This window comes from Equus przewalskii, chromosome 13 (genome assembly GCF_037783145.1).
Source record: "Equus przewalskii isolate Varuska chromosome 13, EquPr2, whole genome shotgun sequence".
Lineage (NCBI taxonomy): Eukaryota > Metazoa > Chordata > Mammalia > Perissodactyla > Equidae > Equus > Equus przewalskii.
The window spans coordinates 63,920,896-63,992,984 of NC_091843.1; positions in this window are offsets into that span (position 1 = coordinate 63,920,896).

Below are 72,089 nucleotides of genomic sequence, written 5' to 3' on the forward strand. Positions count from 1 at the left end.
GGCTGAGAAATATCTGAAAGTGTGATTTGTGGCACATATAGAAAGAAAACACTCCTGGATAGTGAGCTATTTTCTAAGGTATATTACTTCTCTGCTGATTTTTACCACCAGAATAATAACCATAGTATGTGCTTGAAATCTCCCTAAGCAACATATACATCTATTTAAGTATTTGGGGGCCAGGAGGGTAAGAAAGGAAAAGTAATAATTACGTGGAATAAATGGACTCACATTAAGGAACGAGAGCTTGGATGAGTAGGCCTATTATCAGTTGTTGGCTGAGGAAATGGGTTCTCTATTTGTGTGACCTTGTACCTTTTACGCTTTCTCCTGGAACTCTGCTTTCCTCTCCATTGCCATGGAATTGGACAAGATGGAGGGCAATAGTAGGGATGTTAGTTATCCTTGTCCCTTTTAACAAGAAGGACAACTTACACATTGAGTCCAAATTGACAGTTATTCCTTTATTAGGCAGATGAATGTAGTGATAGTAACAGCCCTTATAGGTCCTTACCAGCATAAGCAATTCCATCGCAACCAGTTCATACTCACAAGAAAAGAATTCAATTCATTTTATATTGCCTGAAGAACTACATGTGACCTGGGCTGAAAATTATAGTTAGACAGATTTTGGTTTAGCATAAGGAAGGGCTTTCTCAGTATCTAACTAGAAAGATTCAGAGTGAAGACAGCTGTCTTGGAACAAATGTGCTTCTATTAAGTGAATGTGTTTTACTAGAGACTGGACAAACACTTGGGGTACTTTGTCAAGACAGGTATTTAAACTTCCATATTTGTGTCAAATCTCAACTATTTACATATTGGCAAGCTATTTCTGCTATTATTAAATAAAGTTTTTTTTTTTGTTTTTGAGGAAGGCTGGCCCTGAGCTAACATCCGTGCCCATCTTCCTCTACTTTATATGTGGGACGCCTACCACAGCATGGCTTGCCAAGCGTGCCATGTCCACACCTGGGATCCAAACCGGTGAACCCCGAGCCTCTGAAGCAGAACGTGTGAACTTAACGGCTGCACCACCAGGCTGGCCCCTAAATTAACATTTTTTTTTAAAATTAATTTTAATTTTATTTACTTTTTAAAAAAACTTGGCTTCAGAGTAAGTGATTATATTAATGAAATCTAGGTGTTTGTATGCTAGTAATAGCTTATTTTTTCTATTACATATAAAATAAATTGACAGCTATTAAAATTTTAAATATCCGTCTGTGTACCTCCTAAATCATCTTATTCACCAGCCCTGAGAAACACTATTCTAGTTTGGAAGAGATGACCATTAACTTCCTTCCAGCCACAGGATTTCATAGTTTCCTAAATTTTGTATTATATATGCACTTTTATTTGTACATTTTATGTATTCATGTTTTCATATTTATGAGCATAATTATGTATGGCATATGTGATGTTGGCGATTAATATTTGCGAATGAGCATGGTTGCCACTGTAACAGTGTTTGGTCATAAAAATATATCTATTTCCTCTCATATAAACTGGTATAAAACTAGCTTGGCAGCACTTCACTGCTTTATAAATTAAGCCCATTGGGCTTTGCAGCTTTAAGCAATGTCTTCACGCAGTAAGATATATTGTCGTCCAAGTTTGTTAACCTTTGAGAAGATAAATTTATCCACCAATCCTTTCACATGTTTTTCCTTGGTGCACAGGGTCTTTGAAGATCTGCTCCTTCCCACCTTCCAGACTTATGAACTCCTCTCACTTCTACCTCATGTTACAGATATGCTAGCTTTCTCTGTGTTTTCTAAATCTTCACTCTGTCTTAATTCCCATGCCTTTCCATTTGCACAATCCCAGTCATTCCACAGTGGACACTTCTCTGTTCCTTTTCTAGATGCTCAAGCTATGTATTTGCTATGTGTTATCAAGTCTCTTTCTACTTCCCTGTTTGTAACAAGTAACACACTTGTAATTGTTCAGTGTCTGAGTATTTCACTGGGTGTTTTTATTGACTTTATTTTGGTACACAATTCTATGAATTTAAATGCATGTATAGATTTGCAATCCATCAAGATATTTAATAATTCTTTCAGTCTAAAGAACCTCTTGCTATCTCTTTATAATCACACTACCCCCAAACCTCTGTTTCTTCACAACCACTGATTTCTTCTTCACCACTACAGTTTTGTCTATTTGAGAATGCCATTGAAATGGAATCATACAGTATATAAATTTTGAGACTCAGAATAGTTCCTTTGAGATACAATCATGTTATTGCATATATCAATAGTTCTTTCCATTTTTATTGCTCAATAGTATTTCATAGTATGGTTGCACAACAATTTGTTCATTAACTTGTGGAAGGACAATAGGGTTGTTTCCACGTTCTGGTGATCATTAATAGAGCTGCTATAAACATTTATATGCAAGCTTTTATGTGAACATGAGTTCTTGTTGTTCTCATTGTAAATACCCAGGAGACTGATTGCCAGGTCATATAGTATGTGTATGTTTAACTTTACAAGAAACTGCCGAATGGTTTTTCAGAGTGGACCTACTATGTTGCATTCCCACCAGCAAAGTATGAGAGTTCCTTTTGCTCTGCAATGTCCAACTCCTTGTATTCCAGTACTTTTAATGTTAGCCATTCTAATATGTATGCAGTCCTGTTGTTGTGACTTTGTTTTGCATTTCCCTGATGGCTAATGATACCAAATATCTTTTTTAAACTTTTTATTAAGATTATGATAGTTTACAACCTTGTGAAATTTCAGTTGTACATTATTGTCAGTCATGTTGTAGGTGCACCACTTCACCCTTTGTGCCCTCCGCCCACCCCCGTTTCCCCTGGTAACCACCAATCAATTCTCTTTGTCTCTATGTTTAACTTCCACCTATGAGTGGAGTCATACAGAGTTTATCTTTCTCTATCTGGCTTATTTCACTTAACTTAATACCTTCAAGGCCCATCCATGCTGTTGTGAATGGGACAATTTTATCTTTTTTATGGCTGAGTAGTATTCCTTTGTATATATATACCATATCTTCTTTATCCAATCATCAGTTGATGGGCGTTTAGGTTGCTTCCAAGTCTTGGCTATTGTAAATAATGCTGCGATGAATGTAGGGGTGCATGGGACTTTTGGAATTGCTGATTTCGATACCAAATATCTTTTTATGTGCTTATTTGCCATGCATATATCCTATTGATAGAGTACTTTTTAAAGTTTTTGCCCTTTTTTAGTTGGGTTGTTTGTGTTCTTACTGTTTAGCCAGGAGAGTTCTTTAAAAATTTTGAATACAAATTCTTTACTGGATATATGGTTTACAAATACTTTTTTCCCACTATCGCTTTGTCTTTTCATTTTCTTAACAGTGCCTTTGAGAAAGCAAAACTTTTGAGCATTTTAATAAACTTTTTACTTTAGATTAGTTGTAGATTTACAAAAAATTACAAAGACAGTAGGGAGAATCCCTATATACCTAACACACAGTTTTCCCTATCATTTACATCTTACATTAATATGGCACATTTGTCAAAATTAATGAACCAATTTTGATACATTCTTATTAACTAAAGTCCATACTTTATTCAGATTTCATTGACTTTTACCTCATGTCCTTTTTCTCTTCCAGGATCTCATGAAAGACACTATATTATATTTAGCCATCATATATCCTTAGGCTCATCTTGGCTGTGAGTTGCTTAGACTTTCATTGATTTTAAAGTCCTTAGTTTGAAGAGTCCTGGTCAGGTATCTTGTAGAATGTCCTTCAATTGGGATTTTTCTGATGTTTTTATCATGATTATACTGAGATTATTGGTTTGGGGAAAGAAGACTAGATAGGTGGAGTGCCATTCTCATTGTATCATGAGAACACACATTATCAATCTAAGTCATCACTGTTCACATTAACCTGGACTGAATGGTTGAGGCATGTTTGTCTTGTTTCTCTCATGTAAAGTTACTCTTTTTTCCCCTTTTCATATTGTATCTTTGAGAAAATGTCAATATGTGAAGCCCACACTTAAGGAGTGGGTAGTTTCACTCCATCTCCTTGGGGGCAAAATATCTACATAAATTATTTGGAATTCTTAAGCCTGGAATATTTGTCTATTCTCATTTATGTATGTATTTATTTATACAATTACATATTTATATCAGTATAGACTGCTGGGTATTATATCCCCGGGGCTATAAACCCGAACTTCTTCATTAACTTTGTGGTTCAAATTGTTTCAACTGTGGTCAATGGGAGTTCTTTCAGTTGGCTCCTGTGTCTCTTTCACATATAACCATCATTGTAGGCTTTAGTAATAATTATAGTAATAAAAAATAAAAGTTCTACCTCACCAGACATCTTGTTTTTTACCTAATTATAGCACAATGATCAGTGTGTGCAAGCGACAGTGGCCATTTGCACACTTTTACTTAATTTTTATTGCATTTTATGGATGAAGAAACATAACAAAGTAAGGCAAAAAGGGAAACAGTATGGCTCAAAAATGAATTTCAAAAGTTTAGCAGACAATTGCATTCATCGTAGTGAAGTGATAACTAGGGTAAAAAGCAAGGGAAGATAGATTTTGACATGGTGCACAAGAGGTCTCTAATATGTTTCTTCTTGACTAACATTGCACATTCAGTTCCTAAACTGATATAGACTCCCCCATACACTCCTCTCCACTCTTACCATCATAGTTCAATCCCTTATTGTTTTTCATTTGAATTCTGGAAGAGCCCATAACTAGTATTTCTACATTTAGTCTTGATTTTCTTTTCCTTTTAATGATTGTCACCTGAGTTAACATCTGTTGCCAATTTCTCTCTTTTTTCTTTTTCTTCCTCTCCCCAAAGGCCCCTAGTACATAGTTGCATATTCTAGTTGTATGTCTTTCTGGTTCTCCTATGTGGGGCACTGCCTCAACATGGGTTGATGAGAGGTACTAGGTCCACACCCTGGATTCAAACCAGTGAAGCCTGGGGCCACCAAAGCGGAGAGCATGAATTTAACCATTGGCCACGGGGCCGGCCCCTAGTCTTGCCTTTCTTAAGTCTACTTTCCATCAGAGAATATTCCAAAAACATATTTAATTATGAGAGACAGTTGAGCATTGTGAACCACTACAAACTTTGGAGTAAGATTTAAAGTTTAAATTCTTCTACTCCTTTTTTGCCTTGAGCCAAGTATTGAACTTCTCTGAGCTTCGCTTTCCTAATGTGGAAATATTCACAAAACATAGGGTCATTGCAAATATTACAAAAAATAGCTAATATCAATATTATTACTGAGTGCCTATTGTGGACAAACACTAAGCTAAGGTTTGTTTTATATATCACAGTATCCTCACAAGGTGATCACTTGTAGATATGGAACCTAAGATACAGAACAATTATGTAATTCTTCAAGATCACATAGCAAACGATAAAGCAAGGGTTCAAACAAGCATTTTCAACTCCAGAATCCACGTTCTTTAAAACCACGCTGGCCAATTTCAGACTGAGACAGTTGTGGAGCTAAGATTGGAATGCAAGTTTTGTGATATTTCAGACTACATAATACTATTTCCTAAAAGACAAAATATGTAAAAATCATTAGTACAGTATCCAAAATATACAAAGCATTAATAAATAGAAGTGATTCTCTTTATTATTAGTTTGATAGCCATCATTATTTTATCTTCCTGGATTCTGATCACCTACCTTGGTGTGGTAATGAGAAACTATCATAATCTAGTCTTTGATTTTATATTCAGACATGCAGACCTATCTTTAGGTCTGCCATTCTCTGTCTTGCTATCTCTTTCTCTGTCTCTCACTCTTTCTCTATTACAGACACACATGCATACACATGAACATACGCGAATACATAATGACACACAGAGTTGGGACAATATATTTTTTGTTCCAAAACGTGGCAGGCTGTTTTATTGCTCTTTTTATTTACGCTAATTTCTTTGTCTGGAATAACTCATCATCCTTTCCAAGGCTGAATAATGCCTAATGTTTATTTAATATTCTTATAAAATCTTTCTTCCTCCAAGCAATCTTCCCTAACCTTCACTCTCACACTCTGTAATCCCATATTCCATTATCATAGCGTATGTCACTCTATTACATTCTTTCATATTTCAGATTGCCCTTTTAGACAATAAGTTTCCTGAGGTCAAAGACTACTTTTTACATCTATGCTGCTCTATAGTTAGGACACACTATCTGACCCATTGAAAAGCACAATTACTAATAATTAACAAGTGAACTGGTATAATGATGTAATGACTCATCCTCTAAATAGTTTAGAAAAATATTTTCATCTGAACTTTAAAACTGTATTACAAAAAAAAGAATCCTTTTTTCTTTTCCATTTGGTAAGGTAGCAGCTAAAAGAGCTTTCCGATATCTATCTTCTCACCAATTTTCCTGGTTAAAAACATAGACATCCATACAGAGTTTAGAATAAGTTGGAAATTGTACAAAATTATCTATGCTAAATAAACCAATAGCTATGTAAATTCGGCTTAAATTTGAGTTCCCCACGGGTTATAAAGGGACATGAACAGAAAAAAAAGCTCATTTTCGACTCAACTTAAAAAGTATATTTGATTGACATATTCAATTTTGTGTCTTCATTTTAAGAATTGTGACAGAAAGGATATGTGTACACATATATACACATCTATGCTTAATTTCATTGTTACTTTGTCTACTTTGGCCTCGAAATTCAATAGGTAGTCTTGTTTGAACAAATGAATGCTAATATCTACAGAAAGGATGAGAGAATTCAAAGGGTGAATGACCTGTTATGAAGTTTTTTGTAATTACTTATACATTGAATTGGTAAAAAATGAAACCAACCTGGGCGAAATTAGTCTTTGTAATATAATTAATGATCATTTTAAAAAGCTTCAGATTTGTCTGAGGAATGTAACAAATATTAGGATAAAATATTATTAGAGAAGCTAACAGAGGATCAATGTTAATAAACAAGCAAATTGTGTTCCAACATCTTTAGAAAAAAAGACTATCCATGGTACTAGAATTCAAAATAAAGAATTAATTTAAAAGTATGCCATCACTATACAAATATGTACCATCACTACCCGCCTAGACTTTGCAGTAAAATTCTCTATGGGATAGTGAATAAGAGTTGAAATAATTAAACAAACCTCAATCCATCACAGTGGACTAAGTCTTCAATGGTAAACGAGAGGGAAATACATTTCTTTTTGTAAGTAGAGTGATCATATATTTGACTATGAAACCTCTTCTAAAGGGACCATTGCCTCCCACTTATTCTAGCACATCATTGAGGTTAAAATTCATATTTCTGGTTAGTCTACAGATCTGATCCCAGAATGAAATAGAATGGATTAATCACTATCACAAACCCAGTTGGGAACTCATCCAACTGGACATATTTACGTTATTTTCATTTTTTTCTTTTCATTTCCCCAGAAGAGTCAAGATTGTATATGAAAAATATACAAGACTATGTTATAAAGTTGAAGTAGGGAATTAATTTTATAATTTAAAGGATAGCAAAGACTTTCAAAATTAGTTTAACTGTATGATGAAATAAATTTTATCAAAAATTTATTCAGTATTCTTTAGCTTTTTTATTAGTTATAAAAAGCATGTAATTAATATATGTTGTTTAAATTTTTGAATAAAATTTTAATGTTTTAACAACTTATTAGAAAAGTTACCCCTAATAAAATAAATGAACAAATTATCGCAACGTGTTCCACAATTTCATTTAAGAGAAACCTCTCAATTTGGTAAATAATTCCATAATAATAGTGCTTGGTCTAATTGAACTCTTTCTTTACTGAGTGATTAATTTTTCCATGCAAATCTGGAACAAACAATTGTATAAGAGAGAGAAGTACAGTTTTTACTTGTAAATCATGTTTGAATTTTGGAATTTTTTACTGGTATTTACATAAAATTTATTTCCCTTGTTAAAATATGTGACAGTAATTGAAATTGGAATAATTGCTAATGTAAAATTAGGATATACTTCTAGCATCATTTCTAATTCTTGTTCATAATAAGTGGTTGGTAATGCACAAATTATAATCTATATATTTAATCACAAATTTGATTTGTTCCACACACCAATACTCAACTTGGGATAATGAAGTGGTTTCATGTCAGAACTGAGAGAGTATGAATTGAGATGACTTCTGAAACATTTACATATTTGTTTAAGAATTTTTAAAAATCCAGCTGCATAATACATTATGCAAATGCTGATTGTGTATAAACAACTACAGAAAAACTATAGCATATTTTCACTAATTTTCCACCAAAATGAAGTTATATAAATGAGACTGTATTAGGTATGAGACAAGATAATATGTGAACATACTTTCTAAATAGTTGGCTAAAAACTTCAAATTTATACTTGAAAGTATGTATGAAAATATGATAGAAAAACAAACCTCATTAATACACATAGAAGTTCAATTGTGGTTAAAATTACACAAGGGATTACTGGAAAAAATATTTGCTTTGAAAACACACACGTTCTCCTCTATAAGATCTAATAAAATTCAAGGATTCAAAATAAGATCACTTATTTATTGTCCTAATCCTAGTGATTCCAAGTCTCCTAAATGTCTTTCCTCTGTAGAGTTTCCCTCTGATGACAAGATTAAGAACTTCTGATGTGATTGCACTATTGAAGAAGTCACAATAACTTCTGATGCACAGAGAGGGAATTGAAATGTCTGGTCATCCTGTCAAATAACTCTTTCCTCCTCTGCCTTTGCTGCTGTCGGGGTCACATGATTTTCTGCTAGGATTCAACTCCCCAAGCAAGGTACTGCTAGATGCAGGAAGCATCGCTATAAGACCCTGTCTCCTGCAGGAAGAGTCACACTCACTGAGATCTTATCCACCAACAGAAACCATTATCCTTAATACATATTCTGGATTTCAATTCTAAACTAATGTTTTAAGCTATTGGGGTCAGAGGAAGACCTTGTCTTCTCCCCGGTGTTCTTGTCACAATGGGTGTTCCATATTAAAGCTAGCTGATATTAGGTTTTTTTCTGAAAAGCTATTTCAATTTGCATCTGCAAGGGCACATCATTTTTACCCAAATCATGTCTCTGATGCTGAGTGAGTAGCCTTGAAGGCTAGACTAAGACGTACCCAACTGTTGAGCTCATGTCACCCTTATTAAGACTTTCTCCCTGAGACCTCAGGGATTTTCTTCTTTGAAGTATCCTCATTCAGGGTCACCTCAGACACCAGAAGTTTTAAATACTCTTAATTTATAGTGAAAAAGTTGAATACCAATAGTTTTCTTGTCAGAAGAACCTGTGCCTCTACTCATATTATTCTACCCTTCAAATAAAATATTCCTGTGGATATGGGGAAATAGTTGAACAAATCTCTCTCCTTAAAAAATAAGGCTCAATCCACTTCCTGATCATCAAATCCTCACTTCTCACTTTCCCTAGAGTCAGTGCTCCACACAGCACTCATAAATTTAACAAGGGCCACATAAGAGATTCCCGTAAGAATAGTGAGGATCCAGTTCTCAGGAACTTTAAATGGAAAATAGAAATGGTGGTCATTTTCAACGTACAGTTTTCTTGACAATAAGGATAATAATCACAACAAAAAATATAAGTTCTTCCTCAGCAGAAGCCTTGTTTTTTGTAGCTAAATATAACACACTGACCAGTGTGTGCAAGAGACAGTGGCTATTTGCATATATTTACCTAGACTTGACTTCATTTTATAGGTGAGGAAACATAACACAGTAAGGCAGGAAAGAAAAACAGTGTGACTGAAATAATAATGAATTTCAAAAGTTTGGTAGTCACTGGAAGATGAGGAAAGAATGTAAAATTGGAACTATATAAATGTTTTTAGTGTTTTAATGTCCATTCTAGGAAATCTTTTAAATAAATCAGGGGAAAATGCACATTAAAAAGCTGAGAAGATCTTCAAAAGTACATACCAAAGCTAATGGGATGCAGCAAAAGCAGTTCTAAGCAGGAATTTTATAGTGATAAACACCTTCATTAAGAAAAGAGTAAGATCTCAAGTGAGCAATCTAACTTTACACCTCAAGGAACTAAAAAAAGGAAGAACAAACTAAACCCAAAGTCAGGAGAAGGAAGAAAATAACAAAGATCAGAGTGGAAATTAATGAAACGAAGACTAAAAAGACAATAGAAAAGATCAATGCAACTAAGAGCTGGTTTGCTGAAAAGATACACAGAATAGACAACCTTTAGCTAGACTTCCCAGGAAAAAAGAGAGAAGACTCAAACAAATAAAATCAGAAATGAAAGGGGAGACATTACAACTAACACCACAGAAATGCAAAGGATCATAAGAGACTACTATGAACAATTAAATACCAACAAATTGGACAACCTAGAAGAAATGGATAAATTCCTAGAAACGTACAATCCACCAAGACTGAATCATGAAGAAACAGAAAATCTACGCAGACCAATAGCAAGTAAGAAGATTGAATCAGTAATCAAAAACCTGCCAACGCAGAAAATCCTAGGACGGATAGTTTCACTAGTGAATTCTACCAAACATTTAAAAAATTAGCACCAATCCTTCTCAAACTCTTCCAAAAACCTGAAGAGGAGGGAATACTTCCAAACTAATTTTACAAGGCTAGCATTTTCCTGGTACCAAAACCAGACAAGGACTCCACAAGAAAAGAAAAGTACAGGCCAATATCCCTGATGAACATAGAAGCAAAAGTTCTCAACAAAATATTACAAACTGAATCCAGAAGTACACTAAAAGGATCATACAACATGATCAACTGGGATTTATTTCAGGGATGCAAGGAAATAGTCAATTTTCACAAGTCAACAGTTACAAGTCAATCAGTGTGGCACACCACGTTAAAAAAATGAAGGATAAAAACTATATGATCATCTCAGTAGTTGCATTTGACGGACTTCAACATTCTTTCATGATAAAAGTTCTCAACAAACTGGGTATAGAGAGAATGTACCGCAACATAATAAGGCCATATATGACAAGCTCACAGCTAACATCATGCTCAATGATGAAAAGCTGAAAGCTTTTCTTCTAAGATCAGGAACAGGACAAGGATGTAGACTCTCCCCACTTTATTCAACATAGTGCTGGAAGTCCTCCCAGCATAATCAGGCAAGGAAAAGAAATAAAAGGCATCTCAGTTGAGAAGAAAGGAATAAAATGGTGTCCTTTTGCAGATGCCATGATACTATATAGAGGAAACTCTAAAGATTCCACCAAAAACTGTTAGAACTAAATCAACAAATTCAGTAAAGTTGCTGGATACAAAATCGATATACAAAAACTAGATGTGTTTCTACACACTAATGATGAACTATCAGAAAGAGAAATTAGGAAAAAAATCCCATTTACACTTGCATCAAAAGTATAAAAGACTTAGGAGCACATGTAACCACAGAGATGAAAGATCTGTGCACTGAAAACAATAAAACACTGAGGAAAGAAACTGAAGAAGACACAAATAAATGGAAAGACATCCTATGCTCACTGATTAAAATAATTAATACTGTTAAAATGTTAATACTGTGAAAGAATTAATACTGTTAAATACTGTCTGAAAAAATCTACAGATTCAATGCAATGCCTATCAAAATTCTAATGACATTTTCCGCAGAAATAGAATAAGTAATCAAAATTTCTATGGAAACACAAAAAAACCCTGAGTAGCCAAAGCAATTTTGAGAAAAAAGAACAAAGCTGGAGGTATCATACTTTGTGATTTCAAACTATGTTACAAAGTTATTGTAATCAAAAGAGTATTGTATTGGCATAAAAACAGACACATAGATCAATAGGACAGAACAGAGAGACCAGACATCAACCTGTGCATTTATGGTCAATTAATTTACAACAAAAAAAACCAAGAAAATACAGTGAGGAAAGGATAGCCCCTTCAATAAATGGTGTTGGTAAAAGTGAACAGCCACATAAGAATGAAACTGGACTGTTATCTTACATCATGTACGATGATCAGCTCATAATGGATTAGACTTAAATTTAAGACCTGAAACCGTAAAACTCCTAGAGAGAAAAAACATATGTGGCAAGCTCCTAGACATCAATGTCAGCAATTACTTTTAGGATTTGACACCAAAGGCAAAGTCAACAAAATCAAAAACAAAAGATGGGCCTACATGAAACTATAAAGCTTCTGAACAGCAAAGGAAACCACCAACAAAATAAAAAGGTAACTTATGGAATGGGAGAAAATATTTGTAAACCATATATCTAATAAGGGGTTAATATCCAAAATACAAAAAGAATTCATATAACTCTATAGCAAATAAACAAACAATTCAATTAAAAAATGGACAGAGGAACTGAATAAACATTTTTCCAAAGAAGATAGACAAATGGCCAACAGGCACATGAAAAGTTGTTAAACATCACTCATCACCAGGGAAATGCATATCAAAACCACAGTGAGATATCACCTGACATCTTTTAGAACGGCAATCATCAAGAAGACAAGAGATAAGTGTTGGTAAGGAAATGAATGAATGGAAACCCTTGTGCACTGTTGGTGGGAATGAAAATTGGTGTAGCTGCTATGGAAAACAGTATGGAGATTCCTCAAAAAATGAAAAATAGAACTATCATATGATCTGGCAATCCCACTTCTGGTCATATATCCAATGAAAATGAAAATAAGATATCAAAGAGACATCTGCACTCCCATGTTCATTTCAGCATTATTCACAACAGCCAAGGTATGAAAGCAACCTAGGTCTCCATCAAGAATGAATGGATAAAGAAAATGTGATATTTATATAAATGGAATACTATTCAGCCATGATAAAAAAAGAACTCTTGCCATTTGGGACAACATGGATAGACTCTAAGAGCATTATGCTAAGTGAAATAAACCAGACAAGAGAGAAAGACAAATACTGCATGGTATCACTCATATGTGGAATCTCAAAAAAAGTCAAGCTCATAGAAGCAGAGAGTAGAAAAGTGGTTGCCAGGGGCAGGGGTTGGGGGAAATGGGAGAAGTTAGTAAAAGGGAAAAAAAATACGATACCCTTGATTAATCAAACATTAATTTATTAAAACTAAATACATCATTTTACCTTTTCTAAATGTTACCAAGTTTATTGTATTGATTATATTGTATGGTATGGTCAATATATTACCAAATGGATTTTTAAAAGCATTTGCAGAAAAGAGAATGGATGTGATCTATTACAATTACATTTGAGATACACAGAACAGGTTGGAGGGTGAATTCATTTTACTTAATAGACAATTTAATCTATTGCATAAATATTAACATTATTGTACTAGTGGCTAGGATGAGGGGTGGGATACGCCAAAGGATACTTTTGAAATAGAATCAGATTACATTTGACAATATCAGGGAAGAGGAGAGAGATCTGAGAAGTTTTTTCTTGCTCTGGCATTTAAAGCCAGTTTTGGCCTTTTAAAATGCTAAAATGTCTGAGTGTTATGTTGACTCAGTTGCTTTGCTGGACTCTCTTGCTTAGAGGGAATAGAAGTCTTAATGGGAACCTACCAAAGTCATAATTCATAACTCGCTTTTATCAGCAGACTGTCAAGGTGAGAAGCATAGGCTTGAAAAATAAGTGTGTTGTGTCATCATCATAAAAGAAAGTTTTAGTTGCTGAACCTGAGGCTTTTGCACCCCACACATTATATAGAGCAGTTTTGGTGGCCTTTTGATCTGTCACAGCTACTAACAACTTTTCTTGTTAAGTGATACTGGCCCCAAACTTTTTGAGGAATTGATATACAGGCACCACTCAGTGTAAGGGTGTTTGTGTTTTTCTCTCAACATCAACGGGAGATGGAATAAGCTGTGGTGGAAGTTCGCTATATCAGAAATACCACAGACTTGCTAATGAGAAAGCACTTTACACACTTCAGCCTGAGAAAGTCAGGTAGCAAAAATATGGGCCTCGTAAGCAGAAGCTAAGTCAAGCAGAGAGTACCCCTCTATGCCAATATGATACTTGATTTTGTTGGAGCAGCTTTCAACCACGGCCCTTTGAAAGTACTTAGAAGACCATAGCATATTTCAAGAAGCTCTAAATTCTCCTGTAGCTAGTAGTAAGTCAGACACTAAATGACATTTATTAACTCTTTTAAAATAGGAGTGAAAACATTTTTGGTGTACACCAGCATAAAAGGGAAAGAATTTGAAAGATGGTCTGCGTTTATTCTCATTTCTTTAACTTCCATTCTGGTGGAGAAAGTGAAGAAGTGGTCATATGAATTCCTCTGGAGCTTTTTGTTACATGCAGTAGAGTCTTAGCATTGGTATTTATTAAATACAGGAATACATAACATAGAGATGGGTTAGAAGGACCCTGACTGAAAAAAAAGAAATTCTCATCTTCTGTAAAATATTCTCTTCAAGCATTCTGTAATTATCTTTTATAGAATTATCACTCATAATTAACATACACACACAAGAATGTAAGATTTATGAAGGAGAGAAGGATGACTGTGTGGTTCACTGGTCTATTCTCAGTGCTTTGCATGGGGCCAAGAGCATTATGGGACCTCAAATAATATTTGTAAAATGTTTGAAAAATTACACAACCTATGGCATGTTTTTTGTATATTTTACCCAATTTGCATCTTCAAATATTTTTTGCACTTTCTATTCTATTTCATTTAGCTTAGAATTCATGAATTGGCCTCACCTTCCAGAAGCTATTTTTTTACTTTCCTTTCATTGCAGAAGAAATTCAAAGAATCAGTTATTTTATCTACACAACAGATGGCACCTTTCCTTAACAAAACAAAGTATTGAGATGTCTGACTGTGGAATCTTTTCTTGGAGAGACTGAGTAGAGGCTTGGGTACAATCTCAAATTCCTTACCTATCTAGATAATCATCATGTATGGATCTGAGTAGTCAACCAATTTTACGCGTGTATTTAAAGCAGTTGTCTATTACGCGTGTCCGAGTCTCTTAACTAGATTGTAGGCATTAGTAGGCATACTTACCAAGCATGTGTAGACCTGAGAGATTACATCTTAATTTACTTTTGTAAATCAATGACATTACTTGTATTGTATGGACTTATCCTTGTTACTTTTGTTTGTTTCTTTAAATCAGATAATCTTTCTGATTATCAGATATCTGATAATATTTCTGGTTATCATTCATAGATTGAATAAAAGAAAGATGCATGTGTGTGGCCCTCTTTCTCTCAGTTTAAATAAGAGCGTTTTACTTAGTATCCAACCAAGGATCTGATCTTCAAGGCACTTAGAATGATTTCATCCTTATTTAACAACTAAGTTCACTTTGTAGATAAAGTTTAATTTCAAAAAATCAAAATAATGACTTTATCTCAGTATTATTGCTTTTCATACTTCAAGTTATAAATCATTTATTTTCTTTTCGACATATGATTATAGAATTTATTTTAAACATATAAACAGCAACATAATAGATCTTAAAATTGAGTGTGTTGACTAGGATGAAGTCACTTGAGAGTAGAGTCTGTCTTATTAGAATGCAGGGTAACACCTTCCTTCACATTTTTGACATGCGCTAGTTAAGACGTTGTAGACTCATAATGAATAGGACTTGCTACTGATTCATAGTATTCATTATAGGTGAAGTTCACTTGTCAAAACAGAATCAACACGTATTTATCATTATTACAAAATACAATTTAAACATATCGCTCTAAACTCATTTAAAGAAAAAATATAATTTCATTGGACTCTATTCTGAATCTTCTGAAGTCTCGTAAGAAGACAAACTCAATATACGGCAGATGTTGCTTCCATCCTAACTCCAGAGACAAAGCTAAGTTTGTGTACATTTTGTAGACTTAAAAAAAAAATAGTTTATTCTTGTCCTTACTCTTATACTCATTAAATGAATATATGCAAAATACTATATTAAATAGTAACACGTTTTCAGACTGAAGGTTCACAGTCAAGAGTTTTGAATTATCTGCAGGACAATGAAAATTGAAACAAATTAAGTAGAAAATTAATTCAAAATTAGCAAATTAGTGGACTGTAATTATTTCTTTAAATTGAACTCTGACTTGAATTATAAACCTAAAAATGGTAGAAGGAAAAAAAATAATTTTCTTTAATTAGAAGTCTAAAATGTTTTTGCTTTAAAGGAAAGTAGTCTTCCAACAAATTTTTTTTTAATTGGTTTGGGAGTGGGAGTGGCAGATGATATCAATGCTCTGCCTGTATGCTTTTGGATCTCTTATCATTTTTATGCTGTACTTTCACTTCCAACAGCCAACTCCTGCAAGAAAAGCCAGAAATACCTGAGATTTACCTCTTCCTGGGGAGAGCCCTAGCAAATGATTTCCTGGTGCAAAAATGTAACTAAGCCAGCTTCCTCACCTGTGGTCCAGACAGCTCTGAGGTACGCCTGTCTCTAGAATCTTCCATGGAGTTGACCCTAAAATGCCCTTCATGGGACTTTGTTTGACATCGAATAGTTGCTTGGCTTCCTCCTTTTCCCTGTCTCTCTTCCCCACTCCTTTACTGTTTTTTCCTGGCAGCACTTCCTAATAAATCTTTTTCGCATGAATCTTCATCTTAGGGTCTGCTTCCGGGTAGTCCCTCCTAAGATAGTATGGTAGTCATTAATGCTGTTCATTCATTTTTCTACTCTGTCCCTTCTGGGCACAAGGTAGGATCGTACTGCCTGACCTCTCTTGGTTGGGTGATGGGCCACGTTATGAGCTCTAGCAGAAGTGATGTGTGCTGCTTCTGGGCTGAACGTCAAATTGCCAGGATGAAACGCTTTAGAGATCTTTTCCCTCTGTTATTATGACCAAGAACCTTTCAGATAGCGGCTGCTCTATCAGCCTGGGACCTAGAGTCAGTGTGAGAAAGTGGAGCAGAGCCCCCAACTCTGACTCAGTAGGCAGAGTGAGAAATAAACTTCTATTGCATTAAGCCACTGAGAGTCAGAGGTTTTTGTTAACTGCAATATAACCCAGCAATCCTGGCAGATATACAAGGTGAAAAAAGAGAAGTATCAAGGATAAATAAGATTTCTGACTTGGCGTATTGGATAGATGATGTTGACGTTCTTGGGGTTGGTAAAAGTGAGCAGGAAGAGCTGGGTTTTATTTATTATTTTTATTGAGGTATAATTGGCATATAACATTATACTAGTTTCAGGTGTACAATATAACAATTCAATATTTCTATATATGGCAAAATGATCACCATAGTGAGTCTAGTTAATATCTGTCACTATAAATAGTTACAAGTTTTTTTCTGGTGATGAGAACTTTTAAGATCTACTCTCTTAACTTTCAAATATACAATACAGTATTATTAACTACGGTGGCCATACTGTACATTACATCCCCATACCTTACTTTTTCCCTTTTTAGTTAAACTACACTGCTTGTTATAGTTGGATAATTTAGTATAATGATCTCTAATTTGTCTTGATTATAAATTATAATTTTTAACAGAAATGTATGCTTTCCTCATGCTGTTTATAATGGAAGTTAATATGACAAATTATTTTAAATTATTAAAATATGAAGATTGCTTTCCAAAACAATCTTAAGTCACTTACATGTCTCAAACATTTTTTGTTGTTTCCACACTTCTATTTGTAGTTCAATTTGTAAAAAACAAATATTATTTCCTACACCCCCCCCAGAAAAAAAATCTGTACGTTTGTCATTGTGTTCTGTGCTTATATTCTTGATCTTCTATATCAAAACTCTGAGTGCGACATAGTTCATATCACGGTAATGTACAAATGATGTCTTGCACAAATCTGTCCAAATGAGATCTGGTTTTAGTACACAGCTCTTATGTCTGCATGAGGCTTTGGGTTTGTTTGTGCAAATGCATGTGAAAGAGCAGGAGTGGGAGAGAGACAGTGAGTGAGAGTTCACACAGATGTTTGTATGCAAGATTTTCTTACGTAGTAAGAAATAAAATGTTTTAATTCCAGAAAACAATATGATGGACTGATTCTATGCCTAAAGGTCTGTTCCATAGGGGATACAGAAAGTCTGATAGTTCCATAAGTCAAACGAATGCCAAACCCCTGATTGTACGTTGGAAGTGATCTGGTACTCAAGGGAGGAGGGGAATCCACCCAAATTAGTTTCTTAGAGTATCACTGCTCCTTAGAAATCACTTGTGGATACTCAGCACAGGCCAATGCTCTAAAAGGCTCTGTTGCTTCTTTCATTTGCTTTGCTTCTTAGAGGCCTAGCAAGGTTTATATTCAGAGGAAAGCTACATAGGTCCTGTCTGATCTTCAAGCCAAACATAATGGTTCTATCAGGCAAAGGAGGAAATGCAACTCCCAAATGTCTTACTATGTTGATTCTCTGAAGAATTATTCAAATTCATTCAACAAATGTATATAGAATGATTCAAAATAATATCTAAGTTTTCTAGGCTCTGGTCTTCCAAATGCCATGGTGTCATCAGAGGCCTTTAATCTTAGCACTGCATAGAATTTCTGCAAAGGGGTTTATTTCCAACTTCACTGTTATTGAAGGTAATTCCATTTTCATTAAGCCCTCAGTGTGCGTGTTTGTCGATTTGCGACATCAGTGAAAATTTAATTAAATAATCTTAAATACATGCACTTAAAAAGTCAGATGAAGAAATTAAGGTCCAGTTGTTCACCTGCAACTGCTTAATTTATGCTGGATTCTATTTAATTGGAAGTCAATAATCTGGAAAGGAAAAGCATATTCCCATGAGATTGCCTTAGAAACTGTAAAGCGTGATCAATTGCATGATGCACAAGCGTGTCTATTCACTGCTTTCTTTCAGTTTAAAGTAACATTTTTTGTCCCCTTCAAATATGTGTATTAAATGTAAATGCCATTTTAAATCAATATTAAAATGACCAATATTCCCATTTCATTTGAAAACAAATGTAAATTTAAGCTACCTAAAGCTAACCTTATTAATGCCACACATCTTTCAGTTCTACTTTTATTTTCAGTTACATTTTATTGTTATGCGTACAAAATATTTTTAAAAATCACGTTCCTTTTAACACAATATTAAAGAGATAACTAAAATTATGCCTCAAGCATGAGGTCTCTCACACCCACATGAACGCTGTTTCTGTTTAAGCCTTGTGGTTGCTAACCACTCTGGATAATTTAGTTGACTTGTTTTTCATCTCTCTCCTTCCTGAATATACTTGTGTTCAATGGAAGGAATAAGAAGTCAAAATATTTTCACTTATTACAATTTTTAAAACTCATTTCACTGCAAAGGAGATTTATTTAACTGGGAAGGAGATTCCTACAACATTTAATAGTGAAGACTCCTGAGCCTGACTGCCTTGAGTTAGAACACTAGCTGTCAACTTACCGTGTGACTTTGGAAAACTTGCTTAACTTCTCTCTCTCAGTTACTTTACTGTCAACCTAACATAGCAGCTAGAATATATGATTATTTTTATTTGAGATGATTTTCTGGAATAATGCATGGGAAACAAGGTAGTAAATACTTAAAGATTTAAAAAAATCTAGAAGTGTCTTTATCATATATACAATCATATATCATATATCATATGTATGTGATCATATATCATATATATGAAGCAGAGTTGGGAAAAGCAAAGCTCTAAGGGGAACCAGGATGCCATTTTTTGCATGGAACATTGAGCAAGAATTTTTACTTCCTTAAATATCGCTTTCCTCTGTTGTACATTGTGGTTGATTCTAATGGGCTTTTTTCCCTCGTAAGTTAGTTCTATCAATGAAATAATGCAGTTTGAAATTCCTTATAAGTTATAAAATGATATAAATGCTACTTATCATGTTATATTAACAATAGCAATCACTGAGACCTGAATGTGTCACATTTCTTTGATATGCAATCATTTTCAGGCCTGACAAGTTTACAGAAGTTAACTAAATTAACATAAAATCACAATATCAGAATATTGAGATTCTACCAAAAAAGCATATATATACTATTTAATGAGTTTACAAACCAACTTAGCACATATAATAAGAGGCTTATCTGCTAAAACCATTATACTCAAGCTCTATTTCATTCTATGTTTAGTAAACATATAGCCCTTTCACAACTGTGGCAATATAGCTAATGTTATAATCATTGATATCTCAAGTTTCAATTAGTCAGATATTCTAAAGTCTCAAATTATTTGCATAAGAGAAGATGTAATTATTCTGAGAACGAAAGCTAGCAAATGTTGATGTGGTATATCACAGGTAATATATTTTTACCACATGCCAAACAATTGTAATATATTCTCTTATAAGTCACAAAAAAGCAGAAAGCACAAGGTCTAGATCTTACATTTGCCTTTGAGATTAACTGGCAGAGTTGATGAGTCTCAATGACTAGATTTCTCTTCTGGGAGGTCAGAGGAAGAAACACTGAGGAACACGGAGCAGGAAATGCCTTGTGATGTTCTCTCTCCAGGCTTTCTATGGGTTTTCCTGTGGTTAGCAGTTTTCTCTAACATCTTTTCCTCTTCATTTTTTAAAGAGGTAGACTTATTTTTTTAAATTATTTATGTTATTACTAGTTTTGAAATTCTAACATTGCTTGATCAACTTTTTAAAATTTGACTTATTTCTGGAACTGGTAGAATGAATGCCCTAGCAAAGTTAAATTTGTGATGCACTTTTTCATGGGTGGAATACGTTTGATCCAACATCCCGATTCTACATTAGTAAGAGCAATGTGTAGGTTTTCAGGTAAAATGGTGGATTGAACGCTGGTCTAATTTCACAGCAAGCAAAATCTTTCTGAAGAAAAAAGTTAAGGGGAATATTTTAAGGGCACGAAACTCCAAGGATGGAGAGAACTAGAAGGGACACAAGAACAACAAATTTGGAAGCTAGAATGTAGATGGAAAAGTGGTAAGTGAATACACAGACCTGAATTCTCCGACGTGAGAAATCCCAATTCTAAATCACTAGTGGTACAAGCTGAAAATCATCCTGACTTACATTGGGCAAAATTCCCCACAGCCTTGAGAATTGGCAGCGTCAGGTGCTGCTTCGAGTTGGGGATTAACAGGTGACTACAGTGAGGAAGACCAGTTGTGAGCAGCCTGGTAACAGCTTCTTCTAGACGGAGAGGCTAAGAGAGTGAACCTCTGGACCTGGGAAACATCGGGTATACTTGACTACAGGGTTCTCATAAGGGAAACCTCAGGTGGAGAGGTGAGGGAGTGACAGTGTGCATATCTTATGCTGACAGCCAGGAACTCTTGACTCTCAGTATGCTGGCAGTCAAATCTTCCCAGGTTGGAAATAACAATTGAGTCAGTTTGATGTGAAATATGAGGATATTGCTATTAGGGGTTTCATCCTGGAATAAAGTTTATAGCTGACAAGAGCCACCCATCTGCTAAAAGTTCCCAATCAATCTTTTAAGACTTAACTCAGAAATATCAGTACATATTCAAAGATTACCAGAAAACAAAAGAAAGCCTCTAAAGTAAAAGAGAGAGTGAGAGAGAGAGGAAAGAAAAAACACTTTGGGACTTCCAGTTTCCAGTCCAGGTGTAAGGAACTTAGAAACCACTACTCTATCTTAAAAACAAGCAACAACTGAACAAACTGAAAAATCAACAACCCTTCTCAGAGTTGTCAGTGAAGTAACAGGACAAACTGCCACCCCCAAAATTGGAGAGAGAGACAGGTGGATATAGAGAAGAACAACTTACCAGAGCAGAAACTCACAAGTAGAGACCTCTGTGGGAACCAATGCTTCGGTAGAAAAACTTCAACTGTAATTGATGAATTGCAGGAGGCTCAGTGTGGACAAACCTAAGAGTTAAAAACTCCAGGAGGACGCAGTCGTAAGAGTGCCCCAACACTTTTGTGAGTTTGGCTTCCCGGAAGTCTAACAGGTCCTCACAGTGAATATCAGGGAAAAATTCCCTTCAGCTTCCAGCAGGTGGAGGGGAAAAAAAAACTATTTTAAAAAACATGAGTGCATTCTATTTTTCTTAACAAGGCCTGCCTGCCTTCATGAGAAACTATTTACCAAAGCCTAACCTACCTGGGGGAAGGACGATACACAACTCCAGCCCCTCCACCCATGCTGTCCCACCTAAGGGGAGAAAAAGAAAACAAGAAGCAATGTGAAGTTCACGGCCCAGGGAAACACGTTAATCAAAAGACTGAGACATATGTAGAGGCTAGAGAATGGTTCCCCTTTCTTCACACTTTGCCACTACATAATTAAAGATGTATTTATCACAATTCCTTTTACCCACAACATCATGTTCACCTTTCAACAAAAATTACAAGGCATACTAAAAGGTGAAAAATAGTTTGACTGCACAAGCACCAGAACCAGAGTCAGATATGGCAGGAATGCTGGCATTATCGGACTAGGACTATAAGAAAACTATGATTAACATAATAAGGGCTTTAGTGGAAAAACAAGGAGACAGTCTGTAAGAACAGAGGGATAATATAAGCAGATAGATGGAAATTCTAAGAAAGATTAAGAAAGAACTGCTAGAGATCAAAGACACTGTAACAAAATGAAGAATGCGTTTGATGAGCTGTTTAGGAGACTAGATATAGTTAAGAATCTCTGCCCTTGGGGATATGACTAAAGAAACTTCAAAAACTGAAAAGCAATGCGAAAAAAAGACTGAAGAAACAAAACCAGAACTGGAGCAAAGGAAATACAATGGAGCAAAGATAGTCTCTTCAACCAGTGGTGCTGGAACAACTGGGTAATCACATGCAGAAAAAACATGAATTTAGGCACAGATCTTCTAATTTTCATGAAAATTAACTCAAAACAGATCATAGACATAAATTTAAAATGCAAAATTATAAAAATCCTAGCAGATAATCTAGGAGAAAACCTAGGTGACCTTGGATACGGTGATAACTTTTTAGATACACCACCAAAGATATGATCCATGAAGGAAATCATGGACAAGCTGGATTTCATTAAAATTAAAAACTTCTCCTCTGTTATAGACAATATCAAGAGAATTAATAGATAAGCCACAGTCTAGGAGAAAATATTTCCAACAGAAATATCTGATAAAGAACTGTTATCGAAACTATACAAAGAACTTATAAAACTCAACAGAAGGAAAACAAATAACCTAATTTTAAAAAGGCCCAAGTCCTTAACAGACACTTCACCAAAGAAGATAACAGATGAAAAATAAGCATGTAAAAAGATGATCCACATCACATGTCATCAGAGAAATGCAAATTAAAACAACAATCAGATGCTACTACATACCTATTAGAATGGCCAAAGTCTGGAACATTGAAAACATCAAGTGCTGGTGAGGATGTGGAGCTACCAGGAAATTCCATGCATTGTTGCTGGAAACGTAAAATGGTGCAGCTGCTTTGGAAGAGTTTGGCCATTTCTTGCAAAGCTAAACACACTCTTACCATACAATCCAGCAATTGTGCTCTTTGGTATTTGTGCAAAAGAGATAAAAATTATGTCCACACAAAAACCTGCACATGGATGTTTATAGCAGCTTTATTCATAGTTGCCCACACTTGGAAGCAACCAAAATATCCTGTAGAAGATGAGTGGATAAACAACTGTGCTATGTCCAGATAATGGAATATTATTCAGTGCTAAAAAGAAATGCTCTATCAAGCCATGAAAAGGCATGGAGGAATCTTAAATTCATATTGCTAAGTGAAAGAAGACAATCTGAGAAGGCTACATACTGTATGATTCCAGCTATATGACATTCTATAGGACAAAACTACAGAGACAATACAATATCAGAGCTGCCAGAAGGGAAGGGGGAGAGATGTATAGGTAGAGCACAGAGGATTTTGGGAGCAGTAAGTGAAAACACTGTGTATGATATTATAATGGTGGATGTATGTTATCATGTATTTTTCCAAAACTATTGAATGTACAACACCAAGAGTGAACCCTTAGGTAAATTAAAACATTTTCTGAAGTGACATTTTTTTTAAAATTTAGAGTAAATGCTACCTCAAAACTTTCACCTCAAACCTATGGATTTAGGGAAAATAAAGTCTGCATTTAGCTATTCCACGAATGAACTCTTACACGTATGTTTTCCCCTGTTGGAAATATTCAGTCTTTTGTCTCTCTTCTGTACTTACTTCAATCAATGTAATATTTAACACATTCCTCCAGCAACTTTAACAGCGCCCTGTGGAGTCATTTAGGAGACCATTATGCAGTCAATATTTAGTTTTAGAAAAAGTGTGTGTATGCAATTATTAAAATTCACAGAGTGATTTAACATTTTTCTGTATTTGACTTTGCATTTATGCTGGTACATTTGCAATGCCTTCTTTTGACTCTTGAAAATAGTTTTCATTGATAATGGCTCAATTATATGTTTCTTTTATAAATTGTTTTAAATGCCTTCTTATCCAAAATATGTATTTGCACACAATATTTCAGTTTTGTCTTTCACATTGCAGAAATATGGAATATTCATTGGTCAAAAATACTTAATATGTAACAACACAAGGTAAATATTAAATGGAATTCCCAACATTTGAAAGTTTAGTACACTCCCTCTCACCTCGGTTTTGTATACTTAAATAAAAGAAAAACAACTATTTATATTTTTAGCAGCACAAATGTCCAAATAAGATCACTTCTTTGTGCTTATTACTGAGTGATGAAATTGATGGAAACTTATGTCCCACAAGCAAACTCTATTGTCAAGTTTTGAGCCTTTCCTAGAATCTAATGACATTTACTTTTTTAAAATCCCATATGCTGCTGCTCCTCTCAATGCTGAAAACTACTCTTTTTTCCCTTTCTGCATGTAAACATACACCAGTTTCTGCAAAAGAACTGTATTGATGGTCTTAGGATGGCAGTTAGTAAGAGAAAACAAATATTTGTAGTAACCCTTATCTCAATAATTATTCTTTGTAAATTCCCTTCTGTTAGGTGTGATAAAGATGCCTTATAATGCTGGTTTATTCATTGCTACCTGGAGCATATTTTTAATATTGAAATATTTTAAATAATGTAAATATTAGTTAATTTTATGAAAAATAACAATATAAAGTATTCAGAAGACTAATTTGATATTTTCATTGAATGTGAGAACCTGACAACCTTCAGAAGAATCTTGATATTTTGTTAACTATATGACTGAGTTTTGAGTGGAAATGTTGACATGCACTGAGCATAGGTTATATATACAAGAATAGCAGTTATCCACACTGGAAAGAAACATTCAATTTGACCATTGCTTTTTAAGTTTGAGTGCCTAGTTCTGGAAGCCCTAAAGAACGAGAATTGCTCAGAGAACATTTAAAATTGGCAAATATAATCATTTAAAGAGAACATAACATTAAGATATTATTTTACCATATCAATGTAATTAAGATCCAGTTTAAACAAAATAGAGCATATATTTAAATTAATTCATTGTATTATAGGTTCATTTAAAGACATAGATGCCAGAAATAAAATTATTTTTATATGAGAATGTTCTTTTGTTTAATGAATATAAAGGTTTTCATTATTATGATTCTGTGCATCAAGCCCCTTTCTTTTCCAATTTATTTCTTCTTTTATTGCCATTTTATTTACTATTGGGGAAAATTAAGACTATATTTATGAGAAAAATAATTTCATACAATTAATTGCTTTGCTTGGCAACATATTACGGCTCCTAATTGCCCTTGCAATTTTAACATTTTTTTCCTTTTAAATCCTTTTTTTGATGAAGTGATACTAGATTAAAATATATTTTATTAACGTAGTCACCACACCAGACCACAGAGTGGTTTTGGTGAGCAACATATGTTTCCACTGGATTTTCTAATTTTTGATCTTACTGTCCTGAAATGGCAAGTTTGAATTTTTGTTTCCTAAATATGACAGGGATCCCTTTGTCTGCTCATCATGTTATATTTATCTCCTCCTGAAATCTAGGAGTTCAGTAAATATGTGTCAGTTAATTTCACTTCATGGAACTTGCGCTACCACTGTTTCGGCATGTCAGTCCAGAGGGGCAAGACGCGTAGGCGTTAGGAACGATAATACTCTATTATTTCATTCAAGCTGCACTGGTTATCACATATTTTTACAATCGAAAGAAGTTCGAAAGGAAATCTTCACAAGTTTTCCCATTCTCATCTTATATCTCCTCTCCTCCTTGAGACTGAGTTAGTACAAGTAGTTAAAAAATGCTGCCCAGTAGGGCAGCAAGATACATTTTAAGAGCATGAAGTCAGGAAAGAGACAATTACGTTACACATGCAGACAACAATCGAGGTGTCAAATGCCCTGAAAAGTCTGGTCTATCCATCCATTCAACAAGCATTTATTTCACTCCTACTGTGCTCAAGACACTGGATTAGGGATTATTCATGATATATAGATGAATCATACAAATCTTTTGCCCTTAAGAAATTTATCTTTTATAGACTGGTAAAACAAACAGTCAAAGTATGCTATAAACTATGTACATATAAGCCATAATGTCAGCCAAGCTTTTTAAAGCTATTGGATATGTCTAGTGCTAGAATATTGTCTTCCTGTATATTCTAAGAGAAAATGATTTAAATAAAAATTAAGGACTTTATAGGTCCTTATAGGTGATACTACATTATGCTGGAGCAGGACATTAAGACAAGTTGAGGCAGTGAATTGTCACCAACATTGGAATTAGACATTCCCTAAGTTTCAAGTGTTACGCTTTATATCCTAGCTGTGTATAAAACTGCACATTCTGTTCATTCTATTGTTCTTTCTCCTTCCCATTTAATTCCTTTTTTTCTCACCATATGCAGTGTTCTAGTATTTTCTTCTTGTGATTTCAACACAGGAATTCTCAGTTCACCTTTCCGTATTGTAAAGCTCTTAATTAGCATTGACTTTCACACTGAAGTATCTGTAGTAAAATCTCATTAATTGTGCCCAATTGGGAAATAAAAGGTAAGTCTGAATTATAGAACATTTAAGAAGAAATGGTATTAAATGAAATATGCATATAATAATCTGCTGACAGCAACTGAGGGATGTGAGAATCAGTCACAAATGTGAGAGAAAAGAGCTTGTTTTGAGCTTAAAAATACTAATAGATAAAATTTATTTTTATTACCATATTTGGGAAAAAACAACACTGCTAAAATGGCTTCAAATAATTTCATGGCTTTTGCTTGAAAATAGGCTAAATATTACCCCATTTGCAGTTTAAGCTCATTAGAAAGTAATGTTTTGAAGGGTGCACATATGTATTTCAATTCAGCTTACCTTAATTATCATGATTTCCAATTTTTAATTAAACAGATTTTTTATTGTTTGGGGAGGAAATTCATCTAATGGGACAAAGACTGTAGCATAAAAAGTTCTTGTCCAAGACAGTAAATAATTTTAATTTTGTAGATACTTGAACCTGATACCAGAGTGTACAAGTTAGGATTGATACCATGTGTAGTATTTTTATTTTCTAAGAAAACATTTAAAATTGCATTAAAATTACAAAATTTTTTCAAATACATTTTAAAAAACAGAAGCATATACAAAATGTGGCTTATGTTTATTTACCTATTGGTTATCTTTTCATTTACTTTCTTTGGCAATATTTCAAATTTCTGGTTCACTTGCTCACTTCCTGTTAGATTACTCTAAATATAAGCAATGGGGTTCATGGTGAAATAACAGAATCATGTACTCAGCAGCAAAGAGCAGACTTTTAAAAAATATTTCCAGGAAATCTTTCATTCAAATAAGAATATGGTAGAAAAGTTTAAGGAAGGTTCAGCTTTGTGCAAACACAACTTTATTAAGTTTAGAAAAGAAGGAGAGACCATAGAAGGATGAGATAGAATTGACAGAAGTGGTAACACTTAAAGAGAGAGCTGGAGCAGTAATTGAAGTAAGATAATATCCATAAGAGAAAAGTGTTCCTGAAGTCATGACAGGAGAGGATTTTAAAAAGGAATGAGTCATCAGTACTGTAGAATATCATAGGCACCTAGAAGCTAAAGATAAAACCATTTTCCTGGCCATAGGAATTATAGAAAGGAGATCCTGTGGTCCATAGAGCTTTGGGAAAATTTGTTTCTTTATTTTTCTCATAGCACTTAGCTCTGAGGGTAGCTCCAGAAGGATGCAGCATGGGAAGCTAAATTACTGAAAAACAAAATATTTCTATCCAGAAGACCAGGTAAGGGATTCTTGGGATACAGAATGTGTAGAGAAAATCCTGGAGAGGAGTGAGCTAGAGAAGGGAGCTTCCAAACTCTGTCTGTAAACCTAACCAAGCCTGGGCTCGCCCCTGAGGGATTCGGTGGAACAACCTATCAAATAAGGCAGGGGATTTGAAAACCAAACCAATGTTGGAACCACTGCAGATGTCAGTCCATTTGTAAAGTTGGTAAACGTCTAACCAGACTAACCACAAAAAAGTAAAAATTCTTTCAACTTAGAACTCTATATGCAGTAAAAATATCCTTCAGGAATGACAGTAAAATAAAGATATTCTTCGCACAAGGAAAACTCAGAGAATCTGTCATTAGCAGTCATTTCCCCCCACCCCTAAAAACAAAGCTAAGAGGAAGTTTCTCAGGCTAAGCAGAAATAATTTCAAAAGAAATCTTGTAAATTTTGCAATAAAGAAAGAGCAGAAGAAATAGTAGTTAAGTTAATAAAATTGATATCATCTAAAGCATATTCTCTCATAATAGAATGAAACTAGAGATAACAGACAAAAAGATATCTGGAAAATCCCCAAATGGTTGGAAATCAAATAATACACTTCTAAACAACCTATGGACCAAAGAAGACACCTCAGGAATATAAAAGAAATATTTTGAACTAAATAAAAATGAAAATACAATATACCAACACTTGTGGAACGCAGCTAAAACAGTGCTTAGAGGGAAATTTATAGCATTAAATGTATATATTGGAACAGAAGAGTAGTGATCTAAAATCAGGAAACTAAGTTTTCACCTTAAGAACTAGAGACGGAAGAGCCAAAGGAAACCTAGAGCAAGCTGAAAGAAGGCAATAAGAATAATGATTAGAGTGGAAAGCAACGAAATCGAAAACCAAACTATAGAGAAAATCAATAAGCCAAAAGTTTTGCTTTTTAAGATCAACAAAATTGATAAACCACTAGCAATGCTAACAAAGAAAGGAAAGAAGACATGATACATGCCCCTCTGATATGAAAATGATAATAAGGCAATATTACAAACAATTCTATGGCAATAAATTTGAGAAATTAGATGAAATGGACCAATGCCTTGAAAGATACAAACTACCCAAATTCATTCCAGATGAAATAAAACCATGAGTAGCACAATACTCAACAAAGTAAATCCCGGTCCCTGATTGTTTCACTGGTGAATTCTACCAAACATTTAAGATAGAAGTCATATCACTTCTACACAATCTCTCCAGAAAATCCAAGGGGAGGAAATACTGCCCCACTTAATCAGTGTAACATCCTGATATCATATCTGGATAAAGATATTACAAGAAAACTACAAATATCCATCATAAATACAGACACAAAATCCTCAGCAAAATATTAACAAATCATACCCAGCAATATAGGAAGGGATAATATATTATGACCAATTGGAGTTTATTTCAGTAATAAAAGATCAGTTCAACATTTGAAAATCGAGTAATTCACCATACCAACACACTAAACAAGAAAAGTTGTATAATCATTTCAATAGAACTAGAAAATACATTTGATAAAATCCAACATGCATTCATTTAAAAAACTCTCAGTGAACTAGGAACAAAGGGAACTTCTTTAACTAGCAGGAAAGGGAAGTCCTAGAGGGCAAGGACCATGACTTGGTGATTCCTTTAACCAGTGCTTAGCACAGTCCTTGTTACAAAGGTGAAAAAAAGATTTGCAAAATAAATTATTTACCAATATGTAAATTGACAGTGTCCAATTTAAAACCCCCCCACACACAAACTGTTTTGTACAAATAGATCCAATCACTTCACCAATTCTAATGAATATCCTCTGGAGTGAAGGCTCAAAAGTAGGAGGACGTGAAATGTGTTTGCGTTTTTTTTGTGCGTGTGAAATTGTGAGAGTTAAGTGTTTATCCACAGGGGAAGATTTGATGCTGTGAAAACTTTATCTTGCGGAGCAAGTTTGTTAAGAAGAAATAACATATTTCTCTAGGTTTCCAAGCTGCCTTGATATCAAAAATTCATTTTGGGAAGCTGATGCATTTTAATTTTCCTGTGTAATTTAAAATGAGTTGTGAAAGGAGCTAAAACTATGTACAGTTTATTCCAGACCTGACGATCAGAGTCTCAATGGCAGTAGATTTGATGAAGATGATAGATAAGAAAAATATATTGGAAATCTTTGTTTCTTCAATTCTATGAGGTAAATAACTCAGGCTATAAGTTAATATTGTTTCCAAAAGAGAAGAGGATTAAAAAATCATTTATTTAAAATATTTTTTTTTCCTCTGGTAACAGTTAAATTCAGCTATAGTAACTGAAATTACGCACTATATAATCATTCATTCATGTATATTAATTTATACATATTTATACTTACACACATTTGTATTTATATTCATATTCATCTTATCTAAGATCCTCTATTAGAACATACATGCATTACTGTCATTTATTAGACCTACACATCCTATATTTTCCCTAAAACACTACATTGACTCTAAAAGAGATTCAATACCATCGCATGGAAGTGCATGAATACGTGAATTGGTGATCAAGCAAGGTTACTTGTTACAAAGAATTACAGGGTCTTGTTTACTCTAGATGTATCTTTGTCAGCCAAGATGTATTTCCTAAGCTTACTACACATTTAATGGGGTGTGATTAAGGGGAACATTTTTTTAAAGAACATACTTAAGGTGAATTCTATTATGGGCCAAAGGTCTGCATCCCACTGAGAGGGCAGATGGATAAATGTTTGGTTTATGGTACCAGAAGGAAATATGCTTCTGAATTAGAGATTTCAGTTCACTTTATCCTCAACTAGATAAAACTCCGTATGCCTCAAGGCAATATCTTGATAAAACTCTACTTAGCCTTATGTGATTCCCGTCCATTATTTTAAATTGTGCTCACAAGATACAGATAGATCTATAATTTGTTTTTTTAAGTGCCGAATGCAGAAGTTGAGTCCTTTTGTAATTATATTGTTACTTTATTTGAATTACTTGTAAATTTATTTTCTCCTTTAGTTTACAAGTAAGCCAAAACTACATAGAAAAATAAATATATACATGGCTTTAAGAAAACTATGACATTGTGTCAGCTTCAGATACTGAAAGGAATACTTTTGGACTATAATTTTTCTCAATTTCAAGATCATAAGACTCTCCATACTATTTTTTTTGGTTATTTTCTTTTTGTGACTACACACTTCATTGCACAAAAAGTGAGTTAACACTAAATGAGATGGTGAGAGTCTGGGTTGTGTGATGTTCATATGGTTTACACAGCAGAGGCAGCTGTTGGTGCCAATTATGGAGTAATAAGCTTGAGCAGCTGCCAAAGGAATAAAACTAAGTTTGACTGGAAAGCAAGTAAGACGTGATGTTCTGAAAGCTTGTATCTCCCAGGACAAGTGGGTGCCCATTTTTAATCTGTAGATAGTAATTGGAGCCAATAAATCAAATGGATAAAGACACTCTGGCTTCATATACGATCCTTGTAGCCATAAGAAAAGCATGACCTTAAATTTTAAACAGTTCCCTGGACTTTGCAAAATACAAATAAGGGTATGATTTAAATGTATAGATCCATTTATATCAAATCACCATGCTGAATATACACATAAGAAATAAGCTAAACATACAGATTGCCTTGCTTATAACAAAACATAGCCACCTCTTCAGTGGAATTAAGCAGATGTTTAAAATTTTTCAACAAATTTTAAAAATGACTTAAGGCAGGAAATGAAGAAAATTATATCCAATTTAAGCTCTAGGAAGTCTGTAGACAGGCTATAATTATCTATTATTAAGGCAACTGGTGTAAAGGATAGAAAACTTCTATCCAGAAAGGAGGTTTCTTATGTTGTTTGGGCCTTTTGAATTTCAGCAGGATGACAAATGAGGAATCCTTTTATATTCTATATTCATCCATCTCCTTTTGGTCTTTTCATTCATTAATTTATTTGTATAAATTTAAACTTTTTTAGATAGTGAAAAAAAAAAGCAGCTCTGATAATTAGCCAAGGAATGCAGGATGATTAATAGTTGGTAGTCTAACAAATATTTAGTCATTTGTGTCATATATTCCCATCTGTAAGTTATAGAAAATACTAGAAGTTCAAAATGTCAAATCCTACTTGATGCTATAGGAAGAGAAGAGTTTCATGTTTTTGTTTTTGTTATTAAATGTCAGGCTCTGTGACTTTCCGAGTCTTCCATAATATGATAGCCTTTGAAAGGCACCTATCTACCTGTCTGGAGCTGGACAGCTTTGAAGCCTTGAGGTCTCAGCTCCTTTAGAATTTTCAAAGTGAACAATTGTACTGCAAATACTGAAGGGAGCCCTTACTCAGGGGTCTTCCAGAGAATGGAGTTTCGGCACAAGGAGTCCTCCAGGCTCTGCGCTCTTGTCTCCTAAGCTGAGAAGCCTCCAGCCTTTGCTGCTCAGAACACTCCTGAGTCCAGTCTCCCACCTGCAACGGGCACTGACAACTTACTGACTAGTAAACCCCTCACGAAAGAGAAATTACTCAGTGCTACTATCTCTTAAGTTACCCCAGGAGGTAAAGCAATGAGCACACTAAAAATGTACATTAATTAATTAATGATAATAGCAAATCCAAGAAGACCCAGTAGCCAAGAGAAAACTAGAAGCCAAATACATGGATTAGGCAACTCCTAGAACAACTGGGGAGAAAGGTACACTTGAAAGAAAAATAATAGCACTAAAGAAGCTTCGAGTGTAGCACGAATAAAACTCTGGGGCTGAAGAAACAACTACAGAAGGAGCAGCAAGCTGGGATTTAGAAATGAATTTCTGATCACCACTATGCTTCGTTGTCTATTTTCAACTTGGATCCACTAAAAGCATCGTCTAAAGTCCCTTCTATATGCAGAAGAGAAGCTGGATATTACATTTCCCAGAGTCCTCTTTTCTGTGTGATACACAGAATCACATGAGATTTGGAAAGTAGAAGAGAAGGAGAAATTATTATTTTCCTGAGACCGTTGCATCCTGATGTGAGATTCACGTGCACTGTCTTGTAGTTTCCTGGGAATCAACTGCTTTGCTGCTGCAGACTGAAGTGTTTGAATACCCTCCTGTATTAGTCCATTAAGCATTCCATAACAAAATACCACAGACTGAGTGGCTTAAACAATGGAATTTTTTTTTTTTTCTCACAGTTCTGGAGGGTGAAGTCCACGATCAATGTGCCAGAAGAATTAATTTCTCCTGAGCCCTCTCTCCTTCACTTACAGATGGCCTCCTGCTCACTGTGTGGTCCTCATGGGGCCATCAGTCTGTGCACTCACACCCCTGGCCTACATCATCATGCCTCTCTGTATATCTTCATCTCCTTTCTTACAAGGAAAGCTGAAAATTGGATTAGTATGTCCTAATCTCTTTTTCCTGTAAGTACACTAGGAAGATTGTATTAGGTATTGCTCTAATGACCTTATTTTAATTTAACTACTTCTTTAAAGGCTCTTTCTCAAAATACATTCACATTCTTAGGTACGGGGGCTGGGGCTTCAACATATTGATTTTAGAGGAAACATAATTCAGTCCACAGCACCTACTTAGAAATTCTTAGGAATTTCAGTGAGCCACCACTATCCACTTAGGTGCTTCAGGCTAAGACCTTCAGCCTTTGCTTTATTGACTTTTGACAGTGCTTCTCTGAACCATAGTGGTGGCTTACCTGATACTTTCTTCCTCAGTTCCTGCATAGTTATGAAGTGCCTACTTCCTAGTTTTAAACTTGAACAACTAGAATATAGGGTAGTCCTTGCCTCTTCTCTCCTTCAATTTATCATCTATCTATCCATCTATCTATCAATCAACTATCTATTTGTTGAACTATTTGAAAGCAATTTGCAGACTGCAAGATGTGTTATATGTAGATACCTAGCATATATTCTTAAGAATAAGAACTTTCCTCTACCTTCTATAGGACTGCAGCACAGTGACTGGAAGGGGATTTAAAGTCAGAGACATTGGCTTAGAAGAAGACAAAACACCCATGTTGCGACCTTACTGGGTGGATCCTGTGCCAAGGAAGTGAGGGTGCCCTCTAGAAGCAAAGAGTGGCTCCTGGCAATAGCTAGCAGAAAAATGGGGACTTCAATAACAGAACTGCAAGGAAATGATTCTGCCCAAATTAGCGGGCTTGGAAGAGAATCCTGAGCCATAGATGAGAACGAAGCCCCAGCCAACACGTTCATTTCAGCCTAGTGATGTCGTGAGCAGAGGACCCTGCTAACTCAGATGCCTCACCATGGAAAGTGTGATATAATAAATTTGTGTTGCTTTAGAACACTGAGTTTGTGGTAATCTATTACATAGTATTACAAACTAAGGCACTCTTCTTTTCAAGCTAGGCCCTTTGGCGATGTCTGGGTATATTTTAGATTGTCACAATTTGAAGGGGGTCCTATTTGCATCTAGTGCATAGAGGGCAGGGGTGCTGCTAAACGTCCTGCAATGCACAAGACAGCCCCTCAAAGCACAGGGTTATGCTCAAAGTTAATAGTGCCAAGGTGGAGAAAACTCGGCTCAGGCTATTTTATTAGAATCATCTCCAATTGGAAGAGGAAAACTGAATTTGAGTTAGAATCTTGAGAATATAAAGAACTTTCGAAGAATAAATTAGGCATTTTCATTAACTATAAATTTTCTTTGGGATAACAGGATATTATTAAATACTATCCAGTGGGAAGCATTGTTTTCAGGGTTTCCAAACTGAATCTGCCAGTTCTTACATACAAGGATTAAGTTTTAAGTTATGTTTTGATATTAATAAGAAATTACCACCTACATGAGAAAATCAAGGATCATGAAGTTTAGAATTTTTTTTCAAAATGTGTAAAATGCTTGAGTTTTTCTTTCCTTTTTTACTTTCTGGAAATATTCTGCAAAATGTGCAGGGTCTCAGTGGAAGCATTTAATTGGTAGAAGTAATTCAATATTTGGCTTCTTCACTTCCTTCACATTCTATTCCCTTTCTCATCAGGAAAGCTTCCTAGGTCCTTGGAAGAACATCTGAAAAAAATCTGATGCCACAGGAGTCCAAAGTTTGTGGGTGGCATCAACACAGAAATTAGAGATGATCATACCTTTATAATTCCAAAGCAAAAGACTCTTTAGGACCTCAAAGACACATACTAGACAGGAAGATTTGTAATAGCAAATATATAGAAAAAAAACACTAAAGCTAGTGACATGCTTTAGCTACATATAACCCTTGGACATGACAAATTAATATTAAATGAGTTCAAGTTTGGAGTCTATTTTCTTCAGTGTTGTTCTTGAGTTCCTAATACTCCAGAAGACTTTTTGGGATTATCACATTATTTTTTTTTAGTAACTTTGTTTTGAGGAAGATTAGCTCTGAGCTAACATCTGCCATCAAACCTCCTCTTTTTGCTGAGGAAGATGGGCCTTGAGCTAACATCCGTGCCCATCTTCCTCTACTTTATATGTTGGACACCTGCCACAGCATGGCTTGACAAGCAGTGCATAGGTCCGTGCCCAGGATCTGAACCAGCAAACCCCAGTCCACTGAAACAGAATGTGCCAACTTAACCACTGCTCCACCAGGCTGGTCCTCTCACACATTCTTTGAGGAGAATTTTAAAGAACAGCAAAACATTCTAAAAGTACAGGAATCCTGGAAGCTACTACCAGCTGTCAGTCAATGAGATTCCACAATGCAGATCCTTTGTCATTCAGTATGAATTCCAACACTCTCTTTCTGACATGAACCATCAGAACATTTAACAGAGAATAGATAAAAGAGCTTGAAGAAGGCATTGTGACAAGATTAGAAAAACATCTTGAATATCAAGGTCCGTTTACAGGAAATAAAGACAGTATAAAGAACCTGATCCTTGTTCATAAGTTTCTGTCTTGACTGAGTCTTCACTATCAAATTAGTATTACAAAATAAGATCTTCCTATCTTTTTGGCCATATTGTTAAATCTCTGCAAAGACAAATGTCTTATGTTTTGTAGTTATTCTCTCCTGCTTGTAATTAGAGTAGCCTTCAAGGAGAATAAAAAGACAAATAGCAAAAAACTAAGTGAATGTGAAGTTGTATCCAGAAGTCTCCTACCTGATAAGCTTGGCTATCTCAAATTTGCAAAGAACATAAGGTATCAAAAGATATACTAGAGCAACTAAGACAAATGTCAGCATATCCATACAGGAAGAATAGCGGCAACACATATAGTGCTTATTGGAAGTCAGAACCAGTTCCAAGGGCTGTCTTTAGACAGTAACTCGCTTAATCCTCATAGCAACCTCATGAGATAAGCATTGTATTTATCGCCATTTGATAAAGGAGAGAATCGAATGAGACAAAGTCTCAGTACCTTTTCAGAGGAAGCTCAGCCAGCAAGGGGGTTAGTAAATATTCAAAACAGAGATCTTTCAACCACTTCGAGTGGTTAATCTCCAAGTCTCTATTTAGTCTTTATTCAAGCATTCATTTAGTGTTTAGTGTTTGCAGCACCCTGAGCTGGTTGCTGGGGGTAAAGATAAATAAGACAAGTATACAAATCAATAAATGTCATTTTAATATGTGTTGTGATATGAACACAAAGAAGGGATCATCACTTGACAGATAACAAAAGGAAAAATAAGGAGGCGGTTAGATTAACAGTCAACAGTTCTGTATATTTCAACTTCACATCATTTTATAGCCATGTGACATACTGACATTGTCGATATGTCAGTTATATTCACATTGATGGCCTCAAGCTGCCAAAGAAGATTTAATCTATGTTCACAGAATTTTGGTTAAGAAGGAAGGCAGCACATTTATAAACTTTTATTTTGGATACCTTATTTATGTTTTGGACTGAAAGCTTAATTGTTTTCATTATATTTTGGAATTATTTTCTTTATGGTTGCTCCAGGGCTGACTGCATACATTTTAGTTTATGAGAATCTACTTCTGATTTATACTAACTAAATTCCAGTGAAGTGTAGAAATGCTGTTCCCATATAGTTCTGTTCTGTCTTTTCCTTATTTTCCCTATTATTGTTATATATATTGCATCCACATATGCTACAAAATCAAGCGTATGTTACTCTTAGAACTTTGTATGATTTTACATCAATTACGGAAGCTGAGAACAGAAAGGAGAACAGTACGTATAGATTGTCTTATACTTACCCTTTTACTTACCATTTATGCTTCTCTTCATTTGTTCCCGTGGGTTCGAGTCACCTACCTCCTTTGGCAAACATAGTGCATTGCTATATGTTATAGGCCAAAGTGCAATTATATACATACATTTATACAATTGTTTTTTAAATCAATTAAAAGAAGAAACAAAAAATATGAATTTACACAGCGTTTTGTAATTACGTAATTATCTTTCCCCATGCTCTTTATCTTTTCATGTGGATTCGAATTTCCATCCAGATTTTCATGTCTTCAGCATAAGGAACTTCCTTTAGTATTTCTTGCACAGCTTCTTTGCAGTTACAGGAATTGTCTGTGTTTGTTTATCGGGAAATGTCTTTATTTGCCCTTTATCTTTGAAAGGTAGTTTTGCTGGATACAATATTCTTGGGTGACAGTTTTATTCTTGAGAATTTTGACTATGTCATCTCGTTGCCTTTAGCCTCCATTCTTTCTTTTTTTTTTTTTTAAAGATTGGCACCTGAGCTAACAACTGTTGCCAATCTTCTTTTTTTTCCCATGCTTTTTCTCCCCCAGTACCCCTAATACATAGTTGTATATTTTTAGTTGTGGGTCCTTCTGGTTGTGGCACATGGGACATCACCTCAGTGTGGCCTAATGAGTGGTGGCATGTCCATGCCCAGGATCCGCACCAGTGAAACCCTGGGCGCTGAAGGCTGAGCGAGTGAACTTAACCACTTGGCCATGCCACGGGGCCGGCCCAGCCTCCACTGTTTCTGATGAGAGGTCGGGTGTTAATATTATTGAATTTCCCTTGTAAGTGATGAATGATTTTTATCTCACTGATTTCAAAATTTTTTCTTTGTCTTTCAATATTTTTACTATGATACATTTGTGTGTAGATCTTTTTGCATTTATCCTATTTGGATTTGTTGAAATTCTGGGATGTGTAGGTTACTATTTACCAGCAAATTTGGGACGTTTTCAACCATTTTTTCTTTGAATACGTTTTCAATCCCTTTCTCATTCCCCTTTCCTTCTGGTACTCCCAGTATGCTATGTTGGTGAACTAAAAGGAGTCCCACATTTCCCTGAGGCTCTGTTCATTTTTCTTCATTTTATTTCTCTCTATTCCTCAGGTAGGATAATCTCCAGAGATCTAATGTTGAGTTTGCTGATGCTTTCTTCTGCCAGTTCAAATCTACTATTGTGTTCCTTTAAAGAATTTATTTCAATTATTGTACTTTTCAACTCCAGAATTTCCATTTTCTTGTTAAAAATTATTTCTAATTTGGGGCTGGCCCCGTGGCCGAGTGGTTAAGTTCGCGCGCTCCGCTCCAGGCGACCCAGTGTTTCGTTGGTTTGAATCCTGGGCGCGGACATGGCACTGCTCATCAGACCACGCTGAGGCAGCGTCCCACATGCCACAACTAGAAGGACCCACAACGAAGAATATACAACTATGTACTGGGGGGCTTTGGGGAGAAAAAGGAAAAAAAAAATTATTTCTAATTCTTTATACATATTTTCTATTTGATGAGACATTGTCTTCATATCTTCCTATACTTCTTTAAGCACGGCTTCCTCTAGTTCTTTGAATACATTTATAATGGTTACTTTGAAGCTTATCTGTTAAATCTGACATCTGGTCTCTCACAGTTTCTGTTGCCTTGTTTTTTGTGTGTTTGTTTTTTGAGGCTTGTTTGTTTTACTGTGTATAGGTCATGGTTTCTGTTCTTTGCCTATTTCATAATTTCTTGTTGAAAACTGGATGTTTTCAGCAATTTATTTTAGCAACTCTGGATATTGATATTTTTCCTCTCCAGGGCTTGTTTTGTTGTTGTTTATTTATTTGTTTTGTTACTTGGCCATTTTAGTGAAATTAGTTTCTAACCATGCAGCTTTTAGTATCATTCCTTGGAGGGTGCAGCCTTGAGTGTGTGCACAGCCATCCTGGGACAGCAGTGGATTAGCAGGGCTTTCTTGGCTATCTCCTTCCCTGATCTCTCTATCAACATATGTATTTCATTTAGGTTTACACCTCGCATGTTAGGTTCCCCTGAACGCTAGTTAATTGCTCTATAGTTTGCAACAATGTCCTGGTGCATAAATTGGTAAGCAGTCAGATCCAGTTAAATTCAGGAATTAAATTAAAGCCAGTCTTTGAGATTTGTTCTTACCCCAGCAGGGCTATTCCTAACTATCTTTTCCTTGTTCTTTCTGGTGAACTAGATGGTCTATGATTTAGCTGTTTGTTCTGAGATTGTTTAGCTTGTTATTCTTTTCAAGAGTGTCCTTACAAGTGGACTTTTCCACACTCTGTTTCAAATAAAGTCAGTAACCTTAGGCAGAGCTTTGGAGCTCTCTATTTTTGTGGATTTCTTATCCTTCTGGGAAAACTCACTGAGGCACTGCTCTATGTGCTGGATGTGGCTGTAGCTTCAGGTTCCCCCAGCTTGCCTCTCCCAGCTTGGATCATCTACTCAACTAGCAAGCTGGAGTGAGGGCACTCATGGCCCACTGTTTTTGGCTGGACATGCCTGAAGTAGAACCTCCAAGCTATGGGTAGGGGCTTGGTAGTGGAAGAGAGCTCCTGGCATGTTGGATCTACTGATCAAGCCCTTAGCCTCTTCAATTTAGTGTTGGAGGAGAGGAAAAACATTGATTGTTTGCCCTTCATGGGTATGTTAACTCTTGATTGGAAGATGAGGACAGAAGGAGCTCTGTCCTCTTGGCCAAACCCACCCAAGTGTAGCCCCCATTAAGGTGACCGGGGTGGTAGGTGGGAGGAGGAGGGTTATGGCTCAAATGCATGGACTCCCACTGTTCTTGCGGAATTATAGGAGATTTTCTTAAATAAATGATTTTTCTTCAAAATATGCCCTTAGGACAATTTCCAGAGACTTTATTTATTTGTATCAATGAATTTCCCCAGGTTTGCTTGTTTATCTAGGGGGAATGTCCGCAGAGCTCCTCACGATGCCATCATGGATGTAGAATAAATACCTATTTAAATGATTATTTTTTAAGGATATTTTCAGTTATCTGAATATTGCATTTAATGTAAAAAACAATATCCTTCCTCAATAATATCAGATAAATGATGTATAACCATAAATGCTTAGAATCAATTTAATAATATACTAATTCCATTTCTCTTGGTTAAAAGACAACTTAAAATGAAATGAAAGACATTATAACTCTCTAATCCAGTTTGCTATTACCAGCAACTGGGTCACATATTTACAAAATATCATTTATAAGTTCCACAACACATCATTACTTGTTTATTATTATAATTTTCCCATTACAGTGCCTTTCATCCACCCTCACCCCCTGCCATCCCATCAGCCCACAGAGTTAGCTTCTTTCAGAACACTTTGGGGCATTTCTTAATCATCACCGATATCACCATCATAGTAATGTTCATTATTTCTTTTACTCCCAGAATTTAAAACTCAATTTATTTTTCTCCTGGGCTGAGCATCTAGAAGATGGGTTCACTTTATTTGATAAATGGATTAATAAGTATTGATTTGGAATTCATTTATTCTATGAATATTGGTAGACTCTTGCTTTGTCTCAATTACTATTCTAAGCACAGGAATTAGGAAACTCAATGAGAGATGAGGTACAATTCCAGCTTTCAGTGATCTTACAATTGTGTAATGGCCAAATATATAAATGCAATCTTTTTTATTATGAAAAATAAAGCATTTTTTAAAATTTTACAGAGTTCAGTTAGTGCACACAGAAATGGGTGGACAATTTTGTTTAGACTAGAAAGCTGCTGGACAGCTTCCCAGTGTTCATATATCTTGACATAGGGATTCAGTATTCTAGGTGTAGTTGCAAAATACGGGTAGTTTGGGATGAGCCAGTAGTTCCATTTGAGTAATATCTCAGGTGGATGAGAGAAGAATGTGAAATCAATAACTAGAGAGTTAGGCAGAGACCAGATTATGGTGAACTCTTCATACTATGCTAAGGAATTTTCACCATATCCAGCAGGTAACAGGAAGCAATTGAATTAATAGTTTGAAGTTGGAAGATAATGGACATCACATTTTCATTGTCATCATTATTAGTTTTAGAAGGATTTCTCTGCCAAATTTTGGAAGATAATAGCTCTTAGACTGGTTAAGAGACTACAGTGATAGTCAAGATAAGAGTTGATTGCCTGAAATAAGGCAGCACTAGTGAAGATGGATCAGGGAGGGGAGATGCAAAAATAGTTAAGAAGATAGGAGAAATAGGATTGCATTACTAATTTATCTACAGAATGAGAGGAATAAAAGATTTGAAGACAAATTCTAGGTTTTATGATTGTGTGACTTCGTTGATGGTGATGTAATTAAAGAATATTGATTTTTGGAGGAAAATTAATGCTTTCAGTTGTAGACACTGTGGTTTTGATACACCCTTGGGACACCAGTTAGTCAGACCTGGTAGATAGTTGAATATATAGGTTTGAAGTGCAGGGACAAGATCTGTGCTAGAGTTATATATTTGGAAGTCATTCACATATAGGAATTCATGACATCATGAAAGTGAGAAAATCTCAGTTTAAAATTGTGAAGTCTAAAAGACAGAACTCTGTGAGAAAGCAACATTTAAGGGAAAGGTAAAAAGAGCACTTATTTAGGAAAGTAGTCTACCTTTCCTATGTTAATAATTATCTGAGAATTATTTTTCTTTGATTCACTATTTATTTTCTTTTGGTGAGGAAGATTCACCCTGAGCTAACATCTCTTGCCAATTCTCTCTCTCTCTCTCTTTTTTTTTTTGCTTGAGGAAGATTAGCCCTGAACTAACGTCTGTGCCAATTTTCCTCTACCTTGTTATATGAGACGCCTCCATAGCATGGCTGATGAATGGAGTAGGTCCATGCCCAGGATCTGAACCTGCAAACCTGGGCTGCCCAAGTGGAACATGCAGAACTTTAACTGCTCATCCATGGGGCTGGCCCCTGATTCGCTATTTATTAAATGATAATTTAATGTCAACAGATCTATCACCTGGTTTGTTCTAATGTAGAGAATCATGGTGATACATGCTAAGGTATGCAAATAACTCAGAAAACACTTATATGAAAGCTATCCACATTTCATTAGAGAAACTAAAAGGGTAAGGGATACTTTTAAAAAGTATATTAAGTACATGTGTGTATCTGTGATTAAATAGCTGTTCTAAAAGCTTTACTTAAGTGAATTAACAGATATAACCAATGCATTTGCCGAGACTTCGGTTCAAAATGCCTTAGTTAATTCTCCTAGACAAATTAAAGCATATGTTGACCTTCATGTCTGGTCATTTAGTAATTCCTTGAAAATTTATATTCTGCTTATATTTTTACCACAGTTTTTAAATGTGGAGATTATATATTCAAGAGGTTATTTCAGTCATTGTATAAGGCCATATACTTACACAAACTTTTTAATTTTTCCAAATAATCATTTTTAGAGAATCTTACAAAGAAAATTAAAACATTTGATGTATACACTAGACCCTTGCGGTGTGTGAAATTCCATGCTTGATAATTTACAATTCTTTACAACTTACAGCACTTTACAATTTTGTGATAAAGCATTTTTTAACTCACCTAGACTTTGGAATTCATAGAATGCAAGTGACTTGTCGTATTATTCACTTAATAAAAGAATAGAAGAGGTTTGAACCAGTTGTGTTTGGTTCTCAGCCCCATCTTTTCTTCTTTAGTGTCATGTCATATTGCCAGGGAGTCTGGTTCTAGATTAGCCCAGAAGGCACAAAGAGAATGTTTGCACAACTTTCCTCAGAAAAATCCTTTATATTGCTCAAAAAGTTCATTACATATGGTTCTGCATTAACTATATGATTTCTGAATAATTCCAACAAAGCCAAATATTTCTTCAATGTATGAAGAGCCAGTAGATTAAAATTTGACTTGTGCTTTGAGACTAGATAGACAATATGGATAAAGATATAGATATACTGTTAGATATCTATGTTGATATATATAGACATAGACAAAGATATGAAAATACAGATATTTTGGTGTCTCTGTTCTAGTCTTTGCTAAGTACAAATAATTAAATGTACACAAGTTTACTCCATTGTACTCTCTGCCAGCCCCTGCTTTTCCTCTGAAGAACTGAAGTGTGTGTACCAAATGTTGTTAAAAGGAAGTAGCACTCTGTAAAAAGACTTTCTAATTACTATAAAGTAGAAAGTGAACGAGAATAAGAAATGAGACATAGAAAGGATTATCCCGTCAGGCCCATGCTGAAGCTCCCACTCTGCTCCTCTCTGAAGCCCCTGCTCAGCTTCTCACTAGTGACATGATCTGAAGGCAGTTATTTTGAAAGGAGGGTCTGTGCTAACATAAGAAAACTACCCTTAGTGCATTCATTTTTCATATAAAAGTTTTACTTTCCACACAAGCATTAGCAATGTTGGATTAATATAAGCTTTAATTTCAGTTATTTTCCAGTGTGACTGAATTAAATATAACTAGTCACATTAGGCAGGGGGAAAAACACACACACACACCCACACCCACACACATATATATATAAAGGGAGAGAGAGGGAAAGTGTGTGTGTGAGAGAGATAAATGCTGTAATATATCAAATGTTCCTATACATTTTCAGTATCTTGCAGCTGTAAAAATATAGGTATAACTAATTATCTTGCAAATGTTCGAAATTTTACTTTTGTATGTAGGCTGTACACCAAAATCGTTGTTTTTTTAGTTAAAGCAAACTCATGACTGACTAAAGGAAGTGTCATGTTTTGATGAACATTCTGTTTGCACTAAAATACGTGATAGGATCCTGGATGAAAATTTGGGCGAGTTGAACTTTTAACCATAAAGTAAATATACTTAAGTTACTGAGAGTTTACCTTCTTCCTTTCTGAGTTGGAAGATTTCCATAACTATGCTTGAATTTGAAGACCTCACAACTAGGAGCTGTTTTCTACAGAGACTTTCCTGGAAATTCTACACAGAAGAAAAACACTGCATGCCCTATATGGTGATGCAGCATACTTCCTATTTTTGAACTGGATGGACTAAAGATAAAACAATGAAATGCACATTCCTCCTTAGTATACTTAGCAATATGTCAAATAAAACTATTAATATCTATTCGTCCAATTATCTTTTGTGCTTGAAAATTATTCTTGCTGGGATAAAGGGGTTTGAAAAATCAAGACCTGGATGAGGTTTTTAAAAAAGGAACATTTTTATGACTGGTGTTATATCTTTCATCTCACCAATGTGAAATGATGAAACTAGGGATTATAGGCTGCCAAAGTTTTCCCAAACAATAGCTAGGAGAAGATAGAGGGCAAGGGGCACTAGTATTGTAGAGCCAGAAACATTATTTCCTATTCTCGGTCAGTGAAGTGTATTTTTTAAAAAGAATCACTACTTTCCCTCACTGTGCATATCATATATTTTTTTTAAATTACCAGATGAAATAACAGCATTAAAATATCTTGAAGGAGAGCTTTGCTAGTGTTTCCTTAAAGAGTTTGAATAAATCCTCTTTTTTATGATCGATACATTTTTATGGATAAATATTTAGTTCAAGTACACAAACTGATTCTTTTTTTTGCACCTAGAAACTCTATTTCATCTCTTGTCTTTAACTTACCTCTCTCCCCTTCAATGATAAAGTGCCACCATGATGCTTTTAATTTCATCCTCAGATCTTTATGATTAAAACATTTGTACCAAATAATTTATGATTCCAGCACTATTGCTTGTTGACTTGTTCTAGTCTTCCACAGTTTTGTGCCTTTACACCAGTTGTTTTTACCACTTGAAGCTCTCCTCCTTTAGCTGTCAAATATTTTATCAAAAACCACTTCGATTATGAAGAGTTCCAGGTTTTTCCAGGCAGATCTTGTTGCGTCCTCCTGTGTGGTTCTGCAACCCTTTGCACATGCTGCCATTTGAGCATTTTTATGATGTACTGTTCAGGTGTGTTCAGAACACCTAAGCACCTAGAAGATCTAGAATACACAATCACCAAGCATCATTCTGGATACAAAAGAGGCAGTGAAAATGCTCAGTGAATGGATGGAAGAAAGAGAACAAGGTGTACGCAAAGAGACAGGACACGTGTGCTGTTATGAAGAAGAGCTGGAGAGCAGTTGTAAAGAAACCAGTGTTGAGGGAAGACGGGAGAGATTTGAGAGTCTGTCAAATGTTGCCTATTTCACAGATTTGTATGTGGAGAAGAAGCTATTTTAAAATAATCAAACACTATTTTCTTCTTACACACATACCATTACCTTGATGTGTATTGTCTCATTTGAATGTAAGACTATTCAAGAAGCTAATAATATTTTAATCAATTATTATAATGTGTATAAGAAATTCACTGAGTTAAATAAATATTTCCTCCTCAAAAGAAGCAAGTTAAAAAAACTAGATTGGAATAAAACTGCATATTTGCTATAATTTCTGAAGATGTATTTTGTTAAGAAGGAATTATATTTTCTCCAAATGTTTTAAAAGTCCATATATTTTAGCGGTTTTTGTTTTTGTTTTTCCTTCTCCCCAAAGCCCCCAGTACTGAGTTGTATATTCTAGTTGTAGGTCCTTCTGGTTGTGGTAAAAGTCCATAGATTTTAAAAGGGAAATTACAATGGCCTATATATTTAAAGCCTAAAAATGTTGTGCCAAATACATTGTCAACCTAATGAAATATACAAGAAATGTTAATTTAAATTATAACAAATAATGTTTTGAAAAAAATTCAATGACCCTCAAAAAGACACAGGCTACATTTTCTTCCCATTTGGTTATCTAAGTATGCCTCATGTGTTCTAAACTCTCTTTGAATACAATTTGATCTATGCTTATAATAGAAATAAGAATGCAAATAAACACACTTAATATAATTTGGGAGTTTCAATGCATAAAATATAGAAAATATGTATTATGTATACATATATATCTAGTTTCTATGGTGACCTGGTCACTTAGAATATAGTTTTGCATGAACAATAGTACACAGTCATCACTTTGAATTTCCTGACCTATCTTTTCTGCTTAAATGCTGCATTAGCAGATTTCAGTAGCTAATGCTTAGCATATCTTGTAAATTGTATTAATGTTGTCTGTCTGGAGCTCAACAGTTACTTCAGAAAAGAACAAGTTTAACTTTTCTTTTAAAAGTTTTATTTTAGCTTTAAATAAACCTTGAGATTACAGCAAAGCAAAATAAGTACGAAAATGCAGTAAATTACACATTTTATTTAACTATTCCTAGCTTTTATACTAAAAATAAAGAGAGAACAGATGTTTCTATATTTATACAGCTATGGATTAAAAGACATTCGAGGGCCGGCCCAGTGACGCAGCAGTCAAGTTCACACATTCCACTTCTCGGTGGCCCAGGGTATGCTGGTTCGGATCCCGGGTGCAGACGTGGCACCACCTGGCAAAAGCCATGCTGTGGTAGGCGTCCCACGTATAAAGCAGAGGAGGATGGGCATGGATGTTAGCTCAGCGCCAGTCTTCCTCAGCAAAAAGAGGATTAGCAGTAGTTAGCTCAGGACTAATCTTCCTCAAAAAAAAAAAAAAAAAGACATTTGAGGCATCCTTTAAAGTTACCATGGTATTTCTATAAATAGCCTTAAGCTAGCATGTTCATAATGTCAATATAAAGTTCACAATGTCAGAGAAAGAACACTGGACTACGTACCCAGGGTCCGAATGTCAAGTCTGTTGATGCCACTTTAGTTGTATGACACAAGGTAATAAACTTTTCAAATTCTCTACTACCTTATCTATAAAATGAGGATTGATAAAAACATAAAATTTTATTTATCTAATTTCGTAAGTCTAAGGGCCTATAAAAACTTCAAATGAAAAAAATGGCCTTGTATTTCTAAAAATCTTAATGATTGCATGTTTTATAATAGCAAAAGTAAATTAAAAAATAAATATGCCTAGCAATTGGAGAATGTTACATGATCTATGTCATATGGTACAATAAATATTTTTGTTATTAAGTCATAAATATGTGGACTGTGTATATAAAAAAGAAATGTTTGTATATAACAGCATGTTAAAATGCTAAAAAATTGATTACATTGAAGACAGTTGTGTAAAAAATAAGAGCTCACATATTAAGGTCCAAAGATGTCAGATTAAATTAAAATAATGTGGTCAAAGTGCCATTTGCTTTTGCTACTGTTGTTTATCTGCTCTATTATACTTGGTGAAATATTTAATATTTTTTAAAAGGAGGATATAACTGATGCTTTTTTGCAATATCAATATGGTAATAACTAGAGACAAATGAACTTACATCTGTTCTTAATTATGAAAAAAAGAGTACTCTGAGCTGAGTGTGCCCTCGATTGGAATACACAAGTGGGAAAACACAATATCCTTAAGACCAGAGAGCACCTAAGAGGACATACCTGTATGTCAGATGTGCTTTGGGTTCACACCTGGTTTGACCTGGTTTGACCCAAGATAGGGTGAATTCAGACAGACTAGCTAAACTACATAAAGAATATGGAAATGAGACAAATAACATAAAATGTCCTATAAAATGAATTTGAAGGCTATAAGTAAATGCGTGTGAAGTTCTTATGATAATGCCTAGTTAGTAAATACTAAATATTAAATAACATCTCACTATAGTTTATTAGATAGAGAACAGAGGATATTTTTTCTTGTTTCTAGAGATGTAGAAATACAAAAGTTGTAATATGGTGATCCTAATATTATGAAAACTGTCTTGTTTCATTCACATTATTTGACTTTATAGAGAAGTGGATGGAGTTAAAGGGGAATCATTTACTGTAATGTAAAATACATGGGGTCTTTTTGTATTGGCTTCTCTATATATTGAAAAGATGCATAATATAATTAAAAAGCAGGGAAATGTGTGAATATAATATCTACAGTAGCTATTCATAAAGAAAGATGCGAGTAACATTAAGAATCTGAATGATTGCTGTAGGAATATTGGATGAAGTGAAATGGTTATAAATTGCAACAAAGGAGACTTAGTCACAAGAATTACTTGACATTAGGACTACATAAAAATGTCATGCAGTTATTTAATCCTTAAGTTTTGTTGAAAAGAGTAAATGAGAATGTGGTTATAAGATTAGAAAAGAGTGATTTAATTTTTTTTCTGCATTCATCATTCTAGAATGAAAGTGTTTATGAGTGCATTGGCATGGATGTTTAGGAGAAATAAATGTGCTAAACTAAGAGTATCTACCTATATTTGACATTAAACACCAAACATCTGATATCTTTATACTTTTATTATTTAAATCATAAGATAAAGAGTTATGTATATATGTGTGCATAGGTGTGTGCATAGAATAGACAATCAATTTATTAACTCCAGGAAATCAGTCACTATTTAAAGGAGAAATGGAAAGGAGAATAGACGACACCAATTTAGTACTTAAAAGTAATCTTTTTTGCAAATCTTTTTGCTTGCGCTACATTCACTATTCTTTGTGTAAGAGAAGCACAGGAAGAGAAATACACATTGGAGATAACAAAGTGTACCTGATGGGCAGAAAAACAAGAGTGGAGAATTTTGCATCTCTGTTAGCAGGATCCATTTGGCATAAAAACATTATTGAATTTTTATTAGAAAAAAGTCATAAAGCAATCAGGAAAGAAGAGGTACATAAATTAGATATATAGGTTTTTTTTTTCTTCAAAGAGAAGAGATTTAACACTTACTTGCTGGGATTCAAGGTAGAAAGAGGTAAATGAGGTAGATAGTCCTTGTTTTGGTGAATATTGTTAAATCCTTCTGGGGACTCTATAGGTGTCTCCAAATCTGTAAGTTACAAAAATGTCCTACTTTCCATGTAGATGGTCAGAGAAACAGTGCACAGATCTACCTTCCGGTTGTTAGCACTAAGTAAGAGTTAAGTGACATTTTAGGTAACTCAAAGTGGAGGAAAGCTGTATTTTTATTTTTAGATCTTTGAAAGTTCCAGATCAGCACTACGTGTTTGTACTCAAAAGTTTAGAGTTCTATACAAACACACTGAGATTGGCATTGAAGCATTCCTTTTATAAACAATACAAGAACCAAATTCTATTTATTTGCCTATTACTTTATTCTACTGGAATTCTGTTCATTAAATATTGTCTTATAATAACTTAAATCTACAGGTGGAGAATATGAAAATCCAATTCATAGGAGATTATCATAGTAATGGTGTTGTTCATATTTGGCTTATATTTTGAAAATTGAAGATTATGTGGTCAAAATATATAAAACAATGATTTAAAGGAGCACTAATATCAATATTGAGAACCAGAAAGAACTTTGTAAATTTTGTCTACAGAGTTCAGCGCACAAGGAAGGTATATAAATATAAATATAACACATTAATTCTCTAGCCAAACTCTGAACGTATTCTTTCCTCCATCCCTGTTCAACCCAAAGATGCCAGAATCACCCAAAAGATACTTACTCTTGTATCTGCATTGCTTAGCATTATGGTCTCTTCAATAAATGGTATTGGGAAGACTGGATATCCACAAGCAAAAGAATGAAACTGAACCCCTATCTTACACCACTCACAAAAATTAACTCGAAATGGATTAAAGACTTAAACGTAAGTCCTGATACCACAAAATTCCTAGAAGAAAACATAGGGAAAAAGCTCCTTGATATTGATCTTGGCAATGATTTGTTTTTTTGCATATGTCACCAAAAAGCACAAGCAGAAAAAGCAAAATAAACAAATGGGACTGCATCAAACTAACAAGCTCTGCACAGCAAAGAAAACTATCAACAGAATGAAAAGGCAACCTAGTGAATGGGAGAAAATATTTACAAACCATATATCTAATAAGGGGTTAACATCTAAAATATATGAAGAACTCATACAACCCAATAACAAAAAACAATTAAGCTGATTAAAAAAATAGGCAAAGGACCTGAATAGATTTTTTTCCAAAGAAGATGACTAACATGTACATAAAAAGGTGCTCAACATCACAAATCATCAAGGAAATGCAAATCAAAACCACGATGAGATATCAACTCATATCTGTTAGAATGAATATTATCAAAAAGATAAGACATAAATTTTGGTGAGGATGTGGAGAAAAGGGAACCCTTGTACACTGTAGGTGGGAATATAAACTCATACAGCTACTATGGAAAACAATATGGAAGTTCATCAAAAAATTAAAAATAGAAAGCCAGCCCTGATGGCCTAGTGCTTAAAGTTCGGTGCGCCCTGCTTCAGTGGCCCAGGTTTGGTTTCCAGGTGCAGAACCACACCACATGTCTGTCAGTAGCCATACTGTGATGGAGGCTCATATAGAAGAATGGGAAGGACCTACAACTAGAATATACAACTATGTAGTGGGGCTTTGAGGAGGAAAAAAAAGAGAGGAACATTGGCAACAGATTTAGCCCAGGGCAAATCTTTCCCAGCAAAACAAAAAACAAAACAAACAAACAAAAATTAAACATAGAACTACCATATGATCCAACAATCCTGCTTCTGGATACATATATGAAGGGAATGCAATCAATATCTCAAAGAGATATCTGCTCTTCCATGTTCATTGTAGCATTATTCACAATAGCCAAGATATGGAAACACCCTAAGTGTCTGTTGATGGACAAATGGGTTAAGAAAGTGTGGTATATATGCACAGTGGAATATTATACAGCCATAAAAAAGAGGCAATCCTGCCCTTTGCAACAATAAGAATGAACCTGGAAAACATGCTAAGTGACATAAACAAGATAGAGGAAGGCAAATACTGTGATCTCACTTATATATTGAATCTAAAAAAAAAAGTCAAACTCATAGAAGGAGTAGAATAATGGTGGTTTCCAGGGGCTTTGGGGTGGGGGAAATGGGGAGACGATAGTCAAAGGTACAAAAATTCAGTTATAAGATGAGTAAGTTCTTGGGATCTAAGGTACAGCATGGTGACTGTAGTTAATGATACTGTATTTTATGCTTGAAATTTGCTATGAGAGTAGATCTTAAGCATTCTTACCACAAACACCCAAAAAATAGTAATTTGGTGGAGTGATTGATTTGCTAATTAACTTCATGGGGGGAATTTTTCACAACGTGCACATATACCAAATCATTACATTGTACACAATTTTATTTTCAATTATACCTCAACAAAGTTGTGAAAAAAAGAAAAGAAACTAAATAAAATCTATGCAAAGAAATGAAGGAAAAATACAGTGAGTTTTCTTCATTTTGGTTTTATGAATTATGCAATTTTAAGTTGATGGATGTTTTTAAACATCTTAGTTTTTAGCTGTTACCTCTCATGCCCTACTAATAATATATACTGATATGAAAGAAAAAGTAAATGCAGAATATCTGAGTTCCTCTAAGATTCCATGACTTAAGCTCATATACTAAGATTTACGAACCTAAAATATTTCTATACTATTCAGTAACTGCTTGCAGTGAAAATTGATTCTTTTTCACATTTTTGTGAAGTTTCAAAGTACAAAAATGCCACTTTGATGGACTTTGCTTTTGAAAGATTTTCCTAAGTGACAATTTTACATTCTCCATTGTTAACACAGAGGCTGCCTTCCTCCTCATCTCTGAGCCCTTAGGGTAAGAAAAAGTTTGTTGGAAAGGAAAGAATCACACATTAAGATATTTTATATTATTGATTTATCTTTTGAATTGAATCTGGAGAGAAAGGAAAATGAGTGACCCTCTACATGAAGCCACATTCGGAAAACTTTGCTTTACAATATAAATATGAAAGGATCCAGTTATAACTGATACAGTTGTTTTTAAATATTCCTTTCTTGAACTAGATGGAAACTGATATCACAAGAGACAAGAATATGAGTGAGACGGAGTGGGAGGAATACATCTTTTATAAACTTTCATTGCTGGGATTTTTAGGTTTTCTAGTTGTCTTGACCTACCTTTTACCACATTTTAAATAGGACCCTGTTGTTCTGTTTGATTTGTTTTGCTTCTTTTTAAACGCCTACACTTGGAAAAAAAATTGCACAGTTTATTTCCTCATTACCCATGTCTTATTTTAGGCTGAGTAAAAAAGTTACAGCCGGCATTTTTTTCCCTCAAGGCATTGGGTAATTTTCTTTATTATCATGCTCTCCTGCTAATTGTTAAATGTTCCTATGTGTAATCTTGAGAGATATTGCAATTCAGGCATCAACATTTTCTTTTTATATATGGAAATTTTAGTTTATTCCAAAGTTATAAAGTCCTGAGTTTTTGCAACCTCCTTTGACCTAAGTTGTAATAGTTGCTCTGTTCTATTTGGATGACACTACATTCCTCAGTTGTTGATTACTCCACTGATGTTTAGCTACTATAATTTTCCTTTATATCTAAAGTTACTTGATTTAATTATCAGCATTTTTTCCCCAAAACTACAACCTAAACAATAGTTCCTAAGTAAATGTATACTTTATATAGACTGGTTATGGCTATCAAAGCATGAACTTAATTAAAAGCAATATCTCAAAGCAATAATGTAAGTGGGTGGAAAGAGATACAAATGCCTCTTGCAAAAGTTATTATAACAGCTCATCTCTTTAAATCAAACCAAATAGTTCTCAGCATGGAGGGTGATTAAAAAACATCAAATCCAAAGACTAATATTCACTGAATATAGGAAACATGCCTTACTCAGATATATTGGTGCATAATCTTAACCATAAAAAAAAGTCAAATTATGTGACAATTAAAAAGATGAGAAAAACATATGATCAAGCACTCATATACTAGTCTTATGAAATGTTAATCACATCCACCATTTGGGAAGGACAGGACTGTGTCATTAGATATTAATTCTACTGAAAGATATATCATGTCTTAATGTTGGTCAAATGCTTCAGATTAATTAAAACACACACACACAGATGAGTAATTCATTTGTAACAGCAACATTATATTGACCTAATAATGTGTGGATCAAATTTTTGCTTCATGTAAGAAAGCAGAAAGGTATTCAGGGAGCAGCATTGTCCAAAGAAAAGCCACAGGATTAAAAATGGTTAACCCTTATCAATTCTACGATTGTGGGCAAGAGACTTCAACTTTAAGAGACTCGTCTTCATCCTTGTTTCACGTATCTGTAAAATGGGAACATAAAAATCACCTTTTAGAAGAAGTTTGGAAGTGCAGTGAATGCTATCTGATGTTTTAACGTTTTTTAAAATTTGAAAACTGCTTTTACATCTGCTGTTCCTTCCCCTGTAACTGCAGCTACACATATCTCCTTTGGTGGTGTTGACTGCCACTTTTTGCGCTAAAGAATGATTTCTTTGTAAACTAACAAAATGGCTAATCACTTACAAATTAAAAGAGCCAAACGTGGTTGTAGGTCTAGACTTCAGCCCCTCTTTTAAAATGCTTTCTAAAAAGTGACATAAAGCTAGTGGGATAGTGTTTATCATCCCTTAATGATCTCTGAGTGTCAAAATAAAAGTAATGCCAAGATCTGCTGTTAAGATAAATTTTATTCTCAGAATCCATGTAGCTTAAAGTTATGTACCAAATTATGACTTGAGAGATACAGAATAAAGAGTGTAAAAGGCACTACTCTATCTGCTTCTCGATTTTATAAATGAAGCAGGAAGATTTAGAATTTAAGTGCCTTGAACAAAGTATCCACTATTCAGAACCAAAGTTCTAATTAGAACCACTTCCCTACAACAAGTTGCTTCTCTCAGATAACCCCGTGACTACCTAATAATACGACATTTGGGTTTCATCCAGCTTATCTCATGATTATGCATTGGTTCAGACTATTTCTGCTTCATCGTTCCCCAGTTAAAGACTAAGATAGCTATGTTTACTTCATTGAGTAAGAGAGAAGTCCACCACATTCCTGGGAGCTATTTTTCCTCAATATCCTGGTAACACAGTGACCCATACTTCCCAGAGATATGCCATCCAGATAGCCATAACAAACACAAAGATCTCCCTCTAAATCTTTGGATCTTTCTATGTTCTCTTCATTCCCAACTTTTAAGACTCTCTTGGTTTCCCAAATCCTCAGTTCAGTTCCAACTGAAATTATAATTTGTATTATTCTGCCAAGTGAGAAACAAATAAAAGTTTAATTTATGTTTCTATAAGAGATCATCAGTTCTTCAATTTTTTTCAGTTGGGATGAAGAGGGTGTTGGAGAGGACTTCAGTTATAAATTCGTTTTAACCCTAACCAATCACTACACACATTGCTTATTAACAAGAAATAAGACCTATAATTTTAAAATATTATTTTTTGAGTCATACATTTGTATTATGAAAAATACAGTACAGCCATAAACAAAAGCAATACCTGAACTCTCAACCAAAAAGATAAACATGACTATTATTTTATGGTATGTCATTTATAGACACCATATTTATAGTATGTCATTTGTAGAGACAATGTGACTCCACTATTGATACATTGTTACATCCGCATGCTAGGATTGTTGGTTCATGCCCTCCTTGATTTGTCTGAGATTTTAAGAAGTACATAGATAAATAGATGATAGACAGGTTTTCTTCAAGTTTTTCCAAATTCTTGCCTTATGTCAGCCACAGAGGCACAGTTTTTGTCTTTAGACTTGTAGAATTTCATAGTCCAATTATACTTTGGACAGATTCTTCCGTACCCAATGCTTTGAATCAAAAAATGTGAAATTTCCTAAATCTTACTATCGAGATGGGGATGCTTACATTTTTCCTTTTTATTACTGTCAAAGTGACTATAAACAAAAGTCCCTGCTAACATCAACTAAGGTATTTCAAAGCTATAAACTCAGAGTAAAAGTAGGAATGAAGTGTAACAGTAGCGGCAAATTAAAATAATCCGTAAGGATCTAGCTAGTGGGTCAAAGATCAAGATTTTTAAAGTTTCATGCCCCTCCAAATTTATTTCTAATTCTATGATAATATTAAAAATCCATAAAATTAATAGATTTATCTGAATAATTTTGTTCCCAACATATATGTTACTATTTTTCAACAAATACTAGGATTAACTAGATTAGGCTGTGGTAAAAACCACAGCATTTCAGTTGCTTAAAAGACCAAAAGGTAATCCCTTGCTTAAGCTACACGTCCATCACCAGTCAACTAGAAGGCTGTTATTCACGTACTTGTTTTCTTCACTCTGGGATCCAACCTGACAGGGTGACCATTATTTCCTGAGCAGAGAAGAGAGGGTGGTGAAGCATGTACTGACTTTTTAAGCTTCTGCCTGGAAGGGACACATATCACTTCTGTTTATGTTCAATTGGCCATATCAAGTCATATAACCTAACTTCAAGTGGGTAAGAAAGATGAATCTTCCCATGTGCCTGAGGAAGGGAAAGCCAGAATATTTGTGAATAGCCACACATGTGGGTAGAAAGTATGACATATTTAATCTAATCTGTTTTTCTCATAATTTCATAATAAAAAAAGTATTTTACCCCAAAATAACCATTTGCTTTTATTTCGCCTACCCAATGTTATTTTTATGAATGTACACCATAATTTAACAGATTTCTTAGCTTTTACCTAAAGGCTCACTTAGGTTTTTTTTTATTTTTAATTTTTATTTATTTTTTAGTTCTTTTTTTATTATTTATTTATTTATTTTTATTTGTTTATTTTTTTTTTCCTGAGGAAGATTAGCCCTGAGCTAATATCTGCCAATCCTCCTCTTTTTGCTGAGGAAGATGGGCCCTGAGCTAACATCAGTGTCTATCTTCCTCTACTTTCTATGTGGGATGCCTACCACTGCATGGCTTGCCCCTCGGTGACTTCTCTGCACCTGGGATCTGAACCGGCTCATTTACATTCTTATCAATTGCAAACAATATTGCTGCATGCTGTCTTTTATATACATATAACTGTATAAATTATTTCCTCAGGCTATATAGTTCTAGAAAAATTGATGAATTAGGAGTATTACCAAAATCGCTCTTCACAGTGAACCAATTCATACAAACTGTATCAGTTTCTTCGTATCTTCTACAAAACGAGCATTATGTTTGTGCTGTCTTTGTCACTCCAATTGGTGAAGAATGTGATTTTATTTTTTAATACATATTTTGTTGATTACTCGTAAGATTTAATATAAGTTTTGTTTTAGTAATTTGGATTTCCTATATTGTGAATTCCCCCATGTTTAAGGACCAATTTAAACCAGAAATTAAAATAATTTATATATTCTTAACATAAGGATAGGTATATAATAACTAAAATTATTAAGAAGTGCAGGCACAGAATATTTATTAATTTTTAAATTTAAATAAAATTAAATCACAATATGATTTCTACCAAAAATGATAATGAAAAGGATCATTCTACAGTAAAATTTACTTAAAAACTAGTATGAAAATTCACTGTTTCATCATTCCCTATAAGTCTAAGATTATTGAAGAAGCTTTAAAATTATAACTTTCTTATGTAGATATGACTGCCTGAGGATATATTAGAATGGGGGATACTAATGCAGAGAAAACTGTTTTATGTTTATATGATTACTTTTGTTTATATTTAACTTGTAAAATTTTGTGTGTTTTCAACCTTTTCAGATTTTATAAATGAATCTCTTTTAAATGACATCAGAATCAACACCCCTTTGTGCCTCCTGCTACAGAGAACTTCAATTTTTAAGTTTGATTCCTTTCCATTTATTGCACCACTGATACACTCCCTCCCATAGTATTTTATATTTTATTCTTATGGCTTTCTCTTACTAACTTTCTATTTGAAAGATCATGGGGTAAATTTGTTCTTTCTTTCTTTCTTTTTTTTTTTTCTGAAGAAGATTAGCCCTGAGCTAGCTACTGCCAGTCCTCCTCTTTTTGCTGAGGAAGCCTGGCCCTGAGCTAACATTCTTGCCTATCTTCCTTCACTTTCTATGTGGGACGCTTACCACAGCATGGCATTTGCCAAGCGTTGCCCCACCTGGGATCCGAACCGGCGAACCCCGGGCTGCTGAGAAGTGTAACGTGCAAACTTAACCGCTGCCCCACCAGGCTGGCCCCTGTTCTTTCTTTTTTTTAATCGGCAAGGTGAATGTGAAAATTTCTTGATTTTTTCCTCTCTTGTCTGAATGTTGGCATTGTTATGCAGATAATTATTTAAAACTTTAACATGTAATTCTAACTTATCAGATTTCTTAGTCATGGAAAGGAAAGAAAATAGAAACGAAAATTATAAAACAAATTTTAATTCCTATATGTCTGTCAAAGGCGCCTGATCTCATGGGTTTTTTTCAGATTATTTTCCATTGCATTTGTAACTTTAACCTGAAAATAAATGTCTTGTTTGACTGACAACTGCCTTCTATCCTTGGTACATTCTGAGTTTTGATTCAATAAGTATTTTTGAGTTCATTGTTTACTGAGACATTCTGGTAGGTAAAAAAGATATTGAAATAATGTAAAGTTCAGAATGAAGGTTTTTTGGAGATTTTTGAAAGCATACAATCACATAGTGAAAATTTCATGACTTTATACATTTCGTAAAATTGGTTTTAAAAATTGTTCTGTATATTTCCTGAGCTATCTTAAAGTTGAAATTATTTGCAATTGTCCTAAATATTACCAAACAAGTAACATTTATTGAGTCACTTTCATATGCATGGTCAACATACCAACAAATATTAGTTGCTCAACTTATCTTGCCTAACACCTCACTCTACCACCAAAGCTACAATTCACAGAACCTATTCTGAAGCATGTGTGTATGTACAAGTATTTGCATGCAACTTTAGAGGTATCCAGGACTGGAAAGATAATAACTATCTTCTTAAGAATCCTACACGTGAAGATAAGGCTACCATAATCAACCACAAAAACATTTATATTAAGGATTTTAAACTACAATCATAATACAAAGGAGCTTCAGAAGGAAATTGCATATAGTCAAAGTACATTTTGAGCAAGGAATATACGTGATTTTGTTCTTTTTTTCTAAAAATCTTGGATAGGTAAAAGTGTTCTAATACAACTTGGGACCTTGTTGATATCACACTTCCCATTCATAAAATTTGTTGAAGTGTGTTTAGTTACAAAGCACAAAAAGTATGCACCATATTTATAAAAATATTTAAAAACTACTTTACATGTATAAACTCATTTTGAAGTATGATGAGCTTAAGTATGTGCAAATTAGTGATTACTTGCTTTTTATGATCATTATATCAAGCAGTGCCAAGCGATCATGTATCAATGCCATTTGCTTTAGACTTAGCTACTTGTGTGGTAGAAATCTGGGGTTTCTTTTTTCTGTCTCTCCATGTCTAGAAACGTTATCTATGAGAAACATGAGAAACCACTCAAGACTTACCCAGATGTTTATACAAATTAATGATTTAAAGGAGGAAGTAGACAATGAGTAAGTGAGGTTGGCTCATACCATTAAGTGGTTTCTACTTGTTAAAAACTTTTTATTTATAAGAGTTTGCAAGAAAGTCCAGATAAATCCAATAGCATAGGCCAGCATAATGATATAAAAATTTTGATTAGATATAATATAGATATGCTGGCAAAAATAACAATGATGTTTTTAAAATTAGATTCCGATATGTAAAAATCTATTAAAAGAAAAAGTGTTTGAGAAGCTTTATAAAATGGGTTATAGATATTATAGATCCTTCTTAGTATATAAAAACAAAACTTGAACTTAATGTAAAAACAAACTAAAGGCAATGTACTGCATTTAATTTGGTGATTTCAGTAAAGGAATATGTCATCAGGACAAAAAGTATCCTGAAAAGGTCAGTGTTCGTAGTACCATTTATGAGAAAGTAAGTATAGAAATATATTAGAGAGAGATAGTGTTTTCCTGTTTTCCAGAAATAGGAAATGAAGTGGAAATTGAATGAGTCATGAGCGTTTAAGAAAGATGTAGTAAAAATTGATCCATATTGTTTCTTTACTGTTTTTACAAAGTGACTATGAAAGCCTTAAAATAAATTAATATCAAATACATTTGAGCAAAGAGAAGGAAATACTTCACACAGCATTGTGGAAATATATTGCCTTTAGAAGGTCACAGAGTCAAAAACTGTAACTGATTAATAAGAGCAATAATAATATTTGTATTGGCCAACATGAGGAAGTTGGGGCCAGCTCCATGCTAGCTTCAGGGACTTTTCTCTGAACTTCATCCAAAAGCACTTTCTAGCTTGGGGGCCCTGAGTGTGCGTAATTAACTCCGTCTGACCCAGCCACACAGAGGAAAGGCATCAGTCTCTCAGATTTGGCTCACTTTCTTCCAGGGAATTGTAGCTGAAGGTCTTCTACCTATTTTTGGACTAACGAAAGCAAATTGCCTCCTCTTCCAACACACACATATCTCAAAGAAGAAAGCATGGTGTGGTAAACTCAGCACTTTGACTTACACTGATGAGTCCATAAAATTTCCTGTCCTGATGCTATGGAAACAATGTAGTGTAATAGACAAAATATACAATGAAGAGTCAGAAAATCTGGACTGAAAAACAGTCTCTTTTCCTTGACTACGTGACTTTGGGCAAACCACTGAACTTCACATAGGCTTAGTTTTCTCTGTTAAAAAAGATGGAAACATTCCTCATAGAACTCCACTAAGGATATAAACCTTAGGTCATTAATAAAAATATTTAAATTATTTTTTGTTGAAAAATATTTTTGTAATTGGGGAATTCTCTACCAAATATGAATATGAAACAAAGCTTACTTTGGACTTCCCTGTCTTTTTCTCTTTTTCATGAGTTTTCGCTTTTTCTAAATATTAATGTTGTTCACCAGATGCCAAAGTCTATACCACTTTCTGCCCCACAGTATATGTACACATTTATTCCATATTATTTTATTTGGGCCCATTGAAGAAAAGCTGCTTTAATAAAATGAAGCCAAGTATAGATGAATATTGATAATGGGAAAAAGGAGGATGTTTGAGTTGGACTCACACTCTCATTTCTCGTTTCCAAGATGTACTTTTTCCTTACATATTTCTCTCTTTTTATCAAGATGGCTTCAGGAGTTTCTTGCCTCAACTATGGGTCATGGGTAGCTAAATTATAGCTACTTCGTTTTGGGGTTTTTTGGTAGAGACAGTAAAATGGGTAACAAAAAATTGAACCCTCTTCCATAATACAGGTGAAGCAGCTGCCCAGTGAGATAGTTTCCCAACCATCCCCCCTTCTCCTATGGTCTCCAGGCAGCCAGGTGGAGTGATGTGATAAAAACTCACAAAATGGAAAAATCCTGCTGTCTGAATAACACATAAAGGAAACCTGCCTGCCAACTATAACACTTATATTGAAGTGCTTTAAGAGTTAGAAATAAACTTTTGTCATGTTAAGTCACAGAAATTGGGGGTTTATTTTTTAAACCTACAAACATTTCTCTAAGAAATACCCAATTATGCAGATTAAATAAGTTTAGACTATGCAAGTAGACGTTTACAAGTGCTGCAAATAACAGGAAAAAAAAGTGAGAATGAGATAGATAGACCTTGGTTATCCGAACCCTGCAACTGCATTTTACTAGGGGTTGCAGGCAGTGCTGTTGCATCCTGTCTCTTGGTCTGCTTCCATATGAAGGGTGCCACCTTAGTACCTTCTACTGAGAGGCCAGACATCTACCCCCCCGAAGACAAAACTCAAGAGAAGCCCGAAGAGCAATGGGTATTTCTTTATCGCCTATATAAAGCTTACTTTATGCATTTTCATCTTCTCATTATCAGACTCTTCTCATTGCAAATGAAAGAAGAGACAACTACTCCTTAAGGAAATACTAAGTCTACTCACAAGGTTATGTTCTAACCTAAAGAAGATGATAAAATAATCACTATCTCAACATCTCTAGAAACTAACATTCAAACTAGAGAAAAATTTAAAATATAGATCATCGAGTATTATAATTTCATTACAATTCACTTTCCTTCTATCTTCTAAAAATTTCTGATCAATAAGACAAAGACAAGGATTAGAAAACTCTTTCTGTAAAGGCCCTGATAGTAAACATTTTAGGCTTTGCAGGACATTCAGCCTCTACCACAACTACTTAACCTTTCCATCGTAGCATGAACACAGCTACAATACAGAAACAAAAGACTGTGGCTATGTTCTACCAAAAGTTTATATATGAAACACGTAGTCGGCCGGATTTGACTCACAATCATAGCTTACCAACCCCTGCTTTAAGAAATTAATTCATTCAATGTTCTATTTTTTAGTTCCTGTTCTTTTCCAGTGGCCTGTCTGTGATAACAGACTGATTTAATAAAACTCTAATATTTATATGGGATGCTGTAAGCTGGGCTTTGTGGATCCCAATAAAATACTCAGCACCCCTTCTATAACGTTCTGACTCAAGTAAAAAATTTTTTTAAAAAGTAGATACAGGCTAAGACATTATTTTATTACTGATAGAATTATATTTGAATATGTGACTTGGGCATTTCCAAACTGAATTTTTAGGAATCCCAGAACTAGACCACTTTGCCTGCTGAATTAGGGAAGGTGATGGGCCATCACAGGCCTCCGCTATGGAAGAAGACACCTGTAAAACAAAGTGTGGAGGATTGTGGCAGAGCAGAGAATATACTTGTTGTGTGTAAGCTCAGTTCCAAGACTAAGGAAAGAGAAAGGGGTGAATACAAATTTCTAGTCTTCTGTTAGTTTGTTTCCTTCTAAGCTCTGTTATGCCAGTTAAACCATTTCTGTCCAATGTATTCTGATCCAAGGGTGGCACGATGGGGGGCTGAAGTGGGACGAGAGAAATCAGCCATCTCTCAGGATAGTGGGCCCCAAGAATTAAAGAAACTCGTCCAGTTGAAAACAAGCTGTAGAACAGAAATATCAGCTGCACTACACAATATAGTTGCCATAAATTACCAAAATCAAAGTTAAAAAGACTCAGGCACTACAGCCTAATGTTTAATGCCATAGGTCCTAGACTGAACCAAAGACACTTTGCTTCCTCAAATACTACTTCTTGTTCATTTCTCCTATATCTTGACCCATTGGACCAGATATAGAGGGTACCACCTTCACAGAGTAACAAAGAAATGATCTTCTGGTCATATTTATTGTATCCAATTCTCTATGAAAACTTTTCTATTCCTCATCACATCCCCTGCACTATTAATTGCTTCCTTCATAGCATTTCATCAAACACTGACCAAAATGCTAGAAGGCAACTTTTAATGTATTATTATGATTAATTGTGATTCTTTCTTCAGTTGATCATGATTAACATGCTATATTCCTAACAAGTTAATCATGATCAATCGAGAAAAACAAATATGTACAATTATCCATAATACCATATATATATGAATATTATTAATATGTTTATAGGTATATAAGATTGACATAGGAATATAATATATATTATAAATATATTTTGAGTTTCATAAGGATAATAAATTAGCTATAAGGAAAGATGGAGATTATTAAGATTTCAGTGATGTGAAGTTCTACGTATGATTGAAATTTGAGTACTGGGGGAGAAGTTAAATGCTTCTCAATTTCTCTCAAATTATGTCTCCATGATTACAAGTGTGTTGATAGAATGCAGGATATAAATTTTGTGTAGTTTTAAAATAAAATGTGGAAATTCAGGAAGAAAGTTCAAGAGAGTAAACTGACAGGGTTGTAAAGGTATGTAAAGCATGAACAGCCATGAATTTTCCTTATATGAGGTATTAAACAATGTTTCATCCTGTAAAGAATATTAATTTATTAGATTCATCTCTAGACTTCTAATAATTTCTTGAAGTAATACCTCTTTTAAATATGTTGTTTAATGATCTGAGTTTAAAAATATTTCAGATCAACTACTAATTATAGTTATTTTTTCTTAAATTATTTTAATCTTCCTCTCTGTTTATATATACCTAATGTCTGAATTATGATATCAACTGCAAAACTGAAAAAATATCTTACAAAGAAACAAGAAGACTAGTGTTCTGAAGAATTCTCCATATAATTTTGGTCATTACTGATACACTGTTGAGGAAAATAATGGATGCATGACTTAACTGCCATCAATATATTTATTTTTTATTAAAAGATGATATTTACCATGGAAAGAAAAATAGTTTTAATTTAACATATACTATGTACCAGACCCCCATGCACTGATTTCATTGAATGACGTTACAAATCTTCGTTTAACAAACAAACATCGGAGGTCCTAAAAGTCACAAAGCAGAGAAGCAAAACAAGCTGACTGTTTTTAAAAAATCAACATCATATGGAAATGTTTAAAAACATAAAAGTGATAATTAGATATACACTAAACTTTTCAAAATGCATTCAACCAACATTTTTTGAGCTCCTAACGTGTATCAGACTTTAATAGTCTTTAATAGTCTAAAGACTATTAATAGCATAAAGTATATAAATTTTTAAGTAAGAATAAAAATTTACTCTGAAAAAGACATTCTCTTAGGAATTTTAAGCTTTTGTTATAAACATATTTTTTATCAAATTCAAATAAATCTCAGCTCTTTTTTCATATTCCCAATCTGGAAGTTTTACCTGAGAATTAGTCTCTGGAAAAAATAGATCAGTTCTAAATATAAGAGATAAGCTAAAATATCAGATAGCTTTATTGAATTATATTTCACAGCTTTCCTTACTGTCTATTGCCTCATATCAATATCCTTCTTCTGATTCACTATATTGGATACTTGAAATGTTTTTCACTTCATTTTTAAGAATGATCATGATCTTTAGTGGCCCTGTTCAAAAATATCACTATTTCATGCTATAAAATCAAATCTATCACAATTTCTTCTAACTAGGTGTGTAAACATTAAGAAATATAATTTTTGAAAATTAATATTTTTAGGATACTGAAATCACTGTGAAACAATGTAACCAAAACAGTTTCCACTCGTATTCTAGTTTGTGTAACTAGTAATGCAGATTTTTGGTTGATTGTTTCCCCAAAGCAGGTTGAATAGTATCTTTCTCTTATCAAATATTATGTATATCTTCTATATTTCACTCAGTACTATTTCCGTCTTATCATTTAAAATAAACGTGTAATTTATTTTCTTAGAAAAATGTATAGAACTTTTTAATACTCTTGATATAGCTATATATGATATACATACATATCTCTGTATGCACATATATGGAGATAAAGTTATGAGCACAATGTATACATTACGTGAAGAATTTTAAAATGAGAATTAGGCAGAGAGAAATTCTTCAGATTCCTAGAGACAACACATTATAAGCAGATCCGAGGGAACACTGAGTGTTATGTAAACTGTTAGGCTCCTTTGAGGCTTTGCCTAATTGTTACCCATTTAGAGAAATCTACAGTATCTCCTGTTGCCTGAGATTGAAAAGGGGAGCATTCACAGGCGAAGAGTAGTACTATGCATCCAGGTTAAAGGGTGGAATGTGATTTCTATCCCTCTTTCTTTAAAGAGATGTTCTATATGCTCTCACTCATATAGTATTCCTTTTAAACCTAATCTTATTTTATCAGGCTACCTTGTTAGCTAGAGCTGGGTTCATTTAGATTCCTCTGATTTCCTCTGTCACTCTTATCTACTAATGATAGACTTTATGAAGAACATCTGGGATTCTTAGAAGGCGCTTCCACGCCAAGCAAATAGAATTACCTTGATTAATGTGGGGATTTTCAAATGCTGCTTGATAATTACATAGCATAGGTCCACCTTCACTGACATTCCTGAGTACAAACACCTACACAAGAACAGTTGCCTGTTTCTGATTTATGGACAAAGCTGTAAGTGCAGAGTCAGCTTGCATTTTTACTGATAAGAGGAGTTATAAAATAACGAAGGAGGTAAAATCTGAGAGGACTGAAAAATAGGCAATGTGTAGGTAATATAATCTAAATATGGATTTTCTACATTAAATACCTGAAGCTGGGCTGCGATGCTACATTGTCTGCCAAGTGGTCAATGAACATCAAGAGGTCAACAAAAACTTTACAAAGCATCTCTGTTTTCCTTAAATTACTCTAGGACTCCGAAGAAGTTGCAACCACTAAGAAAGGAGGTAGAGAGGGTTTTTGTAATCCTTCCATGTTCAAAGCCCACAGATAGAGCTCCTTATAAATCATTACTCTTTGTCCTTGAAAAATATATGCACTTGTTTTGGGGGGCCTTTTAGATGTTAAATTATGATTTTAAACAGATAATTTTATTGATATAGTATATTTGATAATCCTTTCTGATTTTTAATGTCAATACCCTGAAACACCAATGTGAATGAAAAAATGTAAAACATTTTTTAATGAGACAAATTATTATGAGTGCAGAGGAATGATAACTTTTTAAATTATACAACTGTATGGATCAAATGAAATGTTTTAGTGAAAGATTTTCTTTAAATTATATTGTTCTGCCATAAAGTACCTTTTTATCTAATACTGTTAATCAGTTTATAACTAAAAAACACTGAAAGTAACTGAAAGGCAAGTGTTTCTCCTTTTTTTCTGTCCTCCTTGGTTTCTGACATGTGACAAGAAAACTATGAATGTCTGTGAATAGTGATGTCCACTATCAATGGATCTTTTGTTAAAGATGCCAGCATGAAATTAGCTAGCCTACAGCCTCTTCTAAATGATCCTCACCCAACTCACTCACTGGCCCTAATCTAAAAGGACCCATGACCACCTTGTTATAACAGAGCAGCTGGACCAGAGGTGGGCATCTGACCCAAGAATAGCTAGCTAACCAATGTATCAGCCAGCCCCATATGATCTAGTCTGCCAAAATCCGCTAAGCCAATCAGACATCTTTCTCAGAAATGTAAGTTAAGCAATTAGGACTGAAGTTTAAGGTGAAAAATGTTATAAGTAGTCACAGAAATCCAAGGTTTTGAGAAAACACAAGTTATAATTATGAAAGGGCAAAAGCTGTGAGTGAACAGATGCTATACGTGCCTTTCCACAGTGGAGGAAATCCAGGGAGTTGTTGCACAAGGAAAAGAAGTAAGAGTATAGGGAGTAGTGGTGGCATGTTACTAGCAGACATTAGGGTGAAAAGCCTGGAGCTCTCTTCTACTTCTGTTACTCCCCTTCTTGAGGCTAGGATACTTAGCTTCCTCTTATAAGACATCCAAAATTCTGTTCTTCACAAGCATGTGAACTTAATTAGATAAGTGACGAGGTATAGATTTCTTTGAAGTATAGAATAAACAAAAGAAAATAAAAGAAGCCAACAAAAGCCTTTGATTGTCTTTAGAAAAATCAAGTGGAATGGGGGAATCCTTTTTCAAATTAACTAGACAGAAATCATAGTATAGCAAAGATCCAAGTTTTGGTGCCAACTGCAAGTCTTCCGCTTAGCAGGTTACTTAACTTCTCTTGCATCATTTTCCACATCTACAAAATGGGGGTAAAATTCTTATGTGTTTCAGAGTTGATAGTGATGAATAAATATTATTACATCTAAAGTGCTTGCAGAGTACTTGAAGCACAGTAAGATTTCAGTGAGTGCTGTTTTTATTTATTATTGTGTTCTCATAATCACATGCCTTAGAATACTTGTTATTTGTACATTTGACCATAAATACCATCCCAATCTCTTTGTGTCAGAAAATGATGCCCTTGTATAATAATAAAACAGACACTAATAATGTATATTTGAATCTATAAGAATTATTCACATAAAATTAGTTTGTATGGTTTATTTGAATGCAAAAACGCCCAAGATGCAAATGCTTTGTTTTTATAGTGGAGTTGACTATGGGAATAATACTTATAACTCTCTTTTAGAGAGGAAGTAACTGTTGGCTGTAGTTGAAATCATGAACAAATGCATTGAGTAAAGGAATTGCAGAGTATTAACTTTCGGCCATTTCATTCCATAGAAGACATGGAGTCAAAGGGAACATTTCCATTTACCGTGAGGCTTTGAACTACTCTGAATTACTTCCTTCTAGAGAAACATACAACTTGAAAGTTACAAGTTTTCAATTTACTGTTGCATGTATGATTGCCATATAGTCCATAATTTAAGTATAATGGTTTAAAATAATTTATGAGAGGGTCAGAGAGAGTTAGTGAAGTGGAGAGAAGGACTGAAAGGGCAATAAACAAGATTCTTTTGTTACCTTTAATATTTTCTTTAATTTGTTGGACACACTTCTCTTTCTTTAATTATATTCAGCAAAGCCACTGGAAGGAAAGCATATTGGTTGTGAATGACTACTCTTAATAAATATGCTCTCCATTCATAGCAGAACGGGGAAGGAGGCATCCCTAATCACCCGGGGTTTCATCAGATTAAGGACTTTGAGAGAAACAAATTACTTGGCCCAGTATATAATTTTAGGTTAAAACTCTGGAAAATAAATTTATCTGAAAGTTTAAATAGATAAATTACAGCATACTCGATCTTGAACGTAGTTTTAAAAGGCTGCAGCAATAAACATGTTCCAGGAAAAGTTTCCATTTCCCCTGCTGTTTGATTTTACACTCCTATTGGTTAAATTAATCTTCCAATTATTGATTACCAAGTAACACTATGAATTGGTCTTCTATAGCGTGAATCTAACTAGCATGTTTGTTTTATCATTAATCTTGTTGGTCATTATATCATTTACTGTTCATTATAGCAAGAGATAAATTGCACAAATGTTTAATATTGTTAGTTCAGCTTGGCTGCTTTCTTCAGTGACACTAATTCTACAGAGCAGTTGGGCAAAATCAATGTCTTATGCACCATTTAGATTAAATTACGCTTGTTATATGATTGAATCAACACTACATAGAGTTTTCTCAAGTTAATTGATCAACTCCTACAAAACAAATTAATATGATACATCAAACTTATGGAATTGTCGTCTAGAAAGGACATCATAAACCTCAGTGCTGAAAGAAAACCAGTACTCCTCCTGGAACACTGAAATTCTCAACTCTAACCAAATGGCTGACTAAAAGGAAGAGCAGAGAGAATGCAAATGTAAATTTAAACAGAGATATTCCTACTTTTCTAGAAGGATTGAAGATATTTATGTCGAGTGATACAGCTGTGCTCGCTGAAACATTGCAGTGTTGTTTGATGGGGCTCCAATCACCTGCACCAATCAATTAAGAAAAAATGGAATTTGAAGAACCACTTAGGAGATTTTTTGTTCCTTACTGGTTTAAATGGCTATGATTGGAGTCATCTCCCTAACTTTGAACTCTGTAAATATCCTATGAGCCACCTTCCATGTTTTCACAAAGTAACTCAATTTTAATATTGTTAAAATACATTTCTTTTATGAGTACAGGATGTCAAATTTATTCAGCTATGTTGAATATTACTATGTTTTAATATTATTAACACGTATTCATTAGAGTTCCAGCATGCATTAAGGGTTAGTTTAATAAAATAAAAATTAATATTGTTAATTTTTTTTAAATAGTCTAGTCCTTATATTTTTTGTAAACTTGAGACTTTGAAAGTTTGAGCCATGATAAAAAGAAAATATTTAAATATATATGTGAACCAGAACTGTTGCCCCATATCGGCAAGTATTATACAAGTAAATTAAAGAAAGAACATTTTAAATCTTACGTGTCTATTATATATGACCTAAATAAAACATATTTTACCCTACGTAAAATACAGTCATGTGCCACATAACAACATTTTGGCCAATGATGGACTGCATATACACTGGTGGTCCCATAAGATTAGTATGATATAGCATAGGTGTGTAGTAGGATATACCATCTAGGTGTGTTCAAGTATACCCTGTGATATTCCCACAATAACAAAATCACTTAAGGATGCACTTCTCAGAACGTATCCCTGTCATTAAGCAACACATGAATGCATCTTACTTTGTTTAAATACAACGTTTAGTTTAGTCATCTGGGTGTACTTAAAGTAACAGTAATAATAAGAGAAGAAATGAAAGTGTTTAAAATAAATAAATAATCAGTGACATCCAACTAACTACATGGTACATCACCAAGGAAATTAGTGTAAAACAGGAGTAAAAACACAATTAAGGTTACTTTAGATATGTTTTGCAAAGATCATGACAAGATGAATACCTTTGAACAGTATTCTATTTATCTATGTTTAGATAGAGTGGCTTGATTCTATATATTAATTCAGCAAAGTTAGAGTATGGGTGTCCCTTTCAGTTCTTTACTCTGTTCAATGGCATATCATTACTTTCTCTTTCAGTGTTCCTTAAGTGTTTATTTATAACCTTTAGGAAAGGATAATAGGCTAACCTTGGTAATGAATTAGTCCTTTCAATCTACTCTGATTAACATCCACTTAAAAAACTGTATTCACATGTTCTGAACAAACACAATGAAATTATATATTGAATGTCTTCTTTTATTTTTAGGTTTCGCTTTTTTTTTTTTAAAGATTGACACCTGAGCTAACATCTGTTCCTAATCTTTTTTTTCTTTTCTTCTTCTTCTTCTCCCCAAAGTCCCCCAGTACATAGTTGTATATTCTAGTTGTAGGTCCATCTGGTTGTGCTATGTGGGATGCGACCTCAGCATGGCTTGATGAGTGGTGTCATGTCTGTGCCCAGGATCCAAACTGGCGAAACCTCAGGCTGCCAATGTGGAGCGTGCAAACTTAACCACTTGGCCACGGGGCTGGCTCCAGATGTCTTCTTTTTAAGGTTAATGCAAGATATAAATATATTCCTTGCTGTTGAATAACATCTCTTGAGTGGAAATATTAATTCCAAAGTCAGATTTTCTGTCTATTTAAAATTCTATGGCATTATATTCCCTAAGGATATGAATTAAAATTACTTTAAGTAATTGAGCCATTCTAGAAAATATTTTAAAATTTTTATTTTTTAAAAACTGAGAACAAAGTATTTTACCATGGAGTGACATCAGCAACATGGTGGAATGAGCTGTTCCCTTTATATCTCCCCCCTTGAACTACAACTAAATGGACATTCACTGCCCAACAGAGGATACTGACACAGCACAATAGGATGCCTGAGAGACCCACACAGCTATACATCTGAAAGTGGATAGACTGGGCCTTTGGGATGTAGTGGAGATAGGTGACTACTCCTTGACCCTTCTCAGCAGCCCTGTGCATTCTGAAAGAGAGCTGAAGTTTTCTGATTTTGTCTGTGTACTTATCTCCTTGCTCAAAGCTTTGTAGACCTTTGCCTTTTTGTTTCAGGTTTGAGGGCATCCTTGATCATCTCTTATAGGGGAGGTCTAATGGTGATGAACTCCCTCAAATTTTGTTTACCTGGGAAGGTTTTTATTTCTCCATCTTATCTGAAGTTTAGTTTTGCTGTATAGGATATTCTTGGCTGAAAGTTTTTGTCTTTCAGTATTTTGAATATTTCATTCCATTTTCTCCTAGGCTGTAAGGTTTCTGTTGATAAATCTGCTGAAAGCCTGAAAGGGGTTCCTTTGTAGGTTATTTTCTTCTGCCTTGCTACCCTTAATACTTTTTCTTTATCATTTACTTTTGTCAGTTTTACTACTTTATGCCTTGCAGAAGGTTTTTTAGCATTGATGTAGTTAGGAGTTTTAGTGGTTTCGTGTATGTGTAAGTCTGGTTCTTTCTCCATGTTTGGGAAGTTCTCAGTTATTATTTCTTTGAACAAGCTCTCTGCTCCTTTCTCCCTTTCTTCTCCCTCTGGAATACCTACAATACTTATGTTGCTTGTCCTAATTGAGCTGGATATTTCTTGAAGAATTCCTTCACTTTTTTTTTTGAATCTTAGTTCTCTCTCCTCCACCTGAAGCATTTCTAAATTTCTATTCTCTAAATCGCTTATTCTTTCCTCTATAATGTCAGCTCTGTTTTTTAAGGATTCTAGGTTATTTTTTATCTCATTAATTGTCTTCTTCATAGCCAGAATTTCTGCTTTTTTTAAAATAGTTTTTTTGGTCTCTTTGGTGAAGAATTCCTCCTTCTCATTAATTTTATTCCTGAGTTCATTAAATTGTCTTTCTGAGTTTTCTTATAACTCATTGAGTTTCTCTATGACAACTGTTTTGATCTCTATCACTTAGATTGTAAATTTCTGTGACTTCAGGGTTCAATTTTGGAGACGTCATTTTCCTTGTGCTGTGAATTGTTGCTGCAGTTTCTCACGGTATTTACTGAACTAATCCTTTTCTGGCACATTTGTGGTAGTATCAGGTGGCAGATTCCACCTGCTACCACAGGGGAGAAGCAGGAGCTGTTTCTGATCCTACTCCATCTACTGGAAGTTGTAGGGGTACACTGAGCACTCCCACTGGCAGAGAAATCATTCACGTGCCTCTGTAGATCTGCCCCCACCTCTTCTTACAGTCACACCAGCTGCTGTGCTTGGTGGGAAGGGCTTCTTCATAGGGTCTGAGCTAGGGCAACTCATTGGGACCACAGTGGCACAGCCAGGAAAGCATTTGTGTGTGGACTCAGGGCTGCCTCTGCCTTTTCTTACAATCTTGCCAAAGCATGTTCCCACTTGCAAGACCACAGTGATGCTATGGGCACTCCTGACTGGTAAAACATTCATACAACAGATACTTATACTTATACTATACTTAATTATAACTCAAAAGATAAGGGAAATGAAAGCATCAAAAGTAACTATAAACACTTCTACTTAGTCACAAATTCACAACACAAAGCAGAATAATTTGGGATAACAATAACTCAGAAGAGGAAGAGGAAAGGAATGGAACCTACTTAGGCTAATAGAGATAGGCTATCAAAAAATGGACTATCTCATCTATGAGATCATTTATAAAAATCGCATAGTAACCACTAAACAAAAAATCAGAGCAGAGTCACAATACATAAAAAAGAGAAAAATGTGAAAACCACCACAGAAAACCACC